General features: G+C 47.3%; 2 protein-coding genes and 2 pseudogenes across 2 annotated transcripts; 3 read left to right on the top strand and 1 right to left on the bottom strand.

The window, feature by feature from the left end:
- The first annotated feature begins 2871 nt into the window (after positions 1 to 2871).
- On the top strand, positions 2872 to 9198 carry Krt4 (keratin 4). The gene is made up of 9 exons (XM_047549234.1): positions 2872 to 3375; positions 4921 to 5135; positions 6052 to 6112; positions 6510 to 6605; positions 7154 to 7318; positions 7566 to 7691; positions 8029 to 8249; positions 8452 to 8486; positions 8577 to 9198. Exons 1-9 carry the CDS (start codon positions 2878 to 2880, stop codon positions 8765 to 8767), a joined length of 1608 nt encoding a protein of 535 aa, XP_047405190.1. The 5' UTR covers positions 2872 to 2877; the 3' UTR covers positions 8768 to 9198.
- An 11034-nt stretch (positions 9199 to 20232) lies between these two features.
- Positions 20233 to 26096, top strand: Krt3 (keratin 3). The gene is made up of 9 exons (XM_047548976.1): positions 20233 to 20885; positions 21951 to 22171; positions 22638 to 22698; positions 23004 to 23099; positions 23396 to 23560; positions 23910 to 24035; positions 24343 to 24563; positions 24900 to 24934; positions 25409 to 26096. Exons 1-9 carry the CDS (start codon positions 20259 to 20261, stop codon positions 25768 to 25770), a joined length of 1914 nt encoding a protein of 637 aa, XP_047404932.1. The 5' UTR covers positions 20233 to 20258; the 3' UTR covers positions 25771 to 26096.
- Positions 26097 to 27511: 1415 nt separating this feature from the next.
- Positions 27512 to 27947, bottom strand: LOC124982406 (60S ribosomal protein L26-like; annotated as a pseudogene).
- A 9244-nt stretch (positions 27948 to 37191) lies between these two features.
- On the top strand, positions 37192 to 43761 carry LOC124982891 (keratin, type II cytoskeletal 2 oral-like; annotated as a pseudogene).
- The last annotated feature ends 26649 nt before the right edge of the window (positions 43762 to 70410 follow it).

Below are 70410 nucleotides of genomic sequence, written 5' to 3'. Positions count from 1 at the left end.
TCTGTATAAATTACTGTGTATTTTTTCCTGAAAATTCCAGGTGGGGCAGAGCCGCCCATATAAGACATTGCAGTCTAGAGGTGAAGATCACAAGTTTGAAGTCAGACAGATGGGACTGGTTCCCATCTCCATTACTTCCTCACTGTGTGTTCTCAGGCAAGTTACATAACCTCTCTGAGCTTCAGTGACTGGAGCTCTAAACGGCATGGCAACTCCACTTTAGCAGGATTGTAGTGAGGAATGCAGCTGTTATAAGAGCACCCACTGTTCACGCATAATGGCAGTTCTAAGTAAGTCCCTTCTACTTGAAAAGAAAGCATGGTCTTTAAAGATGACCAAATCATCTTACTTTTGGTCCCAGGGAGGGCGTATGCTTCCAGTTACCTTCAGGAAGTCCTCTGTGGAGGCTTCACATTTTGGGACCCCACAAGCACCAAATAACATTGACACATTACGTATTGCTCCTCTGGAAATCTCCTCCAGTCTTGTGTGGTTTTTGTTTGGGACACTGGGCGCAACCATGGGTACACTGTACCTGCATCATTTCCCCCTGGTACTGCAGTGTTACAAGACCCAGTGGACATGTCATGGGCCACTAGGGGCTTTGTGTCTGGTGATGCAAACCTTGGTGGAGGTGCAGAGGTGGAGATGAGGCGCTGGGGCCACACTTGGGGCACATCCCACTTGCCCTTGGGGCAGGGACCAGTTAGTTAGACCTCAGGTCCCCGAGGGGGACCCCGAGGTCTCCTCTGCTCTGAGGGGGCGCCGGGTGGACATCAGCTGGGGGTCATCACTGGATGCCAGTGCCCTCCAGGCTCCTTGCTCCTGAATAGCTGGCTCAGTCAGGTTTGTGCGGGTGCTTGATTCTGCACTGGCTGGACACCAAATGGACATACTGACTTCATGCCAGGCAGGAGAGGGTGGGCGAGAGGCGGGGAGCGCGGAGACTTTGGGACCAGGGTGACGAGGGTTCAAGTCAGGGCTGTGCCACATGCCGTGTGGATCCGGGAGCTCTTTGCCCTCCCAGTGTCCAGGTCATCATCTGTAACAGCCAGCGGCCGGCTGCAGAGAGCCTCCAAAGGGACCGGTGGATCCGGTGTATGTCAAGCATCCGGCACCGCACCTGGCACAAAGATGGCGCTCAATAAATACTGGTTGAAAGAATGAGCAAATGTCCAGTCCCTTCCCTTGCGGGAGACGGTCCTGGCTCTAGAAGCTGCCCTGCTGCCAGGGCACTGTATTGCTCCAGCCGTCTCCGTGGGTGGTTTGACGGGCTGGGACTCAGTACAGCCCCTCTGCCAGCTCCATTTGCTTAGAGGCTCCTGGACGGTGGCTGGGCAGGTGGGCAGGGCGGGAGAGAAGGAGCTGGCTGAGCGTCCTGCAGCCTGGTCCCTGGGGTTCCTGACCACCCTCTCCCACTGCACGGGCCTGGGTCGAGGGAGCTCTCACTTCCGCTACAGCTGACCTTCATTTGACCGGGGTCGGCTCTGGCCTGTGGACTCATCTAGGCACTGGTCACTGCTCCTTCTCTGATCTGGGGTCACTTCCCCCAGGAGGGACTGAGGAGAGGAGGGGGCACAGGTTCATCTAACTTCTCCTTGTGAGCGTTAGTGACAAAGCCTGGTCGGGAAGAGAATGAGTGCCTGCTAACCGAGGTGCCAGCACCACTGGCACATTGGCCCGTGACCTGTGCGGCAGGCGTTCCATTTGACAGATGAGAAGGTGGGTTGGTGACCTGCCTGAGGCTGCAGAACTAATTAGCAGCAATAGGTGGCATTTGAACACAGATCTGTGGTAGAATGTAAGGGTTTAAACTAGAATTTTATGTATGAACACACGGCTTTCTGCAGAACGCCATTCTGCAGAATGGGGCTCCTAGCACCAAACATGTTACGAACTCCTGTCCTGAACACTGGGATCATTCTGGAAAAAAAGAATGTGCCCTGTTCTGGTGAAGCCAAGCAAAGCACAGGGTGGCCTGCAAAGGGAGCAGCAGGATACACACCATCCGGGGCACTGGAGTGCATGCTGTTTGCCCCCCACCGAAGCACAGGCCCCTGAGGCCCATGCAGCAGCAGAAGTCCCTGGGGCCGCAAGGGGAGGGCCCCGGTTCCACCAGGGGAGACTGGGGCCTCCCCTTCCCCTCTCCACTGGGTACCTGGCTCTGCCTGGCAGGCTCCCAACAGCTCTTGGTCAAGTTGAGGCAAGTCTGGATCTGGGGGCAACAGGGAAGGCTTCTCCTTTTGAAGGTGACACAGGGCCAGGCACACATGGAGGAATAAGGACAACAGCAATGACAAGCGTCTGTACAGCTGCTCACAGCCTAGGAAGCACCCTGTTAACCACGCTCTCATCTGCCCAGAAAAGGGTTGCACTGTTTCCACCTTTTGGGCCTCGGATGGTGGCTTGCTCAAGGGGTGCTGAGCTGGTGGGAGGCAGGCTGTGCACTTGACCCAGGCTCCCGGGTCCCAAGTTCTGAGGTGTCACAGGATGTCTGACCTGGGGCGTGAAGCCGCTGTGGAGATGGAAGGGCGGTCAGGGGAGGTTGTGGGGCTGGGCCTGGGCAGGGCCTCTGATCCAGGAGACCTTGGGCCCAGTTCAGGTTCTCCTAGAGGGGATGGGATGGGATCCAAGGACCTGTGCCCTCCGAATGACTTCTGTAGGTGTGTTTAGTGACACGCTGAGCAGGTGTGAGGAGGATGGGCCTGTGCCAAAGGCCACGCCCAGAGATGTTTCAGATTTTTCCCTTTATGCCCCTGCAACCAAGCCCTGCTGCACCAGCCCATATAAGAGACCTGGGCCGAGGGCTCCAGCACTCACGGCCTGGCCCCTCTCTCCTCTGTCTGATAGCTCCAAGCTTGTTCTGCTCCCTCCGCCATGATCGCCAGACAGCAGTGTGTCCGGGGCGGGTCCCGGGGCTTTAGCTGTGGCTCAGCCATCGTTGGTGGGGGCAAGAGGGTTGCCTTCAGCTCTGGTTCCATGTCTGGGGGTGCAGGCCGCTGTTCCTCTGGGGGCTTTGGCAGCAGGAGCCTCTACAACCTTGGAGGCCACAAGAGCATCTCTCTCAGTGTGGCTGGGTCCCGCCAAGGTGCTGGCTTTGGGGGAGCTGGGGGCTTTGGTGCTGGGGGCTTTGGGGGAGCTGGGGGCTTTGGTGCTGGAGGCTTTGGTGCTGGGGGCTTTGGTGGTGGGTTTGGAGGTTTGGGTGGTTCTGGCTTCCCTGTCTGCCCTGCTGGGGGGATTCAGGAGGTCACCATCAACCAGAGCCTGCTCACCCCCCTCCACGTGGAGATAGACCCTGAGATCCAGAAAGTGCGCACCCAGGAGCGCGAGCAGATCAAGACCCTCAACAACAAGTTTGCTTCCTTCATCGATAAGGTGTGTGATTGGTGTCCTGGGCAGAGAGGGGCAATGGAAGGGACCTTGGATCAGGGCTCTGTGCAGGCAAAGGGACAGCAACTGAGCTTTTCTTGGCCTCAGTTTTCTGCAATGAAGGGGAGATAGACAGTACTTTGAGTCTGTGGTAGGAGCGGGTCCTCAAAGCAGTTCTTCGTCTGTAGTCCACTAGATGAGCTTCAAGCTACCAGGCAAACCTCTGGGCTTTTCTGACTCTAGTCACACCAGCTATAAAGTGGGCTCATTATTTCCTAGCTTTGCCCTCAGATTTTGGTTTTGGGGAAAAACAGTTAATTTCATGACTCATTTAACTATTGGCACTCCTGTTCTGGGAGCTGAAGAAAACCAAGCTGATTCTGCATATAACCAGCGGACTTCCATAGAAGATTCTAGGCCTCTGCAGGATCTGGGGAGGTTACCTCATTCCTTCTCACTGGCAGCTCAACTGCTACTGCCGAGTCTATTTGAAGAGGAGCTGGGTCTCTTTTGTTTTTGTTGCCCAACTTCCTCTTTCATGAGCGTTTGGAGAGCCAAGTCCTCAAAGCTCAATTCCAGCCTAGTATGGTAGATAGAGTGTCAGGTCAGCCGGGAGAGCTGAGTCACCCGAGATTGACGACTGGGTGGACAAGTGTAAACACTTTGGTCTCGGCTGTCCTGGGTCATGGCGTGTCAGCGTCTTAGGGCTCTTAGACATTTGGGGCGAGGGTGAACCTTCTTGGAGTGGGCTGAGTGGGCACGTTAGCTGTTCTTGATAATTTGAATAAACCAGCGGTAACTTAAGGAGGCTTCACTGTGACTCTGGGATGTAGAGGCATGAAAGCAAGACTAAGAGTTCTTTGGGGCTTCCCTGTCTCATCTTCCCTTTTGGGCTCAGGTGGTGATCAGTCTTCTTTACCTGTTTTCCTGTTATTCTGAAGCCCATAGGTGGAGATGTCACATTCAGCTGCTTCTTTGACCTATCTGGCTAGATCTTTTCATAGAGAGGGAAAGTCCAGGGACATCCCTGGCAGGAAGAAGTCTAGCTGAGACTCAGAACAGGAATTGGGTCTTGCTCATACTATCATGCACAGGTTGTTTGTAGGGGCATATGGGTCTATTGATAAGCAAGCATATTTTAAAAGTCTTTAGTGAACATTCCTTTGCCTTGGATCAGGGTCACTTGAATGCAAGAACCTCCAGACCACAGTTGTGTCCCCTAATTTTATTTCATTAATTCATAGACGCTCCATGTTCTTTTCTGGTAGTTCCTCCAGGATCTTTGGATGACTGTGCTTATAATCTGGTCTCGCTGCACTGGCAGGCCCTGCTACTCTGGCCATGCTCTGTTCTCCACAGCCGTGGGCAACAGGGATACCATGTTGACCCCAGTGAATGTGCTCTGGAGTCGCAATGTGGTAGCTCTGCCTGGGTGGCTCTTGGGCCACCTGGTTGCTTTGGATTGACCGGGTTGGCACTGGTCTTGGTTGACCCTCCAGTCAAGGTTCAATCCTCCTAACTCATCAATGGTGTGGTGCCTTCTTCAAACAGGTGCGGTTCTTAGAGCAACAGAATAAGGTCCTGGTGACCAAATGGAACCTCCTCCAGCAGCAGACGACCACCACATCCAGCAAAAACCTTGAGCCCTTCTTTGAGACATACATCAACGCCCTCAGGAAGCAGCTGGATACCTTGGCCAATGACAAAGGGCGCCTGCAGTCAGAGCTGAAGACCATGCAGGACAGTGTGGAGGACTTCAAGACCAAGTATGTGGGAAGGAAGGAAGGGACCATCCGACACATCTGCCTGGCCATGGCCCTGGCTCCCAGGGCTCCTCTCCAGTGGTTTAGAATCTCAGGTTCTGAAGAGATCCCAAGGGGGCCAGGAAGGTCCTTTAGACAGTGCCCTTGCATCCACATGATCGCGTTTTCATAGGGTGAGGTCTCGTTACCACAGTTGCCCCAGATAGAAAGGTAGTGATACATTCAGGGAGCCGAGTCTGCCATGCACAAACAAGGTCAGACGCTAAACAGATGAAAATAAGTTCGGCATGGTCAGAAGCAATTAAGTTGTAGAGACAGATGGAGCTGGTTTGAATACTGGTCCCTCACTTATTGGCTATGTGACCTTGGAAAAGTTGCATAACTTTACTGAGCTTCAGTTCCCTTAATCTTCAATATCCTTTGCTTTTGAAAATGGGGACAATATTCCTACCTCATGGGTTATGAGAATTCAGTGAACTTAATTAAGATAGAGAAAGTATATAGCACAGCTCTGGACATAAAATGAAGAGCCAAACCCTCTCTCTCAACTCTCTCATACACCAAAAAGAGGAACTGAAGTGTCAGCAACATTCCTGAGAATTTAATCTGCCAAAATGACCAAAAGGACAGTTCCTCCCATGGAGATAAAATCAATTTCTTGCAGATTTTTCTTTTCAAATCTTATCTCTTGAAAATCATCTTTTTGAAGTTTGGGTTTTATGTCTTTGAACACACCAGGGCCTAGACCATTATCTCATATGTAGCAGTTACTCAGTAAATATACATTGAATATTTGTGCACATGGGAAATGCAATTTCCTGGATATTTCCAAATGGATGTTTGAAAACAGGTAGCAGAGATCCGAGAGACACCTGCTCACTGTCAGCTTCTGTCTTTTCCTTCCTGTCCCCACCCCCAGGTATGAAGATGAGATCAACAAACGCACAGCGGCAGAGAATGACTTCGTGGTCCTCAAGAAGGTGAGGCATGAAGGATGGTAGGGAATTGCTTTCAGGGAACCCCTTCCTGTGGGGAGCGGTCCTCAGCTTGTCATGGGTTTGGTCCACTTCTGCTCCTCTCCACCTCACTTGGTACTATCTAGATCTACGCAGCTGAAGGAAGTGGGGAAGGGAACCAAGTTTCAAGGAATTAAGGTTGGGAGAAAGCCTGTTTAGATATTTAACTTCCACGTCTTTTGGTAGCTTTAGGGGCAGAACATAGAGAATGATTGACTATGTCAAAGTGACTGGTCCTGGTCACCTCACCTGGCATTGGGTAGATTTTCCTAAATGCAACTGAAAAGGCTGTAGTTGTCAATGAATACCCTGTCCGCATGGTAATTCTTGCTCCTTAGCTTTCCTCCTTCTTCCCCTGCAGGATGTGGATGCTGCCTACATGACCAAGGTGGAGCTGGAGGCCAAGGTGGACGGCCTGAATGATGAGATCAACTTCCTGAGGGTCCTCTACGATGCGGTGAGGTCTCCTTCCTCCCTCCATTCTCAAAAATTCTCTAAGGCTGCTGGTTGGGATTCAGTTCTTAGAAAAGTCTCCTACTTTATTTCTTCAGGGCAGGGTTTTTCAGCAAGGTCAGAGATGAAGGGGTTGGAACAAAGGAAGGACTTAGGTGAGAGCTTCTCAAAACCAGGTGTTGTTTTAGAAGAAGTGATTATATCTGAAGGTTGCGTGGGATGGCATTTATTACCGTCCACCATTTCTTCTGGTGAAATGGATCCATTCCATTCCCTTCCATCTAACACACAGAACACCTGCTGCTCTGGACATGGAGTGCCATGGTTCCTGAGGAGCAGTAAAGACTAGAAACATTGCTTTCTATCTCCTGAGACATCACCAAACATTTGCTTTATAGTTAGATATTTACTTTCTTCCCACTCCCCACACGTTGGGAATGCCAACCTTGCTTCCTTTTGAACCTGCATCACAGCCTCCATGGCAACAGAGACTTCCCTCAGAGCTCAGAGGAGACTCTCCTGGGGTGCTGATGGGAGACATTTGCTTTGCAGGAGCTGTCCCAGATGCAGAGCCATGTCAGCGACACTTCTGTGGTCCTGTCCATGGACAACAACCGCAACCTGGACCTGGACAGCATCATTGCTGAGGTCCGTGCCCAGTACGAGGACATCGCCCAGAGGAGCAAGGCTGAGGCAGAGGCCCTGTACCAGACTAAGGTGGGTGGTAGGATGTCTCAGGAGTGGGGGTGACTCTAGGGTTTTGTTTTTAATGTCTGTGAACAGGTCCTCATCCCCTTGGTCCTAAGAGCAGTTGGAGATGGGGAGATGCTCCCAGGCTTCATTGAGTCTGGTCTGATTTGGAATCACTGGACATTTTGTGCTATCCCTGCCACCTGTGCCTACTCTCACTGAACCCTACCCAAATACTCTTGACTCCTGATTCCCTGTGTCCCCTTGGTATTAGGTCCAGCAGCTCCAGAACTCAGTTGACCAACATGGTGACAACCTGAAGAACACCAAGAACGAGATCTCAGAGCTCAACAGGATGATCCAGAGGCTGCGGGCGGAGATTGAGAACATCAAGAAGCAGGTGGGTGTCACCTCATAACGGAAGTGCAAGGCAGATGCCCTGGGTTGATAAGCAGGTAAAAGATGCGGTCAGAAGACCCTGAACCTGTCTACCTGGCATTTCTAGTGCCACACCCAGATCTTCACTGTTTTTTTGCCTGTCTATTTATCAGTCTGGTGGGGCATTGGTGGGCTCTCATAGGAGTGCATGGAATGCTTAAGGGTCAGGGAAGGTGGGAAGAGGGACAGTCAGAATCCTGACATCCTAACCCAAGGAAAGCTGGCCCAGAAGAGGGGGCAGGGGTAAAGATGTTGAAAACAGGGCACCAATGCTGCCTGTCCAATGCCCTTGTCCACAGTGCCAGACTCTGCAGGCGTCTGTGGCTGACGCGGAACAGCGCGGGGAGCTGGCGCTCAAAGATGCCCACACCAAGCGCACAGAGCTGGAGGCAGCTCTGCAGAAGGCCAAGGAGGAGCTGGCCCGGATGCTGCGCGAGTACCAGGAGCTCATGAGTGTGAAGCTGGCCCTGGACATCGAGATCGCCACCTACCGCAAGCTACTGGAAGGCGAGGAGTGCAGGTGAAGCGGGGAAGGCAGGGTGGTGACAGAGCGGACAGAGCGGACCAGGGGTGCTGGTGCATTAAGAACCAGGGTGGTGTAGATATCAGGTTCACACTTGGTCCTTAGAATCTGATTCTTCAAGGATAGGTGCATGAGACCTGCTTATTGAACAAACTGTGGCGGGGACTTACTGTGACTCACAGCTCTTTCTCCTCCACAGGATGTCTGGAGAATGCCAGAGTGCCGTGAGCATCTGTAAGTACCTTCTGCCCCTTCATGCTGTTTGTTCACCCTGAAGGGCTCTGGGCACTGTGGAAACCACTGTGTCCCTTGCCCTTCTTGCAGCGGTGGTCGGTGGTGGCTCCAGTGTTGGAGGTATCAGTGGAGGATTCGGCGGAAGCTGCTCTGGATTTAGTCTGGGTAGTGGTTGTGGTTTTGGCTCCGGCTCCGGAAGTGGCTTTGGGTTTGGCGGCGGTGTCTGCGGCAGTTCTGGCAGCAAGATCATCTCTACCACCACCCTGAGCAAGAAGTTCTGATAGAGAAGATGAGGTCCTTGTGGGCAACCAAATGCCACCTGGCCCAGGCCTGGGGTCTCTGTGCTTCCTTTATTTCGTCTCTACCTTCCCTTCTGGTGCTCATCCTGATGCTGACACCTCTACTCGCCCCTGGGATTTCTGCTCCAGGACGATCTCATCTGGAATGTGGACTCTGACCTCTTGGAGTTTGGTAGCTTCTTTTTGACTTGGATCTGGTGACCCACCTCCAGTGGAGGGGGTCTCAGCTTTCACCTCCCATGGACAGAGGAGAAAATGACCAGGAGCTCCCTTTCCAGAATTGTCAGGGCCATACATTTCTTCCCAGCTCAATGCTGGATTCCATCTACAAGAGAACCAAACCCACTTTCCATCACCTGTGCATGGACCAGGAACTGCTCCGTGTCCCATTCAACTCTTCTCATTCTTAATTATCTGCAGATGAATCTTCAATAAAATGCTTTTGTCATTCATTCTGAGCCTTTGTCTTTGTTCCCTGGGGAGCAGTCTCTGGAATCTTGTGTATCTATTAATTTGGGTGAAAGTGAACGCTGGGGGGCTGAAAGATCTGTTTATATGGATCAAGGTCATCTACCAATTTTCAGGGCTCTATTTCTAGTTGCATAGATTATTGAGGTCAGAGGTGTAGTGTACGGAGACTGCAGGATGCCTGTGGGCAGGCATGCAGGCACAAGAGACAACCAACAATTTTACAGAGGATGCCCATTATAGGGTGGCCCAAGGCAGCACCTTCTCTCAATTTTGAGTCTGGAGTGAGCCTGGAGGGAAGGAGTCTAAGTCTGGAGGTGTGGGGCATCTTGCAGGTGTGCGGAGAGGCTTGTGGTGGTTTTGCTGAATGCAGAACAAGAAGATCCAGAGCTAAGGAAGAAAATCTGTACTCAGTGTCTAGCAAGTTCTCCCTAGTTTTGCAAAACTCCATGCATGGAACTAAATCCCAGGGGACCAACAAGTCTTTTAGCAACCAGTCCAGCAACCCATGAGGTGGTGTGAGCCCACTCTTCTCCCAGAGCTTTAACGCTTTGCTTGCTTCCCAGCCTCCCCGGGAGCTTGGGTCATGCTGGGCTTGCTGTGGGAGAATATGGAGTTGAGGCAGCTCTTCTAGAGAGGTAGAGGGGGCAGCTTCCTGGTTGGGGCAGCGCTGGAGGTTCTGGTTGTTGTCATCCTGATGCAGGAGAGGACAGTTGGGGGGGGGTTTGGGTGCAGCCCTTGAGAGTGCTCTGTTTCTGTCCTGGACTAATTCCAAGTTCTTGGAGCAGCACTACCTTCCCTTTTCCAGGGAAGGACTGCAGTTCCCCAAGTGCAGTCTGACCGAAATCTCTCCTGCTGCAGGTGCAGGCCATGCTTCCTTGGCTACCAATTGGTGCTTCCCTCTTTGACCACTGGGGAGTTCATCCTGATCCACTCCCTCCAGTGCAGTGCCCATAGGAACCCCATTATGCAGTCGGGAAGGTACATGAATTGCCCCAGGCCAGTCCTGTCTGTGGGGCCCTTGAGCAGACCCTGAGTCGGATCAGGGCTGCCCTGCCTCTGGGAAAGCAAGAGCCCAGCTGCCAAGAGCAGCCAAGCGTTAATCTCAGGGACTTTTGCTCTCGGAGAGGGGCTGTTTGCCAGGAGGAACCAGGAGGAAGGACTCCCTGGGCCAGATGGCTCCATCCTTCAGGAGCCCAGCCCTAATCTCTCCATTGTCGCCCGAGCTCACGGCCCCATGTGTCAGAACAGGAAGTATTTGCAGCCTTGCAGCCAGTCGGGCAGCTTTGACTTCATCCCCACTGCACCCCTCCCCTGGGAAAATGCCTCATTGGCTCTTTTTTGAGTTTCTGGGGTGGGGAGGAGAGTTCAGGCCTGGAGGCAGGGTGGGGCTTCCCAAGGTCACCTGCTGGAGGATGCTGGCTGTGATGGGCTACTGTCTCAGGCCTCCTGAGCAAGGGCAGTGTGGAAGTGGTCAGGGCCTCTTCGCTTGCACTTAATGATGTACCCAGCAAAGGCAGGCAGTCGATGAGCTGTGTACATGACTGGTGTCTTAGACACCTGTTTGACATGAAAGAGGAAAAACCATCATGTTGGCCTCTATTTCCTGAAAGGTCCAGGGGAGGGGATCCTGGGTTTGGACCAGGTGGGTTAGTTGAAGGGGATTATTGGAATAGTTGAGTGGGATGCATGGCTGAGATCACAGAGGCACCCCTTCTCTCAGATCCTTTGAACTGGATTCTGGCTAACTCTTTTTGTTCAGGAGAGAAATAAGATGCACTACCTGCTTGTTGGAAGCCCATGGCTTCCCTTTCCTTTGAAATATTTCCCTCTAGTTATGCTGAAATTACTTCTCCCAACTGAATGGCCCAATTATGGGTTGGTGCATCTTTCACTCAGTTTATTCAGTTCTTCCGCCCTGACCTACACTCCCTAGGGTCTTGGCTTTGGGCCCTGGCCATAGTCCCACCATGAGTTTGGCCTAGGTCCCTCTGGCTTCTAAGCAACTACTACATCTGCATTGGTCTCCCTGTCACCAAGACCCTCTGTGCTGAATGAAGCCCTCTCAGTTCCAGAAGATTCTTGCTAATACTTCTGTAATCTCCCTCCCTTGTTGCTAGCAAAACCAGAAGGATATAGCAAAGAGGGATTTTTTTTTTTTTTTTTTTTTTTTTTTTTAGTGAAGTCTCATTGTAGGATTTTGGTTTAGCTCACTTTGGGATCTAGGCTTTGGGTTCTAACACAAGAGGACTTCAGAGTAAGGCGTGGCTACTACCATGTCTTAGATGGATGTTTGGAGTTGCGTGTACCAGCTAAGTATGTGTCCTTTTGTGTCTCCAAAGGACACGGTAATAGTGGGCCAATTCAGAGACAAAGGGAGAGACCAGGCTGAGGGGAAGAAGCCATTTTAGTATCTATTCCAAATTTTTGCTAAATTGAAGCAGGAACTGAACAGTCATCCCTTTATCTGGTGAAGAGAAGGCTGGGAGGGTGAAGTGTGGTCATGCAGAGTCCTGGTGGTGAGAGTCTCAGGACTCAGGCTCATCGCTGCCTGTGGTTTCCTGGTCGGCTTAGGTCAAGGCAAGACAGTTGTTCTGCAGGTTTTATTTATTTATTTTTTTAAGTATTACAAATTTGCTTCTCAAAAAATGGAAGGGGAAGGTTGTTGATATACTAGATAAGCCAGGAAGAGGTTTTCTGGAGAAAGATTTTTTTTTTTTGGGCATTGGGGATTAAACTCAGGGGCACTCAACCACTGAGCCACATCCCCAGCCCTATTTTATATTACATTATATTTTATTTTATTTTTCTAGACAGGGTCTCGCTGAGTTGCTTAGGGCCTCACTCAGTTGCTGAGGCTGACTTTGAAGTTGTGATCCTCTAGGCTCAGCCTCCTCAGTAGCTGGGATTAGAGGTGTGTGCCACCACGCCCGGTTTGGAAAAAAGGTTTTGATTGCCAGTTGCCAGTGACCCATCTACTATTTACCCACCCACCTATTCATCCATTTACAAAACAAACCCCCTGCCTATGGATTCTGTAAGGGCAGGGACCATGGCTTTGTTCATCTGGATATTCCAGGGCCACTGTGCTCTCCTTAGAGGAGCTGTTTAAATGAGCAAATACTGATGAGTGCCGGGTGTGCACTGGGCGATGGGGAGGGGACCCAAGTATAAACAACAATTCTATTTGCTTTTGAGGGGCTTCAATATGGATGACTGTGTCTAGATGTAAGTGATTGGCAGCAGACAGACAGATGAAGACCCTTGGGAGTTACAAACAAAGGCCATGGCCGTCCAGAGGAGGGTGGAATTACTTCCACAGGAAGCTTTGTGCTGGGGGTGGTATTTAATCAGGACATAGGGCCTGGGTGCCTAGAGGCGGCAGCAAGTATCCTCTGACAGACAGCAGGACTCCAGTCTCCTCCAAGAGTAAGCCCTTTCTTCCAGGAAGTCTTCCAGGAGCGGCTCCACCCTGCTGGAGCAACCTGATCAGGTCACACTTCTTTCTCTCTCTGGCAGCACTTCCCCGTGGCACTGGGCTGTCCACCTCCTATGACTGTGCCATCTGTGAGCCTCAAGGGGACAGCCTGACAAGCTTTGCAAGCATCTAGCTCTGTGCAAACCTGTGGGGATAGAAATCATACTGTAGCCGGGTCCTCCCTTGAGGAGAGCAAAGCATAAAGTGAATATGGCGCCTGAGCGTGGGGAGCCCTGGGAAGCGGGCACCTTAGATACGGATTTTCTGTTCTTTCAGGAGACTATTAAGAGCAATGGTAGATGTCAGCATAAAGAGAAGCATTTACTTTGGCCAGGAATTCAAGGAAGGCTCCCTGGAGGAGGTGACACCTGAGATGAATGACGTTCAAGTGGTCCGCCGGGTGAAAGAGGTGGAGTTGGGAGGAAGGGCCTCTGGTTTGGGGTTCTCTAGACAGCAAGAAAATCAGAGTAGAGGCTCTTGGAGTGTGGTGCAGGGAAGTATATGTATAAACTAAAAGTAACTTGGCGTCAGTCAAGGGTTGAGGGCTGGGAGTGGTGGGAGAGGAGGCTGGAGAGGTTGAGTCCGGGCTGTGGAGGACCATGATTTGGCCCAGTGTTCAATCCATGTGGGGCTTGGGCCTCGTGCTCCAAGACTAGATAAGTTCGGGATAAGGCACGTCTGAGAGAAAAGCTCAGGAGGAGAGGGGAAGGGAACTCTGGGCCACCTGCTTTAGGGGTGGGACCTGGAGGCCCATGTTGTGCTTTGGACTCGGGTCTGGGCCTGCCACATGGCACCTCATTCCCTTCCACGCAGTAGAAATGCCAAGCCTTGCACCTGCTCTGTCTCTTTTTCCATTCCCGTGTACTACGAGTATGTTTCTGTGACTAAGACGTTTATTGTCATTCCTTTGTCTCTTGGCACAATTGTCTCTCGTCCCCCAAAATTATTTTCATCTCTTTGGTATTCATTGAGCACTTATTTCTAAATCTCCTTGGATGATGATGATGATGATGATGATTTTTTGGTACTGGGGATTAAGCCCTGGGGTGCTTAAAACTGAGCTGCATTCCGAGCCCTTTTAAAATTTTGGGACAGGGTCTTGCTAAGTTGCTGAGGCTGGCCTTGAACTCCCGATCCTCTGCCTCACCCTCCCAGGCTGCTGGGATGGCAGGTGTGCACCACCCTGCTGGGCTCTCCTTAGACTATTGCAGTGTCCATACTCACCCTATTTACTATCATGCTCACACACTCTGCTTCATGTCCAGCTTAATTCCCTCAAATTATTCAATGGAGAGCGATCCATACTTTGCAAATAATTCCATGGAAAAATAAGTTTAAATGTCCTCTTAACTTCTTTCCCAGGTTAAATAATCACTTAATGATCTTTCTATCTCTCCTTTTATCTTTTGTGTCAAACAACCTATTGAATAATTTCCCAAGGCCTTTTGGGGACTCCCAACAGGAACAAGTCTGTGATTTCTGCTATTTATAGCCTCTGGTTTGAGGAGTCACGCAGGATAAACATGAGTCAGCACAAATATAAGCGAATAGCTTTTGTCATGCAGAGGAATCCCACACAAATCAAGGCTTATGCAGGGCAAACCCTTCTCTCAGTTTTATTGCCATGCTAAGCTTCTCCTTAAGGGCTTTGTGGTTGTTGCTCCTTCATTTATTCTTACAGCAGGAGATGGAAGCCAGTTATTTAAAATGAGGAGGCAAGGAAGGCAGGTGGACAGATCTCACCTAGTTCCTCTTTGACCTCTGAAGTCCATTTTCCACGTAGTAGCTAGATGGATTTTTTATTTTATTTAATTGTTATCAGGGATTGAATCCAGGGGTGCTTAACCTCTGAGCCACATCCCCGGCCATTTTTTCTATTTTATATATATTTGCTTAGGGTCTCACTGAGTTGCTTAGGGACTTGCTAAGTTGCTGAGGCTGGCTTTGAACTCAAGATCCTTCTGCATCAGCCTCCCGAGTCACTGAGATTACAGGTGTGTGCCACCATGCCTGGCCAGGTGGATCCTTTAAAAGTGAGCTCAAGTTGCTTAAACTCTTAATGGCTTCCCCTCTCAGAGTAAAAGTGGGTCCAGTGAGCCCCTGTGTGATCAGCCACACAAACCTCATCTCAGATCCATTTGTCCTCCCCACTTGGCTTCAGCCACGCCAGCCCCTGGGGGTTCCTCAGACACACACACGCTCCTGCCTCAGGACTTTGTCCTTATGTTCCCTCTGCCCGTTCCTTGCTGTGTTCAGATATTTGCTCAGTTCTGCTACAACATTCTATGAATGACCCTTGGCAGGCTTCCTGCCCTTTTCCTGATGAATTTCTTCCACAACATCTTCTACTGCCTGACTACCTGCACTTCTCTATTGTCTGCCCCCTACTGGCATGTGAACTTGACCTAGCAGGGTTCTGGATCAGTGTTTGATAAACAGTCAGTGCTCAGTAAGTACTCATTGCCTAGGGAAAGAGGCAGGACAGACCAAGGCAGATGTTTTGCATCTGAGAAAGAAGGACATTAAGTAAAAAATTTAAACAAAATGGGGTCCCTGGGTTGTCACAGGAGCAATTAGTTCATTGCATTAAACTGCAATTTTCCCAGAGCAATGGAGAGGCCCTCTTCTCATATTAGGATAGAAGTGCAGTTCACAGGGACACAAAATAACAAACACAAAATATTAGATAATATATTCTGAGTGTTAACGATGTGTAGGTGCCATTCTTACCGTTTGCTCTGTTATTTACTTCAGATCTCACAAGAGCCAGGGAAGATGTATCTGCTACTCATTCCACTTTACAGGTGAGAAAATTTAGGCTTGGAGAAACATGTCCATGAGGTAGGGCCAGGAAGAAGTGGAGCCAGAATTCAAATCCAGGACAGCCCGACTTCAAAGCCCATGTCTCAGCCTCAGGCAGGATTGAGAAGAGCCAAGAGTTAAAGAAGGGAATAGGATCTTGATTGGTAGTGGAAGAACACTTGTCCTCATCACAGACAGGAAGAGGCCTCCTACCAGTTTTTGTATACATTCAGTTATTTTTGAGTATTATGACTTAGGTAGGCACTGTAATTAAAAAAATTTTTTTTAGATGTTGATAGACCTTTATTTTATTCATTTATTTTTATTTGGTGCTGAGAATCGAACCCAGTGCCTCATACATGCTAGGTAAGCGCTCTACCACCAAGCCACAACCCCAGTCCCTAGGCTCTGTAATTTTAAGAGGCACATCAACGATTTGAAGTGACTGGTACAATGGTACATGTGTGTAATCCTAGCTTCTCAAGAGGATTGCAAGTTTGAGGCCGGCCTGAACAACTTAGTGAGACCTGTCTCAAAAAATAAAAAGGGCTGGCTATTTAACTCAGCGATAGAGTGCCCCTGGGTTCAATTCCCAGTACCACAAAAACAACAACAGAAAAACTCCAAACCAAACCAAAACAACCAACACCCGCCCCCTCGCCACTCCGAACCAAAAACAAAGAGAAGAACCCCCCTGGGAGTGGGTTCAGGGGAGCATCCTGGAAACCAGGATGAGGTGAAACAGGTGGGTGCGTCTAGCTTGGAGACACTTTCCAGGAAGGCAGCCATATTTCTGCTACTGCAAGGGCCATGATGAAGAAGTAGGGAAGTTTGTGTGTGTTGCTGTGAAGGCCAGGCAAGAGCAAATTCATCTTAGTTCAGTTCACATTCACCAAAGTCTGGCAGGGCACGAGGCTGATGGACACAAAGGCAAGGAGGACCGGTGGTGACAGCATGCAGAGGGATTTTAACTGGGCACAGAGTCCTTTCTAATGGAGTATGAGCACTGTCCAGCCATGGCAGAGACCAGTTATCAAGGGACTGGGACCTGAGGTTGAAAGACCCTGGTTAGGCTATTGGGTTACTGCAAGAGTTCTGAGAATCCTGATGAATGCGTTTATGTGTCAGCAGATTGAAGAAGAGTAGGCCTTTTTGTGTATGTGTATTGCCATTTCCAAATGTATGTGATTATAAAATGCAATTTTATTTACAACTCTTGTGAATTCATAGTAGAAATGTATATTATCAAAGAATGTTAAAAACATAAGTTCTGACAAGTGTGAAGGTCAATACAATTTGTGTGTGTGTGTGTGTGTGTGTGTGTGTGTGTGTGTTAAAAGGCATCTTCAGACCCAGGGGTACATAGGTCCCCTGTGGCTAGATGGGCAAATGAGCTCCCTCGGACCCCAATGTCACTGATGCCAGGGAGAGGAGTCAGGCTCCCACTGAATGGAGCAGAAAGCCCTACAGCTAGATCCATGAAGGCCTTGCTCGGATCAGGGTGGCATCTTGCTGGTCTGGACAAGTCAGGGGATTTGAAGAATTGCTTCCCACAAGGATCTTGAAGAGTGGGAGAGGCCAGGTGGGTGTCAGTCTCTAGGAGGAGTGGACTGGCGGCCTTCTGGCTGCAGCACCCTGAGAGTCTTTGATTTCATACATTGCAGTCCAGTGACTCACTTTTCTCCAGAAAGTACTTAAGATGCCTACTTAACCAACTTCAGGTTTGGGGGGTAAGTGTAAACCAACTCTGTTTTCTCAAAATATGTATCAGGTGCCCCAAGTGCAGAGGGCCAGCCCAACTGTCGAGTTCCACTCACGCAAGGCCTCCTCCCCTTCCTCCCCTTCCTTCTCTCATAATTCTGACCAGAATTGACATTCTAGTTCTGCTACTGTACTCCGCACTCTTTATTTTTGGACCCTGTCCCCTCCAGGACCAGGTCATATCTTTGTGCTTTTCTGACTCCTAGGATAAGAATAGATTATGCCCTTCTCTCATTCCTTCCCCATCTGCTGGGGAGGTCCCAGGCCTGAAAGTAGCTCTTGACAATGGTGGTGTGACCTGCTTCTCAAAAGATTCTTCCTCAAGTTCATTACATCTAAAGAAATGACAAGTATGGTTCAGAATCGGTGGGCTCTGGTCAAGGCTGGGGTCTCCCCAGGGGGTACACTGAGGTCCCCTGATTCACTACAGGTTTAAGAATCCCTGAAGTCCTCCTGCCTGGGACTTCACGGGTAAACTGAGGCATGCAGCAGTTCATTGCTGATTGGCTAAAGATAGGGTTTCCACTCCTCCATATATGTAATAGTGTTCGTGTGTGTGTGTATGTGTGTTTGTGTATACAAATATATATACATATATATTTTTTGTAGAAAATTACTTCTTCATTGTGCAAATAACTTTCAGCAATGATATAATAAAACAACACATTTAGCAGCATTATATAGCACTCAGCTTTCTTAAATATTAAAAGAAAAATGTGACCTAATTTTTGTGATACATTTTTGTGAATTATTGACAGAGAATTCCTTCATCTAGCTATATTCCAGGGAGATCCAGAAAGGTGGAGATGATTGATCATCTTTGATGGCCTTTTAATGATGCTAAAGCACAGTGGACCAGCCTTGGTCATGGTTAGTCATGGGGAGAGTCTGGTTCAGCCCTGGGTTTGGTTCATCCCTCAAACTCTGGTTCCTCTGAGGTAGCAAAGAGGAGAAGAAGGGTCCGTGCACGGCCACCCACTGGGCCTGGGCTCATTTCACATTTCATTAAGCCCTGAGCAGCAGTTGTGGAAGATCAGGGAAAGAAGTTGGAGATGTTGGAGAGAGGATCCTAGGGAACATAAGCACCCAACACTGGCTTGATTCTTTGATGGATTCTTGATCATTTGGTTCTGATTCTGTGATTACTACATTTTTCCTGTTGTAGAAGAGATGACATTCATTTTGCACGCACACTTTCCTAAATCTGAAAACCAAATCTGAGAAGTCTAGATTTCTCATGTCAAGATGATCTCAATTAGCTTGGGCTACCTCATGTAATGGGAGTTGAACCAGCTTTTAACCAGTTGTATCTGGGTGTAATCCAGTTGAAGGGTTTCATTAATCCATTGATTCATTAATAATTTGTCTCATTCATTCATTCCATCAATCGAGCTTCATGAGCATCTATTATTGGCAAAGCACTGTGCTAAGAACCAAGGGATTCAGTACATGACCAAGACTGGAAGATTCTGGAAAGTTCATAGTTTTATCCTAGGGAAGGGGCTGAGATGTTGCACAGCCTGGGGGTAACATGTGGGGAAGAGGACAAAAAGGCAGAACCAGACCACTGAGGAAATACGCACTTGGGTCACCCACCCCCAACCCTACTCCGTGGACCCTGACATCCCTGTCTTTTCCTCCTTTTCCCCAGTTCTGAGATTGCTCCTGCCAAGAGCAATCACAGGCCACACCCTTGGCAGAGTCTCATACGAAGCAGACACAATGAAAAAAGGCCTGTCCCGGAGAGATAAGCAGTTAACTTGGCAGGCTTGGCGCTGCACAGGCTGCCTCTCCTCTTGGACAAACCAAGCCAGTGCCTAAGCCTCAGAAAACACCAGGTTGGCAATTCTCAGGCTTTGGAAGTCAGACACGTTCAGTAGTGCTGCTGGCTTTGCCAGATCTAGCCTCCTGAGGCTGGCAGGGGGACTCTCAGGAGCATACCCTCTACCAGAGAATGATCCCCAGGGTCCCTGTGTTTCTGGCTCCAGACCAGACCTCCAGCGATGTGCATGGTACCTGTTGTACCTTAGTGGATCTGTGAGAATTGGTTGAATATTTCGTTGAGTTGGTCTTTGAATTTCCTGTTCCCTGGGACCAGGGCTAAAGCCAGATAAATGCCAAAATGTAGGAAGCCCCAAGATGTAGATCATAGTGTATAGTTTCTCTGGGAAATTTTCAAAGCAAACGAATATCTGTCATGCTGGGTTTTGCCAGTGTCTGATCAATGTGCATTCGGGTGAACTACACATTTTCTCTTAGAAGATAGTCATAAGCCGAAAAGCTACTGAACTGAAGCCTGGGAAAGAGGGAGATTGGTGATCATTCTGGTCTGTCTCCAGCAAAGGAGGGAGAGAGGTCATTACTTTGTTGCCAAGTCCAGCATTGAGCTGGGCACACGGTGACCACTTAATAGCCACGTGCCGACTCTGGAGTGAATTGTGTCACCCCTTCTATGGAGATGCTTTCCCAGAGTTCGGGTGGGCCTCACTGTTTTCATCACTCGAGGAACCAGGACTCCCCTACTCCTTCCACTTCACTTTTCCAGAGCTGAGTCTGAATCTGGCAGCACCCAGGGGTGGCTGCTGGATAGACAGACCTGAGCTAAGCCCCTGATGCAGGTCAGCGTGCCTCCTGGGTTCTGTCAGCAAACTAGGAGGTGGCCATGCCCAAGCACGGGGCACCGCCAGGTACCGCCCCCTGCCAGGTAAGCCTGCCACCTTAGCACTTTTACCATTTCAGATTGTTCTCAAGGTGTGTTTGGTAGCCTGGAACAAACTTATTGCCTTAGGGCAAACCCAGCCCATGAATATTTGGGATTAATTATCCCTCCTTCATTGGTGCCCAGCAACCTCCTCAAATGTATATAAAGGGATTTATTCTGCACAGGTCTCCAGTCCCTCTCCCTCCTCTGACTCAGTGTCCCTGCTTACCTCTCAAACTCTTCTGTTCACCAAGCTCCTCACCATGAACAGACAAGCCAGCAAGAAATCCTTCAGCAGTGGAAGCCAGGGCTTCTCTGGCCGCTCGGCTGTGGTCTCCGGCAGCAGCAGGATGAGCTGTGTGGCTCGCTCCAGGGCATCTGGTGGTGGGTTCCGGGGTGCAGCAGGTGGCTTTGGCAGTCGCAGCCTCTACAACCTAGGTGGCAACAAGAGTATCTCCCTCAGTGTGGCAGCTGGGGGCTCAAGGGCTAGTGGCTTCGGTGGAGGGCGTAGCAGTTGTGCCAGTGGCTTTGGAGGTGGTTATGGAGGTGGCTTTGGGGGTGGGTATGGAGGTGGCTTTGGGGGTGGCTTTGGTGGTGGCAGAGGAATGGGAGGGGGGCTTGGGGGAGCTGGTGGCTTTGGGGGAGCTGGTGGCTTTGGGGGAGCTGGTGGCTTTGGTGGTCTTGGTGGCTTTGGTGGGCCTGGTGGCTTTGGTGGGCCTGGTGGCTTTGGCCCTGGAGGCTTCCCTGGAGGAATCCAGGAAGTAACTGTTAACCAGAGCCTCCTGCAGCCCCTCAATGTGGAGATTGACCCCCAGATTGGGCAAGTGAAGGCCCAGGAGCGGGAGCAGATCAAGACTCTCAACAACAAGTTTGCCTCCTTCATTGACAAGGTGACAAAACTATGATGGGACTCTCATTCTTTTGCTAAGGACTTTGAATTTGATGTTTAGAGTCACTGGTGTTTAAATATGTCCTGAATGGGCCAGGCTGGACAGGAGGGACTTAGGCAGAACTCTGGGGTCTGGGGAGATATTCAGGTTGATGAATTTGCCCCCATAGTTAAGGGGAGGGGGTGTTGGGAAGACAATGATCCCCTATTTGGACTGAAACCCTACCATATCTTGCTTGTCTGACCCTATTATCAAGTCTCCTGCCTTTTTCCTTGCCTAGGCCTAGACTGGCAGAGCTGGCAGCTTAAGGCAAGGGCCATGGCCACTGGCAAGGAAGGGTCTGACCTTGAACTGGGGACTTGGCAAATAGGAGTTGTCCTCTGAGACTTTTAATGAGGCCCTCTTCCCTATGTGTTGTGCCATGCAAAGAGAGAGATGCCTCTGAGATGGGATTAACAAGGTTTAAGTGGAACCCTGGTCCCAAGGGGCTGTGAGAAGTTGGTGATTTCCTCTGTGCTGCTACTCGTCCAGAAGAGGAAGGTGTTCCATGACCTTCTTCAGACCAGGACAGCTCACATGAGGCTGTCTCCTCTCCAGGTTCAAAAGAGGTGCTGACTATGACATGTCAATCAGTGTCAGTTCCAGTGACTCATAGCCTTTGAAGAACTGCATTGTCAGTGGAGTCTTAGAAATGATGCTGTGGCTTTATGTACATGTTTCAGAGTACTGTATTTTGGGAAACTGGAATAAAGTCTTGAAGTTCCCAGGAACACCAAGCATCTTTACAATTCTGCATCAAGGAAGGATATTTCCAGTTTCCCTGCACATCTCTCCTCTCTTGATAACTTTCCAAGTCATGCTGCATCTTTAGTGCCCAGACCAATCACCCATCTGACCATAGTCTCTGCAGCTATAGCAGGAGATGGAGATCTTCACATGCTTTCTAGGCCTTTGTGCTGGGGGACCAGGAGATACAGACACCCAGACCTACCTGAGCTAACTGAGGGCCTCCACTCCTCCTCCACTGTGCGTTTTGTCTGGTGTTGCTTCCCCAATGTGCTGCAGGTACGGTTCCTGGAGCAACAGAACAAGGTCCTGGAGACCAAGTGGGAGCTGCTCCAGCAGCAGGGCACCAATTCCATCACAGGCACCAACAACCTTGAGCCTCTTTTTGAGAACCACATCAACTACCTGAGGAACTACCTGGACAGCATCCTTGGGGAGAGAGGCCGCCTGGACTCGGAGTTGAGGAACATGCAGGACCTGGTGGAGGACTTCAAGAAGAAGTGAGTGACAGGGTGGGAGTGGGAAAGTGCCGTGGCCCAGTCTGCATTCTTCCAACTGCTGTGCTGTGGTGTCACCTGACCTCTTTCCCTCTTCTTGCCTTCATGGTAGACAGCTTGACTCATTGGGTTCCCACTCATCTTCCTTCCCCAAGCACAGTCCTTTACAAATGAACTTGTGGAAAGAGGGAGGAGATTAGAGACAAACACTTCCTCATGAGGCAGGTTAGAGAAGATCCATTCTGAAGGTTTGCTTGGGATCCAGGGGTTTCCTGGGGACAGTTTGCCTGGGCAAATTGGAATGGTTGGTCCTGCTAACCATCAGGGAGGTAGTAAGGAGGATGTGTTCATCTAAGAGAGTGGAATAGAGACAGAGGGGTGGAAGAGATGAACTTTCAGGGTTTCAAAGAATAGTCATCTTTTTGACTGCCTAAAAACCAAACTCAGCTATTTTTTCTTACTTTCGCAGATATGAGGATGAAATCAATAAACGTACAGCTGCTGAGAATGAATTTGTGACCCTGAAGAAGGTAAGTGTGAGGTTCTTGGGTCTTGTAGCTACAGGTTTCCAGCAGAGTTGGGGGATTCCACGCTCAGGCGTTTGGTGCAATAAACAGAAGTCACATGCATATTAGTTGGGAAGATCCTTAAAAGAGTCAGTTCCCTGGCCTTTAGTTTTTGATAGACTTGAACTCTGAGATGGGAATCACCCTTTTGTTTTGGCGCCCCATCTTAGACAAGGACCATTCCCAGCACTGGTCCCCCTGACTCTCTTGCTGCAGTTTGCAGCTTGTTCTTTGGAGGGATAAGGCCTTTATGCTCCTGTCTCTCTCAGGATGTGGATGCTGCCTACATGAACAAGGTGGAGCTTCAGGCCAAGGTGGATGCCCTGATGGATGAGATCAACTTCCTGAGGACCCTTTATGATGCAGTGAGAATGTTTCCTACTAAGAGAGGGAGGGGGAGATATTTTCAGATTTGGGACTGTGGCATTTTGGTATATATTTGGAAAACTATCAGGGATGAACCTAGAGATGAGGTCCCTTGGGAGGGGTTTGGCACTATGGGCTGCAGACATTGAGTTCTCTGAGTGGCTGGGACAGGGTGGGCTAGATGCACCTTTAAAATTAAGAGTCAGTGAGTGGGACTATTGATTAGGATTCTCCAGGGATCTGTGTGCTTGTTGCAGAGACCCTGAAAGTTAATAGTTTGATTTTGTGTTGGCAGGAGCTGTCCCAGATGCAGAGCCATGTCAGCGACACTTCTGTGGTCCTGTCCATGGACAACAACCGCAGCCTGGACCTGGACAGCATCATTGCTGAGGTCCGTGCCCAGTATGAGGACATCGCCCAGAGGAGCAAGGCTGAGGCTGAGGCTCTGTACCAGACCAAGGTGGGTGCAAGGCACCTCTCAGAGGATCCATTGAGGGTTTCAGGGAGGTTGCGGCCTATGGGACTCTTGGGTGGTGAGTTCCTAGGGTCACTGAGGGCTTCTTGGTTCTATCCTCTGGATACATCACCTTAATGACTGTTTGGTTGCAGAAGTCTTGTCCCCTGGCGGGAGATATATGCACTGTCCCCACGTGGGATTGATTCTAGTTTGTTCAGGGACTGCAAGCTGAAAAAATTTTAACAAACCAGTTGTCCTCTTCCCTTGGAGGTGTCCCTGCTGAAATACAATTCAATGCCATTTTAACAAAGATTTACTAATCTCAGGCAAAGTCTTCCCTTTTGCTCGCTAGTTGGGAGAGCTGCAGAGCACAGCTGGCAGGCACGGAGATGATCTGAGGAGCACCAAGAGCGAGATCATGGAGCTTAACAGAATGATCCAGAGACTGCGGGCAGAGATTGAGAACGCCAAGAAGCAGGTGGGGTGGCCTTGAATGCTGGCTCCTGGGCTACCTAGTAGTGATGAGGGTGAGGAGCTTGGACTCTTAACTGGGAGTGGACTTCTGTAAGTCTTTCTAGCCAGCTTCCGCCTCCAGGGAGTGCAAAGAGCAAACTAGTCTAGGTGACTGGTTAATTTGTAGGGAAATGACTGTGGATGAAGACAAAATGGAGGCGCTAGGGGAGGGGTGATGTCCCCTGACTTGAAGATGGGGCCATCCATTCTAAGAGGTAGAAGGCCTTGGACCCTTTTGTTGGGCTCACCCCATTTAACTTCCCCTTCCCCAGAATGCCAATCTGCAGACATCCATCGCAGAAGCTGAGCAACGTGGGGAGATGGCCCTCAAGGATGCCAATGCCAAGCTCCAAGACCTGCAGGCTGCATTACAGCAGGCCAAGGATGACCTGGCCCGGCTGCTACGTGACTACCAGGAGCTGATGAACGTCAAGCTGGCCCTGGACGTGGAGATCGCCACCTACCGCAAGCTGCTGGAGGGCGAGGAGTGCAGGTGAGCATTCAGTCCCATCTCCCTGGCCCAAGTCACATGCTGAGGGGCCTCATAAGTGACCAAGTAAACGGAGACGGTAGTCTGCTGGAAAGAGAAGCGCACCACTTCCCTAGGCTTTGCAGAAAGCCATTTGCCTTCACCAGCCCACTCCCTCCACAGGAAGTCAAAGCGCGTATGCAGACAGTGTACGCAGGTCTCTTTGTTATGGCCCACAGAGGGATGGAAGGGCTTACCAGCCTGCCAGGCTTCTGAGTTCAGTTCTAGTTGCTATTCATCCCCTTGCTGGAGCTTGCTTAGTGATGGGGCTACCTTTCTCTTACTTTCTTATTTAAACAGGATGTCTGGAGAGTACCCGAGTGCTGTCAGCATCTGTAAGTAGCTGAAGGAACCCTGACAATCAGAGTTGATTCTCAAATATCTGTACTAACCCAGGAAAGTAGTGGCCAATTAAGAAAATACTCCTATAGAAGTTGGAGGAGTATTCTGGGAATGGAGGGGCTCGTGGATTGGATTGGCTTTTGAAATTGTTCTGGGTTTTTGGTACTTTTAATTGGTCTGGGTGGTCAGTGGGAAGTATCCAATAAGAAGCCCATTACTGGGGGAGAAATTCAGACACTGGACCCAAGGGTGTCATCGAGGTTGACCCTGTGTAGAAGGGACCCTTGGATAATTCATAATGACCTAACATTACTGGAGTGCGTAACTAGTGACATCAGAACGGCTCACAGTGATCATCAGGTGCACGGATCACTCCTGATCTCCCTGAGCCTGGTGGCTCATAAGCTAATTATAATGTGGTACTGTGGGTGCTGGGCCACCAACTGCTGTCCTGTCCTTCCCCACAGCTGTGGTCAACAGCAGCAGCACAACATCAGCCTCAGCAGGTGGTTACGGAGGCGGTTATGGCGGTGGCCTTGGTGTAGGAGGTGGTGCAGGCGGTGGCTTCGGTCTGGGAGGCGGCAGTGGCCTCGGCGGTGGCAGTGGATTTGGCGGTGGCAGCGGACTTGGCGGTGGCAGTGGACTTGGTGGCGGCAGTGGATTCGGAGGTGGCAGCAGTTTCAGCGGTGGCAGTGGCTTTGGCTCCAGCTCCGGAGGTCGCATTGGCGTCAGTGGCGTCAGTGGCGGAGGCTTCAGCTCAGGCAGTGCCCGCGGTGGCAGCGTCAAGTCCTCCCAAACCTCCCAATCCTCCCAGCGCTATGCCAGATAGAGCGCTCATCTTATGGCAGCAAGCCTGGTGCCTCGCTCCCCACTTGTGTTTTTCTTCCCCTCCCAATGTCAGTGACCCCCCAGCACCTTTCCCCTGCCACCAAGGAGCAGCTCCTTGGGGCTGGAAGGCGGGCACTCTCGCTCTTCCCTTTACATCCCTGGCCAAGTCCAGTCACAAAGATGTCAAGCTCTCCTCTCTGGCTCCTGCCTGTGCCTGTGATTATCCAGCTGTGGCCTCAGCTGCCACCTTCTGCTGCCCTTGGTGTTCCCTCTCTGGTTGGGAGGGTCACCATGGTTCTGATGTATATAACATGCAGCACCCTCTGCTCATCTGTTCTGTCCCCAATAAAGTGCATTGTGTCTCACACCAGGCCTCTGTGCATCCTTTTCACATCCTTCTCCCTGCTGGACCTGCCCCTCTGGTCACCTCCCTGGGCTCTCTATCTTTCACTCTCCCATGTGGACTCTGTGGTCAGCAGAGCAGCTGGGGAACTCCTGCTCGGGAACAAGACAGTTTGTCCCCCCCATCCACTGAATGGGACTGGAATGGGCACCAGTTTGTTGTCATTCATTCCTTGAGCACTGTGGGCAGGGGCCGCGGGACTTATATCTCCTGGTAGGAGGCTGGGCCAAGCGGTCACCTATTTCCTCCCACCTCCTCTTATTTGGAGGAAGAAGGAGGCCCTTGGGGATAGATTGGTATTGGTCCCCACTCTACCCGACATCCTGAAAACGTTTCTGCTATCAAGGTGCCTTGGGATAGTATCAGCTGCTAGAAGCCCAGCACTGCAAGATTCTTCAACAGTAGCCTGGCTCAAAGTCTGAGCCAGAACACCAGTCCATTGAAACACTCTGCATTAAGGTTCCCATGCCCATTAGAGTTTTCCTCTTTGGAGCACAAATCAGAGGTTCCGAGCAATCCTGTAGCAAAAAAACCTGGTTCTTTAACTCAGCATTTTCTACAGAGAACCTACTTCCTGGGAAAGAACCCTTGACAGCCTGCAGAAAACACCCTGTGCCTGAGCCATGAAAGCTTTGTTATTCTGGCTGGGCCCTGCACAGGAAGCCCTGGTGGAGGGTTAACTGGCCATTGGAAGGTTGTCCAGAGGGTCATTGCTAGAAGGGACTCAGGAGCAAGGAGTCCAAAGCCTCAATTTGCATCTTTCAGATGAAGGGGTAGGGGGTTCACTAAGGGTCTTATAGCATGTGAGGCCCTGAGCTACGAATGGACCCGAGTATCCTGAGTCTAGGCTCCTCTACGTCCCCAGGCTCTGAGGCCGCCTTCCACCCATGGCCTGCTGCCTGGGCTCCCAGAAAGCACATAGGCTGTAGTTGGAACGTTCATCCAGACAGGCCAGGGAAGCAGTATGTCCTTCCTATGCCAAAGCTGAATTTATTTGAGACAAGGGAAATGGAAGGTAAACAAAAAACTGGGGGCTAAAGAGATTCGGTGTAGAAATACAGCTTCCAGTTTCACTTCAATGACCTGGGAAGTCCTTTTGAAGGTGGGAGTTGGTAGCTGATGTGCCTTTCCGGGCAGGAGACCAAGGTGGTGAGACCTAGTCCCTGACCCAATCTAGGGATGGCCCTGTGGGAAAGGGCCAGGTCAGTGGGTTAGCTGGCTTACTGGACAAAGTCATTGCTAATGGATTCCTTCCTTCTCCATTTCACCTGTACTCACTAAACACTTTTTTTTTTTTTCATTTTAGCAGTTTTTAATGCAAGTTGTAAATATGGTAACTTTATTCCTGCATCTTCTCAATTGTTTCTTCTTTATATTTGCCTTTTCCTTTCCTACTCGGTGAGACTTGGCCTTCCGTTCCAGGATCTTTTTGTGGTCTTTGTCCGGTTTTAGCCTGGTGATAACCACCATGCTGGGGTGAATGCCCACATGGACAGTTGTGCCATTAGCCTTTTTCCACTGCACCCATTCAGTATAGATGACATATTTCTTCCTGTAAACCTGGACCCTTTGCCAGTATGCTGACCTTTATAGTGTCCTTGCACAACCTAAACTTCGTCATCCTTTCAGATGGGCATAGATCGAACATTGTACTTCTGTCTCAGCTCTTTGGAAAGAGGGGAGGACATACTCTTACTGCGAATGTGTGAAGGTGCATTGAAATGCCTTTTGCGGTTCCTGCTTTGGTCAGAAGTCACAAGAGGATTGAACTTCATTTTAGCAGAGATTGCTTCAGCGAGGGTCGCAAAAGGGAAGAGGCCTACATGTTTGTACTCACTAATCTCTTATTCCCTGACCAGTCCTGGGTTACCTGCTGGAGATTAACTGGTGAGCAAAGGTCAGATGTTGCTTCACTCTCATTTTAGTTAGGGAGTATGACAATGAAAAGGAAAAGACATAAATAAGAAAAATAATTTGAGGTTGTGATAAGTGTATTGAGAAAAGAAACTAGGGGCTGTCTTGAGGAAATGTCAGGACTGTCAGCAGATTGACTGGCAGCAGAGGGCAGGTAGGGGGAAGGGAAGATTCAACAATGTCGCCTGGTGTGAGCAGTTGGGTGGATGGTGCCATTTACCCAGGTGAGGCTGGGAGGACGGATGGGTGTGAGGAGGACCTTTGGAACTCTGCTTTAGCAGGTTGGAGCTGCCCATGAGACAGCCGGATAAGATGCCCAGAGTTCAGCAAGAGGTGAGAGTGGTTCAGAAGGGCTGGAGACTCACATCTAGACAGCATATACATCTGGTGGTGAGTGTGGTTTTTAAAGCCATGGGAACTGACGAGTTCTTCCAGAGAGAGGAAGAAAAAGAGGACCCAGGCTGAGATCCAAGAAAACCTGGTATTTAGTCAGGGAGAGGAGGACTGTCAACCAGATAATAGAGTCTGGTCCAAGTTTTCCAGAATGCCTACACTTAAAAAGAAAATGGGGTTCTAAAATGGCTCCAAGGAAAGCCCAGAGCAGTCTGGGCTTCCTTGGGACAATATCAACTTGCCACAAGTCTCACATTCAGACAATGGCCTCGGTCTTCTGCTGCTTCTTCCTGGACTCCAACCTATGCCCACTGGCCTTGTTCATCCTGTGGGGTTTGCAGGAGACCCACCACCTAGGAAGTCCTTTAGAGGTGGGGATACATACAGCTTCTTAAAGGAGACCCTGGCTCAGGAGGAATGGGTGGTGGAGAGGACTCTTTCTTAGAGGTGTCATTGTCCCAGAGGAATGGCCAGGGTAGGTGACCTTGGCACCAGGACCTGAGACTAAAGGAGTTGTTAACTCCATGTTTGAGTGATTTTCTGAGCCCAACCCTGAACCCATCCCTGAGCATTTCTAGTCCAGCCTGCAAACACCTTCCAGGGAACTTGAGCTGATTCTGAGTGCCCCTTCTCTTCCCTTCAGCTCATCACTTACATGGGTTCTTTGTGCAATTCCGTGTTGACTTTCCGAGTGCTCTTCCCTTGCTGGGCTGGTGTTTGCTTTCTTGTACTTGACTAGAATTTTCATTCTTTGAGTAGGTGGGTGCTGTGTCATCTGTCCATCCTTTTCCTGTCCTCCGAAGCAGAATTTTTACCACAGGGAGAACAGTGATTGTTGGGTACTGCCTACTGATGCCTGGGCCCCTGCCTGGGATTTGGGGCTACTTTCCATGGTGAAGAATCTCTTCTGTTCTCTGCTTTGCTCCTCACCCTCTTCCCTGTGCGTGGAGTGGCATATCATCATGTGATGTCACAGAGGACCAATTTCTATCCCTGACACTTCTCCAGCTGCTGACTTCCTCTGCCTCCCCACTGGAAGGAATGCTCAAAAGAGCACCTTCCTGTTCTAAGAAGTTGTCACTCACTGGTTCACATGCTCCTTGACATTGAGGAACAGGGAGTATTTGCAGATTTCAGGCTATTTCCTTCTATCTTCTGGGATACTTGGCTGCAGGCAGAGCAGGTATCGCAGTGATGGTGATGCATTCACAGAAGCCTGGGTGAAGGAAACTGGGATGGCTTTCCAGCGGAATATGGAAGTAGTTCAACACCTGCCTGTAGGTAATCCAAACCTAACTGCTGGCAATGAAGGTTTGCATGTAAGCTTTTGGGCAATTTGGAGGTAAATCTCTACTGCTTTGCCTAGAGCGGGTTGGGAATTTTGTCAGCCAATCATCAGAAATCTCATCTTCTGGGACTTGGGCCGCCTTTTCTCTCCGCCTTCTCAGCACTTTAGCCCAAATGCATTCTCTCTGCTGACAAAGGCCAGATTTTCACAAATTTTGTCTTTTTTTTTTTTTTTTTTTTTTTTTTTTTTTTTTTTTGTCTACATTCCTCAGAAGACTTTTTGGCAGACAAAGTACACAATACACCTCTCTGGTGCCTGAAAGCAAGCTAATCACTGCCAACCCTTCCAGCACATTGGAAGGCTGGAGATAAGGTGGGTCTCCTAGGAAACCACCGATGGAGGTTCACCTGATACCCTGGGAATCCATGGTGATACGAGTGAATGTTGATAGCTCCATAAACCCCTTGAGAACAAGGGGCAGGAAATGATGGCTCTAGGTGGTCATAAAGCTGTGGTTCTCAGTGGAGATGGTTCCGCACCCAGGGAACATCTGGCAATATCTGGTGACATTTTTGGTTGTCACAATAGGAGGGGTGCTGCTGGCATCTAGAGGGTAGAGACCTGAATGATACTGAACATCCTACAGTGTGCAGGTCAACAAAGAAATACCAGCTGGAGACATCAGCAGTGCCACCGCTGGAAACCCAAGCAAGAGGGTTTGCCGTTGCCCTCTCCCTGGGAGACTGTCTCTAGCTGGAGTGACATGGCTAGAGCTGAGCTGATAGAGACACTTCTGGATTTGAGAGAAGTTTTTTCTTTCCTTCCTCCCTCTCTCCCTCCCTCCCTTCCTTCCTTCCTTCCTTCCTTCCTTCCTTCCTTCCTTCCTCCCTCCCTCCCTCCCTCCCTTCCTTCCTTCCTTCCTCCTTTCTTCCTTCTCTTTCTGGGTACTGGGGATTGAACCCAGGGGTGCTCTACCAGTGAGTATAGCCCCAGTCATTTTTATTTTAAGTTGAAAATGGTCTTGCTAAGTTGTCCATACTGGTCTTGAACGTGAGCTCTTCCTACCTTAACCTCTGGAGTTTCTGGAATTAGAGACATGTGTTTTAAGATTTAAATGCCCTTTTATTCTGGACCAAGCCAAGGAAACAAGCCAGGCAAACAGTGTGGCCTAATTTGGGGATTTTCAAGTCTGTGCAGTGACCTGTGAGGGGCTTGCAGTTCTGGTACAAACCTGCACCTTTGTCACTGGGTCCCCTTTTCCGGGAATGCTCACTCCACCTTTGGTCACTTATGCATCCTTGGAAGTCACTTGGGCACTGCCTCCTGAAAGCTCCGAGACCCTGCAGGGTGCTGGTTGCCTGCCTGGGCTCCCACAGGACTTTTCTCATACTTTTCTGTCATGTGCCACATTCTATTAAAAGGACAAGTCTCAGTGTCTGTTCTCTACACTAGAATGGAAGTTGCTTAAAGGGACAGGTTTCCTTACCCATCTTTGTGCTCCTCCATGACCAGCACAGGGCCTGGCACATCGCAGGCCCTGTGGACCTCACTGTGCTACTGAGATGTCGAAGAGGAGAGGGTGGACTCTTGGATGCAATTGCTGCCTGGCGTATTTAACAAAAACAACAGGATTAAACTACTAACTTCTGTTACTGGCGTAAGTCATGCGCTGGGCATCTTGCATGTCATCTCGTTTAATCCTGACAGCTGCCATGGGAGGGAGGTGGTAATTACCCTTATTTTTCTAGCTGAGGACACTGGGGCTTAGAGAGGCAGAGTGACATGCCTGATGGGAAGTGGCAGATCTGGGTCTCACATTGAAAGCCCACAAGTATAATCACTGTGCTGTGCTGTCACGTGGGGCCAGATCTTCCTGGCCTCTGGGTCTGACTCTTAAGTATGTTCTGCAACTCCTGCATGTGGTGCTAACAGCTTTCTGGAGTCCTGAGGAGCCACCAACCAAACCTAAAGTTCCTATGTCCACAGGAGAGGTTTCCACAGCAAGAGGCCCTGTGGACAGGTCCACTTTCAACTCCAGAGAATTTTCCATCTCCAGCTGGGGAAGTCAGAGATTCAAGTGAGGAGATGCCTTAACTACCACAGGTGTTTCTCTTTGATGCCAGAGAGGCAGTCATAGGTTTAAAACATTTCACCTACACTACTTGATGCTTCCAGGCAGATCTAATTACCATATTCTTTGGGTGGATTCTTTAAATGTCAAAGTGGACTTCTTGCTCTGGGGTGATATCTTTTGATTTGCTGAAATCCACACAGTAATAAAAAGGACCCATGAATTTATGCCAAGCTTTGGAGTTGGGTAATCTGATTAAAATCTTGACTCAGTGAGCTGATTGACTTGGGCAAGTTAATTAACCTCATGTCCTATTCTGTAAAATATGAATGAAAATTCTGACCTTGAAGAATTTTTATGGCAATTAAAAATGATACCTGTAAGCATCCTAAGTCAGTGCTGTATTGAAGGTGGGCATTCAAGCAGTGTTAGTTTTACATTATTTTCATAGGTGAAAGGAGTAAGGATTTGAAATGGGAGATTTATTTTCACTAAAGTATAATCCTCACATTTCTCTGAAGTACATAGTACTCAACAAATGTTCATTTGTTGCTTGCTGGATTGCATTACCTATGAGCCCCTGCACCAGGAAACTGACTTGGCTAGGCATGGAAGCACGTTGCCCCCAGTACAAACACCATGGTTCCTTGCAACTTATTGCAGATATTATCACAGACTTCAGTGTTGACCTAGCCTGGGCTACCCCTCAGAACTCCTTCCTCCTTTTGGCTCCAAACTGACATTTTCTGAGAAGGCTTTGTACATTGACATTTCCATCATCAGGGTGGCCATGTGCTGAACACCTGCCCTGTGTAGGAGTTTTCTTTTTCTTTTTCTTTTTTCTTTTTTGTAGTGCTCAGGATTGAACCCAGGGTCTGATGCATGCTAGGCAAGTGCTCTACCACAGAGCTATATCCCAGGATTGGTAAGGGTTTTCTAACGTTACTCTGACAGCCCCCACTGAAGTCCTACTGGAGGAAGTTATGCTAACTCCAATTTGCTGAATGGAAAATTTAGGTCCAGAAGGTAAGACACTTGCCCGATACCATGCAGCTGGAGAATGGCAAGGAGGGGACTCGAATGCAGACCTGTTCACCTCCAAGATCTCCATGTTTTCCACTCCTTCAAGTGGCAAGGGAGAAGGAGAAGATGTAGTTGTTTGAGTTCCAGAAAAATCTGGCATGGCTTCTGGAAAGACCCAGCAAGATACATGAGAAATACACATGGACAGGGGAGCTGGTCCTTAGAGAACCTGCATGTTTTAGAGTGGCCCAGGGCCCTTCTTCCTGCTTTTCTAAGCTCAGGCCTCAGGTTGCTCTCAGCTTCCTGTGGTCTCACTTGCACCAAGTCCTTCTCTGCAGGGAGGAGGCAGGTCGCCTTACCTTCTGCTCTAACCCCCTGGCTGGTTGATGTGCTGCTCTCCTTCACCCTGGGATGGTAGCTGGCCTAGTGCTTCCCCAAGTGCTACGAGGGCTTAAGATAAAAAGATGTGGTGTTAAATTTGAGACGCTCTCCCCTGCTAAATCCCACAGTGAATAAAGACAATATTGCCAAGGATAGCTTTATTCAACTGCCGAGAAAAGAATCCCAACGTGCTAGGTAAGTTGGTGCTTTGACAGGCTCAGGTGACATGAATGAGGGGAACTGAACCCAGATGCATGCTTTTATGGTGTGCCCATCACTTCTCTCCATCATGTTCTTTCAGCACATGCCAGGGTAGTAGCAGTGAGCCACATTTAAGAGGTTGCCAGTGGCTGCCTTGGCACTGGAGCCCAGGGGTGGGGAGGGAATTGGAGACAGTGATGTTCACTCGGGGAACTCTCACTTGGAGCTTTAGGTGAGCCTGGCTCAGTTTTCTTCTCAGCAAGGGCATTTGATCTGCTTTGAAAGGAATTCCAAAGAATATGAGTAAAGACCTTACCCGGAAGGACTGACATCCTAATTAATGGGTGGGAGTCAATGTTTCTAAGAAAAACCTGGCACAGAATCCTCTTAGTGCATTGTCTGTGGATGATAATGTTGATTTTAAAAATCCCAACATTTATTGCTGGATGCTCTATGTTTACCTTACAGAACAATCCTGCCAGTAGGTAGATGCCTCTTTTAACAAATAAGGAGAGAGAGAAGTCAAGTACCTTGTCCAAGGTCATCATGTGGTGAGAGGAGGATGTGGGATTTGAGCCCAGGTCTTCTAAATTCCATGGCAGGCTTCCTGTTAGACCACAGTTAACATACCTTTAAATGGCATTAAAAAATGTTTCAAAGGACTCTCATTTACATTGCATGCTGCAAGGCTCACGACAAACCAGTGAGGTAGAAAGGGTTTGACGGATTGGAACACAGGCTTAATGTGCTAAGTCATGGCCAAGGTTACCCAGCCTGACTCCCACCTAGTGCAGGTCTCTCTACTATTCCAGTTGCCTTTCTTACCCTTCACTCACACTCAGCTTCCTCTCCTATTGTCCTCAGGGTTACAAAGCCATCTTGAGAGCAGCCAGGGCCCAACATAACTTATTCCTTCCATGTCCCCAGACAGTACTCAGAGTAGCTAATCCCACAGTGTTTACTATGTCAAGTTCTAGACTTGCATTTTATATTTGTATTTCTTTAACTTGTTTAATGTTTGTTCACCACAATCCTGAAGTACCTGTTATTTTTAGCCCCATTTTATAGTTGGTGAAACTGGACACATGAAGGTTACATAACTTGTCCAAGGTCAAAGAGCTGGTGAGTGATGACGGGTCCAACCAGGAGGACTGGTCACAGGCAAGTTGCAGAACAGAGAGCCGAGAAAAAGCTGCCGAGCACTTGAAATCCCTCCACTCCAGTCCTTCACAGTTTTTAGACCGATCCTCTGCCTGGCCTGGTTTGTTCAGAAACTATCACAGAGGGACTGAAGCTAGCTACTGACTGGACTGCAGTTCTGAAGATAGACGAGTCACCTGTTTTGCGAGGAGTCTAGAGTGGCTCCCTCCTGCTCTTGTCATGCTGTGTGAAATCTCACATGTGGTCGCAAGCAGAGAGTTTGCTCTTGCCATGTGCGGTGTGGCTGGGTATGGAGGGCATGGCGTGGGGATGCGGGACAGCTGAGCTCCCGGAAGTCAGAGCAGTAACTTATCTGTGTGCCAGTTTTCCATCAAGGGTCCTCCATCTCCCACCCCATGGCCCAGAGGGAACACGCAGGTTAGACAAGGGCTTCCCAACTTCTTTGATCCTGAGGATTACCCAGAGGACTTGTTTAAAAATATGGACCCCTCCCCACAAGCTCTTTATTTGAAGGCTTCCATTCATGAGACTGGGCCAGGAACTGGGCCTAGATTTTCTTTTCTTTCTTTTTTTCTTGTCTTGGTGGGGAGGTGCTGGGGATTGAGCCCAGGAGTGCTTTTTACCTCTAAGTTTCATCCATCCCCAGCCTTTTTTAGTTTTTTATTTTTAGACAGAGTCTTACTCAGTTGTTCAGAGTCTTGCTAAATTGCTGAGGCTGGCTTTAAACTTGTGATCCTCCTGCCTCAATTGCCCAGGCTGACCTTGAACTTGGCAGTCCTCCTGCTTCAGCCTCCTGGGTCATGGGGATTATAGGTGGGCACCACCACTACAGCTGGGCCTAGATATTTCTGTACTTAGCCAACAGTCGTCATCAGTTGACATGTTCGTGGTGGGCTTGCTCTAAGGTAGCAGCTGGACAGTGAGAATGGGTGGGATTCAGTCCCTTGCCTTGAGGACTTCAGGGCCTAGAGGCACTGACCAGTGAACAGGGCCATGAAGGGAACAGCACAGAGTGTGTCGGGAAGAAAGGGTTCCTGACCCAGACCAGGAGGTGGAGTGGGGAGGAGAGCATACCCTCCAGATCTGAGCTGGCACCTCAATGCGACACATGCTGTCACTCAAAGACAAGTGGGGGTCCTTGGGGTGATTCTTCCATTCAGTTGAAGCATCCCCACCTTCTATACCCTCTTGCTTCCAGATCTAAAAGTCACACTAGGGGCTTGGTCTTCCTGGTACACGTCCCCTCCTCTTCCTAAGCTTCACACTAGTTTGCTCCATGCCATAAGCCTCCCATTCCCCAGGGGCCAGACATGATGGCACCACTTTGGTTTTTTTCTTGTAAGAAGCAGTTTTCAGCTCCAACTTCAGGCCTGCTTAGATGGATGCCCTTGGTTGAGTAGTAGCAGAGCGGAACCCGTGGGGTCAGTGTGCCTCTTACCCTCGGTCCCACTCCAGGCTCTCTGAAGAGTTGGTGTAGGGGCATAGGTGACATGCCACCAGAAGATAATGTCCAACAGGAGAAACAGCTCAGCCACCACCAGAGCTCACGGGCACTCTGGAATCACAGGGAGGGACTCAGCCCACCTGGAGGAGTCCCCCACTCCTTGTTCCTCACCCGTGTAGCCCCTAACCCTGGGGGCAAAGGCCAATTAATCCTGCTGGATTAGGTGCTGCTTGGGTTCCATAAGACCCTTGAGGAAATCACAGGAAGGTGGACAGAGATCTCCATCTTTTGTCAACTGAGGCAAGTCTGGGTGATTAAGCTAAGAAAGCAAAGCCTTTTTGGTCCAGAAGATTATATTGGAGGTGTGCTGGGATCCAAGAAGTAACTTGTTTCCTGTGAGGCAAACCAAACTCAGGACGACTCTCAGCTAAGTGCTTGCTTCTCCTTCTGAAAGTCAAATGGCCTGGAATATAAAGGCCAGTCTCTGCTGTCCCCAGCCTCCGTCTTCATCCACAAGACAATTAAAATAAGTTTATCCATGCTGACCTTTAGCTGTGTTTTGAAGGATCCCAATAGACCCAGGGCAGTTCTGGGTTTGGCTTGAAGTATCCATGTTGTTTTTGGCAACATAAGCTCTTTGAGCTTCAGTTTCCTTCTCCACAGAATGGGGATTATAACATCTCATTTACAGGCGGTTGTGAGGATTAAATGAGACACGTGAAAACAGCAGGTATAGCGTAAGTGCTCAACAACTTCAAGTTCTCCCTTTTCTAATCCTTATCCTTCCCAAATTCCCAAGTACAGAGGCAATGGTGGATTTAAGAACTGGGTCCACTCAGGAGGCTGAGACAGAGGATTGCAAATTTGAGGCCAGCCTTAGCAATTTAGTGAGGTCCTAAGCAGCTTAGTGAGACCCTCTCTCAAAATAAAAAATCAAAAGGGCTGGGAGTGTGACTCAGTGGTAAAGGACCCTGGGTTAAATCCCCAGCACCAAAAACCAAACAAACAAAACCGAGTCCATTCTTTTTGTGTTCCTGGAGATTGAACCCAGGGCCCCACGCATACCAGGCAAGCGTTCTATCCGAGTCACATTTCCAGGCCCCCCATTTCTCAACTCAAGGGGCTCCTTGCCTTCCTCCTCTGATGCAGGTGAGGTTCCTGGAACAGCAAAACAAGGTCCTGGAGACCAAGTGGGGATTGCTCCAGCAGCAGACCACAGGCTCCAACTTGAGCCTCCACGACCTGGCACCTTTCTTTGAATCCTCCAGAAGCTTCCTGCATAAGCAGTTGGATTCACTTCTGGGGAATGGGAGCCTGGAGGGAGAGCTGAAGAACATGCAGGGTCTGGTGGAAGACTTTGAAAAGAAGTAAGGGTCCTAGTGGGGCAGTTGCTCCTTCTTGGGCTCAGCAGGGAGGTGAGCTCCTAATCTGGGATTTCACCTGTTCCTGACTGCACCTTCAGTCAATGCTCTTGGATGGATATATCAAGTGAAGTATGAACAAGCAAAACGGGGTGACAGGGTGGGGACTGACACTCCTATAAGGCTGATTATTACATGGTTTTCAGTCTCCAGAATCTCCAGCAGGTCCCCTTCTACACCAGCTCAGATGGACAAAAAAGTCTTCCCAGAATTTAGGGCCCGTTAGGACACTATAGTGCACCTTACTGTACATAGGAACCATCTCGGAAGCTTGTAAAAAATGTGCGTTCTTGTTCCCAGTTCTCGATATTCTGAATCAGTAGGTGTGGGGCAGGCCCAGGGGTCTGGGTGCTCCCTTGCTCCCGGGAATTCTGCATAGGCTGCCTTTTGTAAAGCACTCCTTCACTGTGTCCTGTCCAATCCCCTGCTTCTGTCAGTCTCAGGGTCTGTCAGTTGCCTCCTGTACATTCTAAGCTGTGGTTCACACCCTCTGAGGTTTGCGAGAGGTCAACTGGGCCTCTCAAGGGAGAGAGCTCCAGACATCCCCAAGGGTCAGGATCCACAGGGATGAGTCCAGCTGCTCTGGGGAGGCGCCATTCCAACTATGCCACACAAGTTAGTGGCCACTTGTTTTTGGCAGGTTCCATGCTGGGATCTAGAGATCCAGAGGGAACTTAGGTCCAGAAACCTCTTTGCCCCTAGAATGGTTCCTATTCTTTTAAAAAAATTTTTAAATTTTTTGTGCAAGGGATTGAACTCAGGAACACTTTGCTACTGAGCCACATCCCACACGCTTTTTTGTATTTTATTTAGAAACAGGGTCTCATTGAGTTGCTTAGGACCTCGTTAAATTGCTGAGGCTGGCTTTGAACTCGTGATCCTCCTGCCTCAGCTTCCCGAGCCACTGGAATTACATGGCACCCGCTGGATCCTGTTCTTTAGTCTTCATGACCCCCATCCTCATGATGGGTGATTTTAGTCCTTAACAGGCAGGAGCCATGCCTGGAGCATTCAGAAGACAGGGATTCATTCTTACCCAAAATTCGTAGAAGAAGCTACAGTAATTTAGGAAAACAGAAACAGCAAACAGAGGCAGAAACACCTGGTGTGGAGCAAACATTTTTTTGGTCCCTATGTACACACTGTGACTTTGTGAAGTTGATCAACAAACCCTGGCAAGCAGCTGGGCTCCTCGATGTCTTCCCCCACCCTGACTGTCCACACCTCAGCTTATCTGTGCACTTGGAGAGGGCGAGGCACCACCTTGAGCTCTGAGAGGTCTTTGGGCAGGACTGGCAACGTGAGTTTCAGGGCTCAGTGCAAAGTGATAGTGCAGGATCCTTGTTAAAAAATGATTAAGGGGCTGGAGTTGTGGATCAGTGGTAGAGTGCTCGCCTCGCACGTGTGAGGCACTGGGTTTGATCCTCAGCACCACAAAAAATAAATAGATAAATAAAACAAAGGTATTGTGTCCATCTACAATTAAAAAAAATGAGTAAGAATTTCAAGATGGTGCCAGCAGGACATTAAAGCCTGTGTGAGGAGCTTCTGAGCCCTGCGTCTCGTGTAACCGCACAGGTTGCATGCGCATGAAGCAGGTCATGTTTCTGGAGGAGGAGATGCTGCATGAGTGTGTGAGACTTTTATTTCTTTTCTTCACTTGTGAAACATAACTGTCAAAACATGTGCCTCCTTCTTCCAGGTATGAAGATGAAATCAACAAACACACTACAGCAGAGAACGAGTTTGTGGGGCTTAAGAAGGTAGGCCAGTGGGAGGATCAGATCCAGGCTTCCTGCTTCTCCCTAAGCTGTGGGTGGGGATTAAATTTTTCCTTACATTTTTGGAAAAAATGTTTTGATTAAGGAAACTGCTCTGAGTCCATTGCTGGTGGGGAGGACAATTTCAAACCCCACTGTGACTAATGAACTGATTAGTAATGTGAACTAATAATGTGTGCTTTATGTATAGCATTAATCAAGATTTCAGCCTGCACCCTGGGGGATATTAATAGCCACAGTGAACTATAGCTTAATTAAACCAGTAAACCATAAAGATGAATTTGTTAAAATGGCCATCTCTATTTCAGAGACTGGGTTTTTTGTACTATATAACCAAAATCACACACATACTAGGTAAACGTGAGCTTTCCTCTCTTTTTTTTTTGGTACTGGGGATTGAACCCAGGGGTGCTTAACCCTGAACCACGTCCTCAGTCCTATTTTGTATTTTATTTAGAAACAGGGTCTCATCGAGTTGCTTAGGGCCTCAATAAGTTGCTGAGGCTGGCTTTGAACTCACAATCTTCTTGCCTCAGCCTCCTGAGCTGCTGGGATTACAGCCCTATGCCATCATGCCCGGCTTAAATGTGATTTTTCTGTCCTGAAAGTAGATGGCCACTCTCATCAGTTAATACAGTTTATATTTTGTTACAACATCAGGTTTGATTGGTCAAAGCAATTGACAGGTAGAAACTACTTTGATTTTCTTTCTTTTAGAAGGGAAGCTGAGAAGTCATACTTAGAGGACAGAGGAGAAATGAGGGCTTGGGAAGCGCTGTGGGTGGGAGGGGACTGGTCAGTCCTGGGGGTTCTCACTCCTCTTCCAGGAAGAGGATGTACCTTACATGAACCAGAGAGAGCTGCAGGCGTAAGAGGGCTGCCTGACAGAGGAAGTCAACTTCCTGAGGACCCTCTGAGAAATGGTGATTCCTTGGTTTACTAAGCTCCAGACATAGCCTGTTTTCATCTTCCAAGCATAACTCGGGGATACTCAAGGGGCAGGACATGACCAAAACCTAAAAGAGGGCTCAGGACTCAGCTCTGTTCCAACCAGGAAATATTAACTTAGCTCTCCCAGCCTGCACAGACCTGCCCACAGTCCGTGGCTCCTCTCTGTCTCGGTCCATTTTACTCTACACCTTCCCTCTGGCTCTGGTCCAGTATCACAGACAGATTCTTCATACCACCCCTCCCTACTGTGGTCCCATGCAGACCCACACGCCAGGCTTGCCGGCTGATGCTTTTGGACTGACAACATGACTATATTTACATACTGTCTTTTTGTTTTAGCCTTGTTGTCTAGCATCCTTTACTATCATCAGCTCTGAAATATAAGCTTATTTTCCTAGCTGTTCCACCCCCTCGCTCCATCTTTGGGGTATCTCTGCTGGTAGAGGATTCCCAGCATCCTCTGGGGTGAGTGGTCATCCACGTTCCCTGGAGGAGTTGTCCTAGATGCAGAGCCATGTCAACCACATGTCTGTTGTTCCTTCCATGGACAACAACTGTAAACTGGACCTGGACAGCTTCACTGCTGAGGTTCGTGCCCGGCATGAGGAGATGGCTCAGAGGAGCAAGGCTGAGGCTGAGGCCCTGTACCAGACCAAGGTGGGAACCCCCACCACATTCCTAAACTCTAGTTTTAAGTCCTATGACAGTCATTAAGAGTGCCAACATATTGTAAGTCTGCATTATTGGTTTCTCCTCTATCAGCTTGGGGAGCTGCAGAGCATGGCTGGCAGACACAGGGATGACCATGGGCACCAAGATCATGGAGCTCAACAGGAAGATCCAGAGGCTGCAGGCAGAGATTGAGAACATCAAGAAGCAGGTGGGTCCAGGCTCAAAGGTATGATCCTGGAGATTTTCGGAGCTCTGGGGAAAAAGGGAAGCACTGGCTGGGCTCCTTTGCCACATGTTCTCCTGGTGTCTCATGTAGATCCACAGTCTCTGGGGGCCTTTCTTCTCCCAGATGTTCCTCCTGGGGGCTGGACTTCTTGTAATGCTCCCTAAGGAGAAATGGTTGCCCATTTTGATTTGCCTAGCAAATCTTACAGCTGCAATGTTGTCCTTAAATGCTAAGCTTTCAGCAGGATCTCTCTTCTGTGGAGCTATTTATAATACTCTTCACATAACCTTGATGGCTTCTTTATATTTGGAATAAAGTGATTAAGCAAGGGAGTTTCTAACAGTTTTGCGAAAAAAAAAAAGAAAAAAATCAGTGACTGATCAGACCTTAGTAGACTGACTACTAAGTTTGCCGATCTAGGAAAGCAAATCAGTTTTCTATTTCTCCATGAGTCGTGAGTTGATTTCAATGGGCCACGCGAATGAATTAACTGATTGCAAAACCAACTTGTTTTCAGGAAGCCACAGGGATTTCAAAGGCAGGGGAAGGAGGAATGTTGGACCGGGGAAAGCAATCTCTTCTCAGGGACAACCAGATATTTGTTTCCCAGTCACTAGGTTAATTGATCTTCTACCTCCTCTTGCCCTAGAATGCACATCTTCAGGCAGCCATTGTAGAAGCTGATGAGCATGGGGAGATGGCCCTCAAGGCTGCCAATGCCACACTCCATGACTTGCAGACTGCCCTACAGAAGGCCAAAGATGACCCGGTCTGGCTACTGTGTAACTACCAGGAGCTGATGAATGTCAAGCTGGCCCTGGACGTGGAGATCGCCACCGGCTGCAATCTGCTGGAGGGCGAGGAGTGCAGGTGAGTGTTCTCCGGACAGGATTTTAGCGTAACCATTAGTAAAAGGAAAGGGGACAAAATTAGGTGAGAACAGCTCAGACAATGGGCAAGGAGTCTCCAACAAGAGTGCAGGATTGGAGTCGTATTCTTTTTCATCAGTCATTATCATCTAATTCTCCCATGTATCATGGATGTCAATATTGAATTACATTCTTCTATTGATCTTCGTTATATGCAATGTGTTGGGGAAAGTGCTCTGAGATTATGACAAAGGTTATAGACCAGGGCTGTCCACTGGAACTTTCTAAGATAATGAAAATATTCTATAATACCTGTACAGTCCAATACAGTAGGCATTAGCCATTCGAGTATTTGAAATGTGACTAGTGCAACTAAAGAACGGAGTTTTACATTTAATTTTAATTAGCTTAAGCAGCTTCATGTGATTAGTGGCTACCATATTGGACAGTTCAGTATGGATAGTCCTGCAACCCCATCCCTGATGCTGAGTCTACATGGAGGAGTGGTTGATGGATACAGATTCTTGGCACATAACATACATGGGCAGGTAAAGCTTAGTTAGTGGATATCAACTGTGAGGTAAGTGTAAAGAATACAGGGATATTTCTGCTGACCCTCTGCCTGTATTCAGAGCCTCTGTCATCAGGCAGTTCTCAATCTGATGGAGGAAGCAGGACTAATGTATGATGAGAAGAGGATTTCTTACGAGTCTCTGTGGGAAGGAGTGAGAGTAAAGACGAGTTAAGTGTACTGAGAGATGGATGAGGAGGGAGTAGTTGATACCAGAAGGCTCACAATGGCAAGGTGCACAAGCACATCCATGGCTGCTCAGATGTGTGACAGGTCTGCTCCGTGAATAAGAACTAATTCTTGAACAAGGGCAGTGTAGGTGGGACATTATCAAATTCATCATGTGTTGAGTGACACCGCTCTCATATTTTCTCTTCTCTGAGCAACCACCACTACACTACTACCACCTCACTAGGGCTCCATGGGGAAGACTTCCGGGAAGAGGAAAATTGGGTTAGAGATGAGGACTAATCAAGTGGTGAAGCTAATCAAGTGGGGATTGGTAGTTTGCTGGGAGCAGGTCTTTGAGGCTAAGGGAAAGAGGGTGGGAAGATGGGAAGATGGAGTTGGGTTGGTGGGGTACTGGAAGTCTTAACTCTCTTTTCTGGGGAGATAAGGTCATGGAAATAAACTGGGGATTGCCTTTTTTCTCCTGGGTGCCTGATCCCTATTAGAGCACATGGGAAGATGGCCCCCAAGGTTATGAGCCCCGAGCTCTTTGGCTATTGACTCACTGTTATGGTTTGGATGTGAGATGTCCCCCCAAAACTCATGTGTGAGACAATGTAAGAAGGTTCAGAGGAGAAATGATTGAGTTTTGAGAGTCTTAACCTAATTACTGAATTTATCCCTGATGGGATGAATTGAAGGGGCAGGGTGTGGCTGGAGGAGGAGGGAATTGGGGCGTGGCTGTGGGGTATATATTTGTATCTGGCAAGTGGAGTCTCTCTCTGCTTCCTGATGATGCAAGCAGCTTCCCTCTGCCACACTCTTCTGCCATGATGTTCTGCCTCACTTGAGCCCCAAGGAATGGAGTCGACCTTCTATGAACTAATACCTCTGAAACCATGAGCCCTCAAACTTTTCCTCCTTTAAAATTGTTCTGGTCAGATCTTTTAGTCACACAGTGGAACAGTTGACTCACTACTCAAATAAATCACATCTCCTCTCCCTTTTCAGGATGTCTGGAGAGTGACAGAATGCTGTGAGCATTTTTAAGTAGCATATTCAAAAATCTCTTCCCTGAGTTGTAAAACAGGCAACTGGAAACAGTCTCACTGACTGATCTTCAGGCAAGAGGGCCTGACTCACCCATGGAGGCCACCTTACAGCAACCAGGGTCTTGGCCATGACCATACACTTTGCTCCTTGTGTAAGTTGGCAGTCTCTTGGACCAAAGTACAAATCCCTGTGGTTGTAGGGTGTTCCCTAGGTTGGAGAAGCAGAGACTTCTGTGGTCACTTCTGGCTACTATTCATGGACAAAGGCACCAGAGGGCCAGGTTCACTCTTGTTTGTAAACAGAGACTTAGAGAAACTCAGCATCTTTCTCAAAGTCACACAGCTAAGCAGGGGAGGGATCTGAAATAGGCAGGCCTTCAGCTTCCCAGGCCTTTCTCCTGAATTGAGTGTACGTTCTCCTTTAGTGCAGAACATACATTACCAGCATGAGCAGCAGCTCTGGCAGTGTCCGTGGAGGCTTAGAGGTCATCGACTGCAGCAGTGGTGGCTCCAGAGACGGTAGCTATGGAGGGATCAGCAGTACCTGCAGCAGTAGGGGCAGGAGCCACAGCAGGGGCTTCCAGAGTGGCAGAAGTGGGAGTGGGCTTGGCAGTGGCGACAGCAGCTCTAGGGGCCAGCATGGACTAGGCCTCAGCTCTGGCAGCAACCAGACCTCTGCAGGCAGTGGCTGCACCTCTGGCAGTTGGGAAGCAGCTGGGCTTCTCCCAGCCAGCCAGCTCCAGCCAGCAATGCTCCAAGTGATCCTCCAGTCAAGTCTCCAACGCCACCCACTTCCAGCCTGCCAATCACTTCTCACTCTTCGCTTGGGTCAACAGGTGCATATAGTGCCACCACACTTTCCCGTTGGCCCCCTTTAAAAGGACTTCTCCATCTCCATCTCCAACTCCTCTCCTAGGCCAGGGAGATCTAGCTATAGTTTAGGATGATGATGCCTCCAGAAGAGTCCCTGAAGTGTCCCTGACTTTGGACAGCAACACCTGAACCTGAGCAATTCCTGACCCTTTCTGGACCTTCCAGCCTGGTCTACTACCACTCTACCCACCTTCCTTTCCCATGGAGAGTTGGTGGTCTGAAGTCAGCATGTCTTAGCACCACCTGAGAAGGACAGGGCAGTGGGATCAGAGCTGAAGGTGGAAGGTCAGCATCTTCAGGCTCTGGGTTCTCAGGGAGCCCTTCCTGTATCTAGGCATCACATTCTGACTCACCCCTATCCCTTTCATCCCTTGAGCTGTGGATCCTCTGGTGATTAGTATGTTGCACTTCCTTTTCTCAATAAATTGCTTTGAATTTCACATTCTGTTGCTTGTCTTCCACTCAAAAACTGCAGAGCAGGCAAAGGCCCAAGAGTGGAGAGAAATCAGGCATGGGATACTCTTGCAGAGGTTCAGTAGTGGGATTAAAGAACACCCAAGAGTCTTGGATTCTCCTTTATCCACTAGGTTGGTTCTTGTGACATGTCTAACTGACAGTATTGATGCTGTTGAAGTGAGGTCCTTCCCCATCCCCGAAAGATCATTTCATCCATCCTCTAGTCTCTGATAGGCCTCCATGATCCAGTGTTGGAAGCAGAGGTTTCTGCAGGTCATAAAGGCAATAGATTCCTATGGGTTTTCAGCTCCTTTGCTCCTTCTCCACCTCAGCACACAGCACACAAAACATATTCTTTATCTGCAAACACAGCTCCTGGGTTCTGAAGAAATATTACACCCTCTTTTCCCTATACAGTTTCTGAGGCAGTTAAAAATAAAACAAAAGAATGAAAAAATGGAGAGTTAATATTGCCTTGATTGCCAACTAACATTCAAGAATGTGACTTATACCTTTATAGAATGCGTTTCCTGTTACAGGACTTCAGGATTTGGCCAGATTTCCCACCTGGGCAGAGGACTTCTCTATGGGATCATGCCCCTCATGGTGGATAGGAGAGCAGGACCTAAGATTGCTATGGACAGCCAGACCCTAAGAGATGCAGGAGCATAACTCTGCATGCCCGGTTCTTCCAAACTCACTCATCAGGTAAGAGAGGGCGGGAGTGTTACAGTAGTGCAGCTCACTCCAGGCGGATGTAAAATTAGAAAAGGGGAGGATGCACGACTGCCTTTCTACCCAAATCTCTCAGCTGTTCTCAGAAAGCTGAAACCCAAACCCGGGGAGGATGAGGGGTGATGGAGCAGCCACAGAGGGAAACAAGGAAATTGAAAGCTTCAGAGTGATGGCATTTAAACTTTGTGCTCCTTTCCTAATCCCCATGTCCAATCCCATCTGCATGCCTTTGAGCATGGTAAAATATTGGCTTGTAAGTCACTTTAGGTCACAGATTATCCCCAGAAGTCAGATTAGGGCTGGAGTAATGAGAGGGCATCTGTACATCTGTCTGATGTCCAGGGAACCTGGCCTCCCTACCCAAGCCTGCGGTGAACTTTATCTCACCCCATCTGATATAGCAGTCCAGGTCTCAAGATGTGGAGAAGGAGACATTTTAGATTTTCTCTACTTCAGCATCCAATAAGGCCTTGCTCATCTTTTCAAGAGGTAGTCCCTTTTTACCTTTGCCACTTATCTTTGGCACAGGTTTGGTACTTTGGCAGCAGGGACAGGCAGTTCTGGATTTTGACTCTCATTGGCCTTTTAGAGACATTGCAAGAAATATGACTACCCCCCAGGAAAACACAATTGGAGCTCTGCTCCCTATGCTGCCTAACTCAGTGGAAAGAGATTGACTGTCCTGGCTCAACCCAACTCTCACGAGACCAGGAGGATTTGGGGGTAGTCACTTCAGTCTTTATCCATCTGCTCAATGTGTGTCAAGATCTTGGTCCTGGTTGCTACCTTTGGGTTCTGTGAAGAGGATGGGGAAACCAGTGAAAATTTGGAGATGAATTAAAATAATAAATAGATCTCAATAAGAAAAGCACGACCCATCCTGCTGACCTCAAAGGAACATGGGATAGGTCACACTTCAAGGGGGTCAAAGGTGAAAATTGACTCTCTTGTGAACTGTGGTGAGGAGGGATGGTGGGAGGGGCTACTAAGAAAGGAAGCGGAAGACTGGAGGATACTTGGAACTGGGAGAGGGGTCAATCAAGATGGCATGTGGAAGAAAGCCTGGAGCAGCCCTGGGAGGAAAGAGTCTGAAAAGGGCAAGGGGGCAAGGGCCAGCGATCTAGACTAATTCCCAGAATTCCTGGATGAGCATCGTATGTCATGTTCTTGACACTCGCAGGATGAAACTATGTACCTGCAGAGTAGTACCACAGAAACTTTCAGGGTGAGGGCACTGTGTCTGAGGCTAGGCTAGGGCCGGGGGAGGATGGAATACTTCTAAGTTGGTGGGAGACTGGTAATCCTGAGCTTTCTCAGCCTTGCAGAATTCCTCAGATCCATTCTCCATTTAAGGACAGAATTGGGAGATGGGCTGGTGGTGCACACGTTTAATCCCAGAGGCTCAGGGGGCTGAAGTAGGAGGATCGCGAGTTCAAAGTCAGTATCAGCAACTAAGAAAGGGCCTAAGCAACTTAGTGAGACCCTGTCTTAAAATAAAACATAAAAAGGGCTGGGGAGGCGGCCCAGTGGTTGAGCATCCCTGGGTTCAATTCTGGGTACCCAAACAAACAAACACAACAAAACAAGGCAGAACTGAGAAAGCTCTTTATCCTTGAAGGCACCAAGGCAGGTAGAGTAGGTATTTTCCTAGTGGAATGGTCAGAGGAGTGACAAATGCCTTCCAAAACTGACACTTGAAATTCTACCAGTTTTATCTTTAGAATTAAACAACTCATCTTCTCGTAGCAATTGCTTCTTTATTTTCCATTCTGTGTCCTTTATTTTTTATCTTTCAACCTTCTCTCTCCCTTTAAATATCTTTTCCTGGATTATAAAAGCAGTACGTATTTAAAGCAAATATGCATAAAATTCAGCAAAATAAAAGGATTTTTCCTATAATTCTACCACCCTGTGATGTTTTCCTACATTCATTCATGTGGATGCACATGTAGAGATGTGTACATGTATATGTAGATTAAAGAGTAAAGTCTCACAAAATGTACTGCTTTCTGATTTTTTTTTTATGATGCTGGGGAACAAATCCAGAGCCTCACACATGCTAGGCAAGTGCTCCTCCTCCAATCTATACACCAACCCCCAACTTGATTTTTTAAACCTAATCTGTGCTATTACTGTTGTTCATATAGTCATTTAATAACTAGACTGAGTGCCTATTATTCTCCAGACACTGTGCCAGGTCCAAAAACAGAGATGAAAACACATATAGTTTTTGTCCTCATAGAATTTATATAAACTCTATTTTCATAGAGTTTAGCATGAAAGAAATTTATCAAATAACATCTTTCCATAATAACATATATGGAGACCATTATTTTTTCTTACAGCACAGATAATTATAGAAAAACAAAATCAAAGCTGCATAGTGGGAATTAAGTTATGGTATTTTCCCTTTTCTCTAGAGGTGTGACATATATGTTTTCTGGTCAGTAATGTCCTACCAAACATTTTACTACATTAACACTCAACAGGTGACAATTAAAGCTCTTTGCTACCTCTTCTTACTCGAAGTGAGCTAGTGCAGTGGAACAGCTTTTTTTTTGGTAGAAGAGACTTTGACAGGAAGAAGGATAGAGTTGGAATTGCAGAGTTTGAAGGACCATATTCTTAGTAAACTCACCCCAACCTAACTGAAACCCTAACAAATTGATTTATACATAAAGGATTTTTAGCAAACCTGCAAACACACTTCATATGCTATAAAAAAAAAGACCCTTCAATTTCTAGCAAGTAGCATACATTCATTGGTGTCCAGTAAAATGGTAATTTCAATAAAAAAATTTTTGTCTCCATGGCATGAACAACTAAAAATTAAGCACCATTCAATATTTAGATCTTTAAATGGATAACCATAGAAATTCAAAGATTAGATCTTCTGCATTAGCCTTTGTATGCATCTATAAAATGTTTTTTTTCAAAATGTGAAATTACATTCCATTTATGTGTGATTTATCAAAATGTATAAATGCGTTCTACTGTCACGTACAACTAATTAGAACAAATAAGAAATTAAAAAAAAAGATCCTTGGGGGGAAAAAGAGGCTTCTCTAGAAATAGTGGGATTACATCAGGACTAGCAGATGACAGTGATAAAAGAACTGCAAACCCAAGAGTAGGAGCTGATTTTCACATGTAGCTTTTGGTTAAAGACGTCTTTTTCAGTTGATTTACACAAGACTAACTCTAGCTGTCCCATAATAGTGAGAGCAAATAAGTTTCAGAAACCTCAAGGTAGGGGCAAGTGGTTTGAGTAAGATCCTGGAAAAATCCTCCTAGGTGGTCAAAAACACCATACAGGTGAGCCCTTGGGGCTGAAGGACTGCAACTCTTACCAAGTGACTGCTTGTGTGAAGCCTGTCTGTGTATTTGGGACAGGGAGGGTTTGTGATGGTGTTATTTTCCAGGCTGTTGGCACAGGAAAATGTAGGCTGAGGAAAAGGGTCTTTCAAGTTGATGCCTGACATAGACTTGCCCCATAACAGTCTGACTCAAAAGCACCCCAGAGAGATGTCTACTTTGGTAGGAGTACTAGGTTTATAGAATATAAGAAGGTGTTTCAGGAAAAGCGGAGGTTGCTGGAAGGCCAGGTGAATCCTCCTCAGTACTTAACCTGAGTGATGAGCTGCAGCAAAGTCAGCTTTCCCAAGATGTGTTCTCCTGTCCACACAAAAGGAAGCCTCTCCCAGCCAACTGGACCCATGATGTCCAGAAATTTCCCATTAGTGCTATAGATTGTTCTGGGTAGCTGACTTTGTAAATGTTTTGCACCATCAAGTCACCATTAGATTTCCAGAAACATCTCTTTAAATGCCAGAAAGTCTGTGAATGTGAGCTGCATATTTAATATGTCATCAGTTTCTTCATCTTTGTGATGCTTTAAGATTGTCATGAAATCTGCCATGTTGAATTTGGGAATCTGCTGCAGCAGATGTTCTTCAATATATTTTTCTACCAAAGAAAGATATTCATTAAAATTGGTGAGTAGGTGAGTTTGTTCTCCTCTGTGTCTTCAAACTACTGGTAGTGTTTGTCCATGAAACTTCTCTGTAGTTCTTGGAATTTAGTATTTGTGATAATGTTTTCTATGAATCCAATCACAGCATCAAATTCGGCTTCAGAAGTGGAAGAGACGGACAGAACCAAGCTCTCTTCCTCTGGGGCTTCCGTCACTTCTGCCACTGCATCCATCCTGGCATGGACCTGCAGCCTCCAACCAGCCTGGGGCACAGGCTGCTGCTTGCTCGAGGTACAGCAGAAACTGTTCCTCTGTGCACCATGGCCCTGCCCATGCCTGGTCTGACCATAGTTACTGACTTGGCACCATGCCCTGCTACCCATCACCATGGCCAAGACCATCATTCTTAATGACTGCATAATAGTCTAATATATATATGTAGCACATTTTGATGACTATGTTATTTCTACATTTTGCACTATAATAAGCATTGATTTAATGAACATATATGTCTCTGAATAATTGTCTCATTCATTCTTTTTTAAAATTTAATTTTTTTTGATTCATTGTGCACAAATGCGGTGCAACTTTTCATTTCTCTGGTTGTACATGATGCAGTCACACCATTCGTGTGATCATACAGGCACATAGGGCAACAGTGTTTGGCTCATTCCACTATCTTTCCTTCCCTCCACCCCCTGCTGACCCCCACTTCCCTCTACAGAATTCAGTGTTCCTCCATTCTTCCCTTACCCCTCCCCCTATTATGTATCATCATCTACTTATCAGAGAAAACATTTGGCCTTTGGTTTTTTGGGGTTGGCTTATCTTGCTTAGCATGATATTCTCCAATTCCATCCATTACCTGTAAATGCCATAATTTTATTCTTCTTTATGACTGAATAATATTCCATTGTGTATATATACCACAGTTTCTTTATCCATTCATCTACCGAAGGGCATCTAGGTTGATTCCACAATCTAGAATTTATATGCCAATCTGTGAATTTATATGGTTAAACTGCCATCTGAAAAGATTTTAACAATGTATATGTACTTTAAAAACTGTCATGTACAACAAATTAGAACAAATAAAAAAAAAAACAAAACAAAAAGTAATCTATAAGAGTTTCTATTTCCCCACAGTATTATCAACACTGTGTTTTGTGTTTTTGGCTTTTTGACAATTTTTCTGTTTTATTTTTCATTTCTTTGATTACTTATGAAGTTGAGTATTACCAAAACGATTTAATTTTCTTTTTCTGTGAATTGTCTCTTTTTTATTTAGCCCATTTTCTCTTTGAGTGATCATTTTGCTTTTCTTAGTAATCTATTGGCACTCTTTATAGATGAACAAAATTAGGCATTTGTTGCAAAACATGTTGTAAGCAATGTTTTTAAAATGCAAATCTCTATGAAAGTAATACATCCTACTCCTGCCACAAAGCTTGGCTGAACGAGAAGAATGATGATGTGGCCTGCCTCCCTGTGATCAGCCTTGGTAGATCTGAGGTCAGAGGATCCATTGGCCATTTGAGCAGAAAGAGATAATTAATATTCCTCCTACTTCCAAACTCTGCAGAGGCTGCCAGCATTGTTTAGATTATGCCTGGATAGTCTATTTAGATCTGGATTCCTCTGAAGAGACAAAGACAAACTAAAATCTGCTGGGGAAGGTGTCCTGGATAGAGATGTTTTATACCCATCGCATATTTTGAGTGACAGGACTGGGGAAAAGTCCTCAAGGAGGTCTGATGACTGACCACTGCACTTGACCTTTTGCTCTCCACACTATCTTGCTCTCCTTCTTGCCAGGGGTGCTGGTGTTGGCTGGCACCTCTACCTCTGGGGAGCTATGATACCTGTACTATAATAGTTCCTGGCAAGGCACCCGGCAGCCAGGCCCATTTATCCAGGTCTCATTCTGTGGTTTGGGAAGAAGCTGCTGCCGTCCTCCATTGGAGGCACATCTCCTTTTCGAAGTCTGTTTCCTAGGAACCTGAGCTGAGACAGGGCCAAAGGGAGTGGCCTGTTGGCTGCTCAGCTGGGATTTGCATGGGAGGCTGTCTGTCTTCTGGGAGGAAATAGTGCCCTGGGGAGAGTGAAGAAGACCCTGGAATCCCTGAAGAACGTGAGGTGAAGGACCAGGGACGGTGGGCAGCTTGCCACAAATACAGAAGAATTCCTGGGGAAACTTCAGGGAATTTGGAGGTGTGTTTTTTTCTGACTTGCTGCCGTCTGATTAGCAATAAAACCTTGCCTGGGACAGTCAGAAAATTCAAGCTAGAGCTGGGCAAGGGTTGCTGTACTAATTAGGTCAGGTGTCCCCTCCCCACTTCTGCCATTTCCGGACATTCTGCCATGGATTGAATCTCTGAAGAGGCCAATCTGATGTTCTAGTTCACTGAAGTAGTGACTCGTCTTCTCAATCCTGGCTGACTGAGGTAATGTCCGAACTGTCCTCTCTGCCTCCAGGTGGCTCTGGCTGACCTCCCCTAACCCACAATTCCTGGCAACAGCAGACAGCAATTACTAGGTGCATGCCCAGAACGCCTTTCTTGCTCCCACTTTTTGGGCTAGTTATTTGGTTCTTCCAAGGTAGGAATTCTGCTTTATTAAAGCTGGGGTTACTCAATGTCCTCTCCATCAAATCAGCTCAAGATTTTCCCATTGGGAAGCCTTCCTTGACTAATCTTCCTCTACACCTTCCATTTTAATCCCCTCTTGCAACTGCAGTGGACACGTGGCAGTTTCTGGTTCTATCTGTGCCTGTCTCATGTCCTGGGTGAGGGTGTCAGGCTGCTTGCTCCCTGTGTTAGACAACATTCTCCTTCTTCTGAGCTTCTTGTTATAAAACAAAAAGCTATTCAGTAAATGCAATAGAACTGCTTTTCTTAAAATTTAGTTCCCATGCTGTATAATGTGCCCTGCCATGATTGCCTTTCCCAAACTCCCGGAGAGCCGACTTTCCATCCCATGATACTGTCTAGAGAGGTGAGGCCTGCTGTGGGGTTCAGGCAGATGGTGAGGAATGAGAAAACCCTGTCTGTTCTAAGCCCAGCGTAAGTACCTAGTGGGCAAGGTAGTAAGCGGAAAAAACCTGTAATTTCCAGTGCATCCTCAGCCTGCTCTCCATTTATTTTAATCATCTGTAACTACCAGGTACCTAGTGATCAAGTTGTTTTTCCCCATGCACAGAAACAGATGGCTGCAGACACACCCAACATAGAGCCCAAAATCCTTTACTTCTGAGGGGGGTTGCCACAGCAACATGGAGTCCCAACTGTCCTAACTTCTCTGCTGGGAAGTCCTTCCAGTGTCCCCATGCTGAAATGTGTCCTTTTCCTTGGTCCATGCTTACAGAAATCATGGGATTCTGATCATCTCTCCTTAGCCAGCATGATAGTCACTATTATCTCCAGTGAGAACTCCTGATGTTCTTACTTCTCTTTTATTTATTTTGAGGATAACTTGCAGGGTCTCTCATAGGCCCCTGAAGGTGTCAGGCTGCCAACACAAGCATCCAAGCATGATAGGGAACTCACAGGGTCTAAGGACGTGTGAGGGTGTGAGTCAAGCACATTCTCCCACCTATGGGAGAAGGAGGGTTTCCTACAGAGGTAGGCATCTTTAGAAGAGAGTGAAGCCACACCTACAAATGGCAGCTGGCTTAGTCTTTCAAATCCTCCCATGTATGCAGGGATCTGTCCTGAGTTTGGAGTAGAAGGAGGTTCCATAAGGTGTAAGCAGGCTCTGTTGGAATCCAGTGATATGTCTGTTGTCTCGTTCATGGACCACAATCAGCATCTGGACAGCATCATCAACAAAAGCAAGACCCAGTATGAGGAAATTGCCTAGGCTAAGGCTCAGGTTCCGTTACAGACCAGGGTAGATTAGGATCACTGCAATAATCTGCACTCCATGAGCTTTTCTCAGGTTCCTGCCCCTTTACTACCAGCCCCTTTTGGCACCATCCTAGAGAATGTATATTTTGTTCAATAGGAAACCCACTGAATAGAATCATTCATGATTTCCCATGACTTACAGTCTTTGTAGTGCTTTTTATTCCACTGCCTGATATCTTTAAGGGTAATCATGAATTTCAGTTAATTGATTCTTTTCACTCTAAATGCCTGGTGGACTTTAATGACATTAGGACCTCTGTATTGATTGAAATTCTAGTTGTCTTTTTGTAAATGTGTATTTGAGGATTAGGGGTAATCACTCCCTACCTTCTCTGTCTGTTCCCCACCTCCTGTTGCAGCTTGGGGAGATGTTGACCCCAACCAACCAGCATGATGATGACTTTTAGACACCAAGAATGAGATTGTAGAGCTCAAGGGGATAACCTGAGTCTGCAGGAAGAGATCAAGGGCATCAATATGTAGGTGGAGATTATAACTGATGAATTATAACTGATGAGATGCCAGCAGGGTTCCTGGATCTAGCAGGTTGGGCAGCCTCTGGCTCTGGAACTTCATCAGTGGGATTTCCCAAGTGATACTATACAGAGAAAGGACTTCATGTTAACTTTAGTCCACCTATCATCTTTAAGGTGGAATGATTGTCTGTTGATCCAGTGGACACTAGCCCCCAAGACTCCATGAACTATGTGGGGCTGAATTTCTGAGATCTCAAATCATGGATTATCCCTCCTTAAGAGTTTGGGAAGCAGGCAACCACTATCTTTGGAATTTCCCAACATGGTTTAGTTATATAGATATGAATATGATGGGCAGAAGAAATTAGCTTGGTTAGCCACACAGCACACAGGTTAGAGATTTTCATGATGGAGATGGAGTTGTGTCTACCTGCCATATGCTAAGATGGGTCTGGAGACTCAGTCCTCTTCTTTTTCCTCATCTTGACAAGAACTCCAAATGACTTAAAGGCAGCCACTTGACTATCTTCAGTGACTAGCTTGGGTGTCACTTCAGGGTCTTTCTCATTTTTCTCCTTGGGGTCTTTGGGTCAGCATGGTAAGAGAGTGTGGTTAAAAGCTGCCCCTGTACTTTATTTTCTTATGATGCAGTGGCAGTCAGCTCTCTCCCCAGCAAGACTGCCTTCCACACTCCACATCTCCTTCTCCCATTCCTGAAATCTTAAAGTTATAGAAAACCAATATATGAAGCAAAGATTTATGTGGTAATTATTACTTGCCCAGAAACTGTTCTGAGAACTCCCTATATAATTCTTTTGATCTCCACCCTGATCCAATGAGATAGGAGTGATTGTCCTCACTTTACTGATAAGGAACAGGAGGCACAGAGAAGTGAAGATCAGCTAGTAAGAGGCAGAACACAGGTAGAATCAATGCTTATAACTTCCATAGCACACTGGTAACACATGTGTAGGATGGTTTCTTCATGATCTAATGGAGCGGGGTGGACTCTGGTCTTCAATGGCAGAAGCTTACTTTTCTCAGAGGACTTTGAGTTTATTTTAGTCAACTTTTTCACTGCTTCCATAAAAAGACCTGACAAGAACAATTTTGGTGGAGGAGAAGTTTGTTTAGTGCTTATACTTTCAGAGGTCTCAATCCATTGATGACTGACTGCGTTACCCTGAGTTGAAAGTGAGACAGAATATCATGGTGGAAGGGTGTGGAGGAGGAGAGCAGCTTGGAACATGGCAGTCAAGAAGCAGAGAGAGCTCTGCTCACCAGGGACAAAATATATACCCCAAACTCACACCCTCAATGAACTATCTCCTCCAGCACACTCCACAGTATGCACTGATTAGGTTTAGGCTCTCATGACCTAATCCTTTCACCTCTAGAATTCTCATATTGTTCTGCAATGAGCTTTTGGGGGACGTATCATATATAAACCAAAACAGGGTCTTTATATCCCTTCTAGGAACCATTGCTCTGTTCTTGGTGCTGAAATCTGGTCCAGAGGAGGGATGGGGCAGTGTAGAGAAGAAACAACTTTTCTTTAGTCTGCACTACCATTGCTTCCTCCAACCCAGCTTTTCCCAGTCCTTGCTTTATTTCTGACTATTTGCATTTGGACTCACAAATTGCCTGTGTAAGAGCAAATAAACATTTGATTCGGAACTGAACTTTAAAATAGGCTTAGATTTTGCCTATTTTGTTGTGTTCCCTATAGAATTGAAACCAAAAATTTTCTCCCTCAGTCTTTATGGATAATAAAACTTATGTGTATTTGCGTATTTTCTTTTCTGCCTCTGTTGATATGGAGTATTTATAATGGGTGATTAGAATATTTGCTTCCTCTTTTGATGTGGACTATTATTTTTAATCTAATTCTCTTATTATAGGGATAAGTGGGGTATGGAAAAAAGAAAATTAAAAAGCTAGCTTCTCTTGTTTGAGGATAGGGTCATGTTAAGCAACATTAGAAACTGGACATTCTCGGAGAGCGTGATTAAAATATTAGCATAATTATTCATTAATTTGATAATAAACAATATCTTCTCACAGAGATGTTTCAAGAAATAAATTAAATAATACATATAAAAACTTCACAAAATGAAAGATGTTTAGACAAGTGTTATGCTACATGTATGCAAACTTTAGCAGCTCTGTTACTATTTCTTTAAAGAAAAGGACTATGTTAGATAATATTTGTGTGTTACAAAATACTGGATATAAAATGTGCTCTCAATAAGCACTTGTTGACTGATAGACTGATAAAGTGATACAATGTGTGTTAGAACTTGGCATAGCTCCTAGAACATAAGTTCTTAATAAATGGGAGGCATGACCATCAATATTTCTAGGTTACTATTAATTGATTTTGCTAGAGAGACCAAGAGAAGACTCCATTTAGATACTTGTACTTCTCTAGAACACCTTCCACAGCAGCAACACACATTCCCCTACTGGGAACTCATCTCTCTCACAGGGAATGTTAAGCTGAGTTCTTGTAAAGTTCACTCATTGGTCCAGGTTTTTCCATCTCTGGTCATAGGGAGCAATCCTAAATCCTCTTGTGCATGAGAGTCTCCAAATGCTTGAGGATGGTTTTCCCTTCATCAGACTCCTTCTTCAGTGAATACTTCTATTTCATCTTTTCTTACCATCCTGGATGCTCTCTCAGAATATTCTAGGTTTCCAGAGCCTAACTCTCCAGGTGAGATCTGACTAGCTCATGAAAGGAGTGGGCACAGGGCTTGTCTTTGTGATCCTACAACTTTACCTATGATTTTGGCAGTCCCTTCCTGCTGGTGACTCACCTTGAGTTGGCACCATTTTGCATAAGCTGCTGTGAAACTACTTCTCCCATGCCAAACTGTACAACTGTTTTTAAAAATACATATGTTCAAAAGTTTCTTAGCCCTGTCTCTGATTTCTCACAAGATTATACTCCATTTATGTATGATTTATCAAAATACATAAATACATTCTACTGTTATGTATAACTAATTAGAACACATAAAATTTTTTCAAAAAGAAGGAAAGCACTAGGGAGAAACTTCAAAAAAATACATGTGTAGGGTTTTATATTATTCTCTGTTAAATCTTAGTTTTGGCTCAAGTTTTAAAGCATCAAAAAGTTTTGAACCTGCTATCCAACTAACTTGTTATTTTTATTGAGTTCTTGTCATTTACACATTTGACCTATGTATGCAAAGATGTTTTCACTTGAGTGTCTTCAAAACAAAAATTGTTAGTGTAAAAACTGCTTATTTATAATGAGGAGGAAAGGGGTCACAATTAGCCTTCGGGGTCATGCTCTTTAAAAACTCTTGTACCTGGAAAATGTCAAACAGACGTTTCTGAACAGAGAATCATTAGGAACTATTTTGAAAAAGAAATACTCCAATAAACTGGAAAATCTAGAAGATATTGACAAATTTCTAGACACATATGAACTATCCAAATTCAACCAAGAGGATATAGAAAACTAAAATAGACCAATATCAAGCAATAAAATTGAAGCAGAAATTAAAAGCTTTATAACAAAGAAAAGCCCAGGACCAGATGGATTCTCAACTGCATTCAACCAGATCTTTGAAGAAGAACTGATGCCAATCTACCTCAAGTTATTCCATGAAATAGAAAAGGAGGGAACACTCCCAAATTGATTCTATAAAGCCAGTATCATCCTGATAACAGACCAAGGAAAGAAAACTACAAGTCAGTACTGAAGAATATCGATGCAAAAGTCCTTAATGAAATATTAGCAAACCACATTTAGAAAAACACATTAAGAAGATTGTATGTCATGATCAAGTGGATTTCATCCTAGGGATGCAAGTTTGGTTCAACATACCCAAATCAATAAAAGTAATTCACCACATAAATAGAATCAAGGACAAGAATCACATGATCATCCCAATAGATGCAGGAAAAATCCTTTGACAAAAGTTATCACCCATTCATGTTAAAAATATTGAAGAAACTACAGATAGAAGGAACTTATCTCAAATCATAAAGGCTATATATGACAAACCCAAAGTCGACATCATACTAAATGGAGAAAAACTGAAAGCGTTTCCTCTAAAATCAGGAACAAAACAAGAATGTTCACTCTCTCCACTCCTACTCAGTATAGTTCTTAAAACTCTAGCCAGAGCAATCAGGTCAGAGGAGGAAATTAAAGGGATATAAATAAGAAAAGAAGAAGTCAGATTATCTCTGTTGCTGATGACATGATCCTGTATGTAGAAGACTCAAAAAACTCCATCAGAAGATTTGGAGACCTCTTAAACAAATTCAGTGAAGTAGCAGCATACAAGAGATCAATATAAAAGTCAATAGCTTTCATATAGTCCAAATAATGAATTATCTGAGAAAGAAAGCAGGAAAACTCTTCTGTTCACAATAACCTAAAAAACAAACAAAAAACCTGGGAATAAATCTAACAAAGGAGGTAAAAGACCTCTACAATGAAAACTAAAGAATACCAAAGAAAGAAATTGAAGACGACCTTAGAAAATGGAAAGAACTTCTTTGTTCTTGGATAGGCAGTTCTGTCTTTTTGAGAATTTCATAGAAATGAATCATATAGTAGCTAACTTTTTGAGATTAACTTCTTTCACTCAGCATAATGCTGTTTACATTCATTCAGACTGTGTGTATTGTTTGGGTCTTTAGGAGGACTCATCTTCAGCAATCAGGAGGTGACCATCAAATAGAGTTTCCTGAAGCCCTTGAATATAGGGAGTGACCACCAGATTGGGGAAACGAAGACTGAGGAGAAGGAACAGATCAGCATCTTCGATGACAATTTTGCTTCGTTCATTGACAAGGTGAGTGCTGTTGTGGGAAGGGGCTCCTGGTGCCTCTGGGACTGGACGCTTGGAGGCCAGGGTTCTGGTGGCAGGTTTGTTCATAAGGAGGGACTGGGCAGGCCACTACTTATCCTCCAAGGTGGAACACAGTTGGGGTTGTTGGAGCAGCAGAACAAGGTTCTAGAGACCAACCAGTGCCTCTTGAAGCCGCAGATGACCATCTATCTCCAAGGCCAAAGACCTGAAGTCCTTCCTTGAGTTCTACATTTGATGCTTCCAGGTCTACCAGTACAGGCTGCTGTGGGAGCTGGTAGAATAGTTGGGGAACTGGATGTGATGTGGGTGCAGATCACCTGGCCTCTGTGGGCCACAGACAAGGAGCTGGGAGGACTTCAGGTGATAGATAATGGGATCAAGCATTCGGGTGAGCAGTAAGAGCTTTATAAATGTAGCTGTTATTACCATCATCATCATGAATGCCAGCAGGACCAGAGCTAGCCCAAAGAATGCCTTTGGGCATTACCCCTGTGGGCAGGTGCAGCAATGTGAGCCATATCCTAGCAAGGGGAGTGTGGGCTGGCTTTCACCCTACTTACTTCCTTGACTCCAAGTGAAGTCCCTGATCATGATTGTTGCCCTCCTCCTCCTCCTCCTTCTCCTTTTCTTCCTCCTCCTCCTTCTCCTCTTCCTCCTCATCAGCAGGACAAGTAGATAAGCAGAGCAAAACAGCAGGATGAGCTGCAGGATTTCCTGTTTCTGCGTTTTGGAAGAACCACTTGAAGTCATTCCAAGGGCTTTCCTTCCAAGCATCTTCTTGAGGAGCACCTCTTTGAACATACGTCAAACTTGTCCCCCAGAGTCAGATCTTCTACTTTTATTTTTGGGCCCCTGTGACTTTTGTGGATAATTTCTTCTTCCTTCACCTTCCCATCTTGGGGAGCTGGAGACCACACCTGGCAGGCATAATGACACTTAAGGAGCACCAAGAAGAATGTGGTGAAGCTCAAAAGGATGGTCCAGAGGCTGCAGGTAGAGATAGCACCAGAAAGCAGGTGTCCCTTAGCAAATGAGCAGGGGAGGCTGGGCTCTGGCTAAAGGATGTGCTCTATGTTTCTGGGATTGGCCATACTCTGTAGAATTCTGCCTCCAATATCAAGCTTGCTCTCTGAGAGTTTCTGGCAAAGTTAGAGAGGCAGTTCAGGGGAGGTAACGCCCTGCTCCTATTATTTCCTTGCCCTCCATCCATGCAAATATATGAAGCTTGAGAGCATACCTCATCTTTTACCTGAGATGAACCCATAGGTCTTTGGTTGACACCCTGGGTGGTCTAGGTGATCTGGTCATTCTTCTGATGCTCAGCTGTCTGGAGTTGCCCCTCAGTCATCAAATACCCTTTCAGTACCCACACTGTGGCAATTGGAATGTCCTTTCTCACCCTCCTTAGCAATCTTCCAAACTCCCATCCTCTCTTCAAAAATGGACCAAATGTTTCTTCCTCTATAAAACTTTTCCTCCTGCCAAGCCCCCGCCTTTCCCTGCTCAACCTCTCCTGGGATCCATGGTGCCCTGTGCTTTCCCACATCACATCATATCTTCATCATGTTTTAAAAGTTTACCTTTCTGTCTCCCTTATTCAATGGTGAAGGCATTGGGCTCAGGGGCCACGTCATGTCCACTTCTGTCTTTCAGATGCCCAGCTGTGAAGGACAGATATTTGGGAAGAAGGGAATTTTTGATTCAGGCATTGACAGATGGCTTCTTGGACCTCACCACTTACTACTACTTGCCTCAGACCCTGAGTCCCCAGGGCTCTTTTCCCCCAAACTGAGGCCACTTGACACCTCCATCAAAGTCACTTTCCAGAGGAATATTCCTCTCCATCCTCAGTGTTTGGGGAGTCATGGGAAGGAACAGACAGATGGGGACCTGTGCACATCTGCCATATACACAGGTAAGTCCAAAGGTCCAGCACACTTCCTTTTCCCTTTGCCCCAGAACTACAACCTGCCAGATAACCTTCACTGATGCTGAGAAGCAGGGTGAGTTGGCCCTCAGGGATGCCCAATAAAATGAAGGCCTCACCAAGTTTCCCACATTCCTGCCTTTTGGAACTAGAGGAAAGGAAAAAATGCACCTACCACTGTTCTGTATGTTGGATTCTGTCACAGCTAAGCTCAGCTGCTCTTCAGCTATGGTAGCCAACTCACCTTCTAACACTCCTGAAGGTAAAGCTGTCTTCCCAAGGGCCCTCTCAACCCTGGACACCTTCTCCATACTGCTCCTACCCCATCTCTGTCTCCTCACAACCTTCCAACACCTCATGGGGCACAGAGGTGACTGGCTACTTCCTTGCAGCTGTGGCTCACAACATTGGTGCCATTGGTTCTGAAGTTGCTGGCTACAATAGCAAAGGCAACATCTCCAGCTATGGTGGCCAGTGTGGTCGGGGGTCAGGGTAGCTGGGGGCCAGAGCATCCAGTCTGCTAGCAGATGAGTCCCTGTGGTACAGAGCTCCAGAGCCAACAGCACCCGTGCTTCCTCAACCAGGGTCATCCAGACCAGCAGCAGCAGCCAGTGCTCCCATGCCAAAACCAGAGCCTACACCTCGCTCCCTCCCCAGTAGATGGCTATGTCCGCTCCACCCTGCTACCTGCTTAGCTGCCTCCATCACTGGCTTCCTCATTTCCAAGGCTCTGGATGCCACAGGCCCAGGGCAGAGTTGGGCCACTCGCTTCCTTACGGGTGCTGGGCTTCTAGCAGAAGGTTCGCCATGGATCTCAGCCCCTCCACTCCCAGCCCTGCCCTCACCCTCTTCCTCTGCAAGGCCTCCATTTACTTCTAACAATTGTTACAAGTTTCACTGTTTTTTTTTTTTTTGATGAATTTTATTGAAAGTCACCTTGCAGAGTTGGCGGGGGAGGGAGTGGGGACGGGGAAGAGAAAGAAATTGTCCTCAGAGAGCAACCTGTTGAAGGCAGAGGACATTAGAAGGCATACTCAGACGAAAAGGTGCACGAGGATGCGGAACCGCTGGACATTCTGGGGTGTGGACCCAGCAGGATGGAGAGGAGCCCTGACTCTTGGTCCTGGTTCCTCATGGGGCCTCTTCACTCTGGTGACTTGCTCAATATTTTGCCCTAGTCTGTGCTTTCACTTTCCATTTCTTCATGGTGTGTTTTGAAGCCCTTTGTCACTTTCAGTCACTCTGCTGGTGCGTGTGATCATCAGCATTTGCACTTGCATCTAAATGCTGAATGCTCAGTCCAGCCTCTGGGACTAGATAAAACTCTGTCTGGATTGAAAACAGGACAGGTGACTGTCTCTTATCATTCCCTCAGTTTTTTTTTTTTTAAAGCATGGAAGACTCCACTTTAATAAAGTTGCTTCCATTGCAGGAATTAGTCCTTCACAATTAAAGCAAACTGGAGATTAAAAAAAAATACAGGAACCTGGGCCACAATCCCTAAGATTCTGATTCCAGAGGCCACAAGTGAGGTTTGAGGCTCTGGATTTTTAAAAGCTGAGTGCAGACATTCCTGAAGTCCACTGCCCTAGAGCTGTGCTGTCCAACTCTACAACACAGCACTGAGAGACCTCACAACTGCTTTTTTTGAATTAATTTTTTATTTGTTCTAATTAGTTGTACATGACAGTAGAATGCATTTATACATTTTGATAGATCATACATGAGTGGAGTGTAATCTCTCATTTTTCTGATTCTGCATATTGTAGGATCACATTAGTCATGCAGTCGTATATGTACATGAGGTAATAAGGTCTGTTTCACTCTACTATCATTACTTCCCCCAGATCCCTTTCCCTCCCTTCACTCCCCTCTACCTAATATGAAGTAACTCTATTCTTCCCTACCTTCCCCCACCCCACTTATTGTGAATTAGCAACCACATATCAGAGAAAACATTTGACCTTTGGTTTTTTTGGTTTGACTTATTTTACTTAGCATGATATTCTCCAACTCCATTCATTTACCAGCAAATGCCATAATTTCAGTCTTCTTTAAAGCTGAGTAATATTCCATTGTATATTAATCGCTAGGATATATAAAGAACTCAAAAAACTTAACACCAAAAAGCTCCCCAAACCCAATCAATAAATGGGCTAAGGAACTGAACAGACACTTCACAGAAGATACATAATTGATCAACAAATATATGAAAAAATGTTCACCTTCTCTAGCAATTAGAGAAATGTAATTCAAAACTACTCTAAGATTTCATCTTACTCCAAACAGAATGGCAACTATCAAGAATACAAACAACAATAAATGTTGGTGAGGATGTGGGGAAAAAGGTACACTCATACATTGCTGGTGGGACTACAAAATGTTGCACCCATTATGGAAAGCAGTATGGAGATTCCTCAGAAAACTTGGAATGAAACAACTGCTTTTTAAAATTTTTTTTCTTTGTTCAAATTAGTTATACATAACGGTAGAATGTACATTGACATATCATACATAAATGGAGTATAATTTGTACATGATGTAGAATCACACTGGTTCTGTAGACATATATGTACATAGGGTAATAATGTTTGATTTATTCTATTATCCTTCCTACCCAAATATCCCCTCCCCTCCCTTCACTCTCCTCTACCTAATCTAAAGTACTGTATTCTTCCCTAGTCACTGCCCCCCCACTTATTGTGAATTAGAGAAAACTTTCGGTCTTTGATTTTTCGGGATTGGTTTATTTTGCTTAGCATCATATTCTCCAGCTCTTTCCATTTACCAGCAAATGCCACAATTTCATTCTTCTTTAAGGCTGAGTAATATTCCATTGTGTATATATATCACATTTAATTTATCCATTCATCTGCTGAAGAGCATTAGGTTGATTCCATAGTTTAGCTATTGTAAGTTGAGCTGTTATAAACATTGATATGGTTGCATCACTGTGGTATGCTGATTTTAAGTCCTTTGGGTATAAACCGAGGAGTGGGATAGCTGGGTCAAATGGTGGGTCCATTCCAAGTTTTCTGAGGAATCTCCATACTGCTTTCCAGAGTGGTTGCACCAATTTGCAGTACCACCAGCAATGTATGAGTGTGCCTTTCCCTCCACATCCTTGCCAACACTTATTGTTGCTTGTATTCTTGATAATTGCCATTCTGATTGGAGTGAGATGAAATCCTAGAGTAGATTTTTAAAAATTATTTTTTATTTTACAGACTGCATTTTGATTCATTGTACACAAATGGGGTACATCTTTTTGTTTCTATGGTTGTGCATGATGTAGTTTTGATTTGCATTTCTCTAATTGCTAGAGATGTTGAACTTTTTTTTATATATTTGTTGATTGATTGTATTTCTTCTTCTGTGAAGTGTCTGTTCAGTTCCTTAGCCCATTTATTGATTGGGTTATTTGTTTTTTTGGTGTTCAGTTTTTTGAGTTCTTTCTATATTCTGAAGATTAGTGCTCTGTGATGCATGTGGTAGAGGTTTTCTCCCCCTCTGTAGGCTCTTTCTTCATGTTATTGGTTTCCTTTGCTCACAACTGCTTTTAGCTTACACCTTTAGTTTTTCCCCATCATCTCTCCTCCTCTTCCAAGTCCCCCTGTTCTTAAAACAAGTGGGATTCCCTGTGGACACTCTCCTCACCACATCTGAACTTTCTCCTCTGTACCAGGGTGCCTTTCTGGTGTTGCCCGTCCCCTGGGTCCACTTCTCCTCATCCCTCAACACTCCATTTACAATTACTTTCATATCCTTTTTTCCTCTCATGCCCTTGGTTCTTTGGTTTCTGTCAATATCACTGACCCCAGTGTCTGTCAAGAGTTGTATATATGCCTGAGACTTCCTCCAACAGCATTGTGGGCTCCTCCAGACTGTGTTGGTCCACCATTAAGTCTGTTGGGAAGCCTGGTGCTTGACATGAGCAGGTGCTTAACAAATGGTTGCTGAGTGGATGAGCAAATGTTTGGAAGGAAGACTGAATAGATATCCATCAATGCCATACCTCTGGGAGGGGAGTAAGTCTGAGGGGGAAGTGAGGACCAGACTCTGTCACCTGGATTTTCTGAACAGTGTACTAGATAGAGGACCTCTCATGCCTGACCCTTAACCCCTGCTCTGATTTTCTTGCCTCTTGGCAGAAAGAGCCAATGATAGGTTGGGATGGAATCAACCTTCAGACTGCATCAGTCTTCAAATCTAATTCATGCTTAATTCTTTTGTCATTTTCACTTGGGGTCACAGGTTGTATGAAATTATTTTGTTTGAGTCACAAGAGGGTGTGTGTGTCTATGTGTTTGTCCATTTGCCTGTTAGGTTAAATAAGTGAAAGGGCTTTAAAAAGTTGAAGACACTCCACAAGTGTCAGATATTATTAAGTGCTGGCATATAAGTTCATGAGGCTGTGACTTGTGTTTTTTTTTTTTTTTTTTTTTTTTTGCATTAAGCTTGCTGAATTCACACTGGTTAAAGGGAAGTGGGATGTTTTCATTTGCCTTATGGGCACAATAGGGGCAGTGGATGACCCAAGAGCTAGAGGACAGGAGTGTCGAAGGGGCCTGGCTGGTCATATAAGGCATCATGATGAGGATGGACTCTTTTCTGGCTCCTGAATGATTCCTTGGTTTGGGGTGGAAGGGAAAAAGAGAAAGAGTTTTAAGTCACAAGACCCTTCATGATCCACAGGACGGAGGGCCAGCCAGCCAGAGGAGGTCAGTGCAGTGCCCAGTCAGCGAATATGCCTAGGAAGTGGTGGCTGAGGAGTGGGGGAGGGATGAGGGGGAGGGAGGAGCAGCCTTCACTGGGGCCTCATTAGAGGCCAAGGGGGCAGCAACATCACCAGTTGTGAACTTTTTAGTGTCCCTGTGGTCCATGGCTCCAGACTGTGGCCCTCTCATCAGCTCCTGTAAGGATCCTGATCAGGCAGGAGTAGGGTGCTTCCCCAGACCATCCGCTTTCATGGGGAGACAACATAAAGAGCTCTCTGGGGACCATGCTGTGTGAGTGTGGGCTCCATTTCCACGTCAGTCGTTCAGTCAGGCTGTGTTCCATAGGCTGGGGCTGGGCAGGGGCACACAGATTGCCCCGCGGGAGCCCCCATGGAGAGACTTTCCAGAGACTAAGTGCTGCATGTCTTGCTCCCTAGCATGGACTCCAGATTGGGCAGAACTGAATTGGAGGCCTGGTTGTGCCCTCATTGACTGTGGGCCCTTGGAAAAATTATTTAACTCCTGAGCCTTAGTTTTCCTTATCTGCAAAATGGAGCTGCAAACTCTTCTCTGTAGAGTTCCTGTGAGGGTTGAATGGGAAGAGGTCTGTAAGTGTTAATTGTAGACCCTGCCACCTGGCCAGCGTTCCATGACTGGACTTTGTTGCTGTTAAATCTCTCAGTTAACGCAGCTACTACTGTCTAGTTGATAAAACCCTTTAATGTACTTGACTCCCCTGACCCTCCCAGTTACTCTTCTCAGCAGACAGAGCAGAGGTTCATCAGCTCTATTTTATGAGCGACTAAGTGCAGGCCTGGAGGGATGTGGAGCTAGGACTCAGGCCTGCTGCCTCTGTCCAGGGTGCTCTGCATGCCTGCTCTGCTGGCCTGCTGGGGTGGCTGGGTCTGGGCTCTTGAAAGAGGCTGACTCACTCCTCAGGGCCCTCTCCTTTGGAGCTGCGCCCAGTTCAAAGCTGCAGCTGCCTGCCCCAAGATCTTTCCTGAGTTTTAGATGCTCTGAAGCTGGCCCTCCTCAGCGAGCCTGCTCAGAGCTCACCTAGTCATGAAATTCCTTGGGGAGCAGTGTTCCCTCCAGCTGCAGACACAGGCTAGGACAGTCGCCCCAGGGAGACAGAGCTTAGTCCTTGCCCCTCCTCTGCCCCTCCCTGTTCTGCCAGAGCCCCATCCAGAAGTTCTCCTTGGATACCTCCTGCACAGCATGGCTCTTTGCCAGCTCCACTCACGGTGTGAGTTGCTGTGCCAAGTGCTGGAGGGCCCTGTCCTTAGCCCTGAGCTCCCACAGATGAGTGTCCTGTTTCCCTGAGAAGCTGGGGCTGCCCCGAGGCAGGAGCGATTGTTCCTCTGACTCCCAGTTCCCCAGAGAGGTGAAGCTTCCCCAGAGCAGAGGGCCTTGATCCTGCGCCCGCGTGGGTGGCACAGTCATGGCCGTGGGGCGAGGCATGCAGAGCCCAGGTCTCTCCAGCACCCGCACCCTGGGGAAAGGCCCCACTGGGCGAATTCAGGGCTGGCTGTCCCTGGGCAGCAGCGTACTCTGGTTCTGTCCTGGAGAGGCGATGGGGGGTGGACAGCAGGGCTTTTATAGCCTGCAGGGTGGGGATTAGCTGTGAGATTTGCCACAGCCAAGGAAGGGATTTGGGGTGGGCCCTCACTAAAGCCTCAGACATCCACCCCAATCTCTTTGAAGTTTGTTCTGATTATTTAAAATGCAAAATGACAGTGCATTCAGAATGGGTGGGGTCATGGGTACGGTCAAAGGTGGAAACCAGCTAGTTGTTCTGTATTTCAATAGCGAGCATCTGTAAAACTCATAACTGGGGACATAAAGAGAGTATGGGCCATCTCATTTGCTGTTTTGATGAAACATAGCTACACTTGGAACCCAAGGCACTATTTGGATTTTGAAGTCAGTATCAGCTGCACTTGTGAACAGAGAGAGCAGCTTTATGTGTTGTGAGTTCCCATACCTTTCCCAAGCCCAACTACCCTTGGCATCAGGGATGTCAGCCTGGAAGGTGACCCAAATGGCATTGGACCAGGAGTTCCCTTTATAAGAAGCAGAGTCCTTTCTTCAAAAGATTAGTGTGGAAGAGTTGAGATAGCAGTGGAAATGGGACACCTCCCACTGTGTCCCCCACTGGTGTCCCCTTCCCTTACAACCTTCTCGGTTTGATGAACTCTCTATCAAATCTGTAGCTTTATCCTGTGGAGGAGGCTGGGGCCCAGAAAGAAGAAGATAAAGCTGGTGGCCATGTTGGGATGGGATCCAGTCTCCTCTAACTCATGCCCTTTATTTAGATTCTGCTGTCTGACAAGTCAGCAGATCAAGTTTCTCAGATTAGTGAGAAGTTTTGGGAAAGAATCAGAGCCATGGTGGATGGGGTAGGCATGAGGGTTTGAAGGTGCCTAGGAGGACAATGCCCAGATGGGACTTAAGGGGGATCAGGACAGGGAAGGACAGGAAAGCATGACGAGAGGGTGTGTCTGTCTGTGTCAGTGTGAATTCTTGCAGCATGTGCTTGGTGTGTGTTGCTTCTCTCTCTCCCTCATCTGGCAGTCTGAGGACATTGAGTTCATTCTGAGGGAGGAACTGGCCCTCTCCCAGTTAGCTCACCAGGAAGGGGAGAGGTGCTGAGCTTCCAGGAATGAGGGGTGGACCAAGTGGAGGAGATGAGATAGTAAGGGACAGGGTCTGGGGAGCATGCGTGGGGGCTGGGGGCGGGGTAGACAACTGATAGTTCCAATCAGAAGAGAAAAAAGGGAAAGAAGTTTATCAGGGGTGATTGTCCCTATAGAGACACTTCCTAGAGAGCACCTAGGGTTTGCGCTGTCAGGACTGGAGTCATTGAGGCTGGTCATTGCTGCAGAAGGGAAGTGGAGGCCAATGTTACAGAGTGACTGACATTCACATCACATGTGACAATTCTGACAACTTTTCTCATACAGGCCCCTTTCAATAGTAAATCATTACTTTTCCTAAGTGAGGAACCTGGGCTTCCTGGATGGCGTAGGAAGGGGAGCTTCCTAGGTGGAGCTGAGGGAGGGGTTTGGAAATCCTGGATTCATTTTCTTTATCTGATCTTGGAGGAGGAAAGGTTGGTGGCCTCTGTGGCCAGTGGTCTGGCCCTCTGCACTGCCTGAATTGGCTCTCCTTCTCCCCTCCCCAATGCCTCCTCCCTGTCCATCAAGCTCTCCCTGAACTTTATTCCTCTGCCTCTCTGCTCATCCTATCCCTCTTTCCTATCTGTCTCTCATTGCCTCCTCCTCCAGCTCTGACTCAGAATCTTCCTCCAAGATCCCTCAGGCTCAATCGATTGATATTTATTTGACTTGCTTATATGTTTGCCCATGAATTTGTGTGCAGCACTGTTTTGTAGCAAATGGAAATTTGAGATTCTTTAGCCAGTGATGAAGTCTTAATGCAGGGCTCAGACAGTAGGTTTGGCAGAGGGGCACCTGAGACCCTGTTCTTGGAAAAGATCAACCTGAGAGCCATTTCTCTACGGTCTGCTCTATTTCCCACCTTCATGCAGTGTGCCGAGGATGGAACACATCTTCCTGGGATATGCTACTGATGTAGTATGCTGGAATCTCCTATTATTTGATGATAGATGAGTGGGTGAGATAGTAGGAAGATCACTGAGTCTAGGTCTCAGGAAACCTCTGTTCTTATGCTGTTTTGTTACTATTTAATGAATGTGATCTTTGTTATCTCTGGGCTTTAGTTTCCTTATTTGCAAACTAGGTCTCTACCCACCTGCATTACACCAACTCTGTTGTTCACATGGTATTAGTATCAACCTACTGTCACATTAAAAATGTAGGCCTGGAGGAGAGATAGGGAAGCTGATGGGACTTTATTTCTGGGGAAGTCACCAGCTGTCATGACTGCAGTTGGTGACAGACAGTTCTCTGGATGCTCTTTTCTTCTTGGGCTGCAGGAGCCCTTCCAGGAGCAGCAGAAGGAGGTCCGAGAGACCAAGTGGTACCTCCTGCAGGAGCAGGGTTCCAGTCCTGACACCTCTAGTGCTCCCTCATGGGCTGCTCAGGAGAACAGGCAGGGCGGGGCGAGGGTCCTGGAGTAGCTGGTGGAGGACTTCAGGACAGGTGCATGCTACCCAGTTTCCTGGGCTGACACAGGGCAGATGACAGAGGCCTGGCCTAGGATCTCAGACACCTGGTTTCAGTTAGGCTCTGTTCCAGCTGGTTTAGGGCTTGTGGGAGCTAAATCCGCCATCACTGAGTTTTAGTATCCCAGTCTTTAAAATGGTGGCTTATGGCTTATTTGGGGAAGAAACTCTTGAGAATTTGATGAAGGAGTATATAAAAAATTTTGGGGTGGTTCTAAGATACACTGAAGTTCATTCATGAACTTTTAGAGCCAGAGAAGCCCTTATGCCCTTTCACTCTCCTTGGATTAGATAATTTTCAGTGTTCCTCCAACTCTGCAAGTGTATGAAATTTAATTTGCTCTGTATATAGATTTTTCAATGAGAAGAAACTCACCAGCATGAGTTTGAGTGTCTGTCCTCCTAGCCCGGGCAATTCAAACCTCTGCCCTGGACTTCCCTCTTCTGTGATAGACATGGCCTCTGCCTTCTGGAAAAGCCTCCAATGCCTATCCCTCCGTGAGTCCTAAGCAACCCTCTGCTGAACTGGTGGCTCCTTGTCCTCTGCAGAGCCCTGGTGTGGGTCTGCTTAGGAGTGACCATGTC

The sequence above is a fragment of the Sciurus carolinensis genome, chromosome 4 (genome assembly GCF_902686445.1).
Source record: "Sciurus carolinensis chromosome 4, mSciCar1.2, whole genome shotgun sequence".
Lineage (NCBI taxonomy): Eukaryota > Metazoa > Chordata > Mammalia > Rodentia > Sciuridae > Sciurus > Sciurus carolinensis.
This window is presented reverse-complemented; position numbering and strand designations above follow the sequence as displayed.

Excerpts from the sequence above, each read along its gene's own strand:
- Krt4 (XM_047549234.1), top strand. The coding sequence starts at position 2,878 with ATGATCGCCAGACAGCAGTGTGTCCGGGGCGGGTCCCGGGGCTTTAGC. Across the intron at positions 6,606-7,153 it reads TGAGGGTCCTCTACGATGCG|GAGCTGTCCCAGATGCAGAG; the intron begins GTGAGGTCTCCT and ends TTTGCTTTGCAG. Across the intron at positions 7,319-7,565 it reads AGGCCCTGTACCAGACTAAG|GTCCAGCAGCTCCAGAACTC; the intron begins GTGGGTGGTAGG and ends CCTTGGTATTAG.
- Krt3 (XM_047548976.1), top strand. The coding sequence starts at position 20,259 with ATGAACAGACAAGCCAGCAAGAAATCCTTCAGCAGTGGAAGCCAGGGC. Across the intron at positions 22,699-23,003 it reads AATTTGTGACCCTGAAGAAG|GATGTGGATGCTGCCTACAT; the intron begins GTAAGTGTGAGG and ends TGTCTCTCTCAG. Across the intron at positions 23,561-23,909 it reads AGGCTCTGTACCAGACCAAG|TTGGGAGAGCTGCAGAGCAC; the intron begins GTGGGTGCAAGG and ends TTTGCTCGCTAG.